Raw genomic sequence first — 65,370 nt, 5'->3', positions numbered from 1 at the left:
GTACCTCAGGACAACTCCGTGCCTTTGCCTGGGATACATGTTGAAAATGCAGGCCCTGGGGACCCTCCCCAGGTGTACTGAGTGACGAACTTTTCAAGTGAAATTGTTTGGAAAGTTTTAGAACATTTCATCTAGTGAGCAGAGAAACTGGAAGAAGGAAAACTGAAAGCATTCTGGTCATCCTGTGAAATTGGAGTTAGAGCTTTTCTTTTAAACTTTTCTCTTCTCCATCTTGTAATAAAGCTTCCTGTGATAAAAGTTTCTTACATTATGGGTGTATTAGCTCAGGCTGCCCTAACAAAATGCTACAGACTGTGGAGCTTAAGCTACAGAAACTTATTTTCTTACAGTTCTAAAGGCTACAAGTCTAAGACCAAGGTGCCAGCAGGGTTGGTGTCTGATGAGAACTGGCTTCCCTGGTCCTCATATGACCTTTCCCCTGGGTACAAAGTGGGGGTGGGTGATCTCTGGTGTTTCTTCCTCTTATTAGGACACTGATCCTATGACCTCATTTAGTCTTAATTGAATATTGGAGAACCTGGTGATCTACACTAGACTTGAGCAAAGTGAATGAGGAAGCACAGAGATTGGGAGTGCTGTGCTGTGCTTTCCCAAATGGAAAAAAATACCAAGAATGGGGAAGAAGCACCACCCCCCACTGCCAAAACCAACAGCTAGCTGTATGTGTCTGCCCATCTCTCTCTTGCTACCCTCACCTGTTATCTCTTAGGTGCTGATAACTTCAAATCTACAAATCCATATCCATAGTCAACTTTCCCCTGAATATTTCCGGCTTCCACAGGCATCTCAAACACAAAATGCTAAGAATAAGACTCCTCACTCTGTACCTCTTCCTTACACTCTCTTGTATTTCCCACCTCTAAAGTTATACTAACTAATCTCCAAAGCTGTAAATCTGATAATGATCTCGGTTTTCTTGTACCCAACTTGTCTCCCAAAATCCTCCCAAACAAATGCCCTTCTTCATCTCTGCTATCACCACTAACTTGAGCCAACTTAAAAAAAATTTACAGTGTTCTTATTAACAGTTTTTTCCTGCAGTGCATTTATCATTCTTGTAACAGAGTGCTTCTCCTAAAATGCAATTCTAATGTAATTCTCAAAAAATATTTTCAGTGGGACGCCTGGGTGGCTCAGTGGTTGGGCGTCTTTCATTGGCCCAGGGCACGATTCCGGGATTCCGGATCGAGTCCCACATTGGGCTCCTTGCAGGGAGCCTGCTTCTCCCTCTGCCTATGTCTTTGCCCCTCTGTAACTCTCATGAGTAAATAAATAAAATCTTAAAAAAAAATTTTTTTTAGGGATCCCTGGGTGGCGCAGCGGTTTGGTGCCTGCCTTTGGCCCAGGGCATGATCCTGGAGACCCGGGATCGAATCCCACGTTGGGCTCCCGGTGCATGGAGCCTGCTTCTCCCTCTGCCTGTGTCTCTGCCTCTCTCTCTCTCTCTCTGTGTGACTATCATAAATAAATAAAAATTAAAAAAAATTTTTTAGAAGTTCCCGATTTTTTTCAAACATTTATTTATTTATTCATGAGAGACACACAGAGAGAGGCAGAGACATAGGCAGAGGGAGAAGCAGGCTGAGAAGGAGCCTGATGCAGGACTCAATCCCAAGACCCTAGGATCACGACCTGAGTCAAAGGCAGGTGCTCAAACGTTGAGCCACCCAGGTGCCCCCCAAAGGCAGTTTTCAGTGAACTTTTCCTCTGGGGATAGCTAACTGATAACTTCCCTGGTGCTCTTGTAGTGCTTCATACTTTCCTCTGTTAATAGTATTATAAGGGCAGCCTGGGTGGCTCAACAGTTTAGTGCCGCTTTCGGCCCAGGTTGTGATCCTGGAGACCCAGGATCAAGTCCCATCTCAGGCTCCCTGCATGGAGCCTGCTTCTCCCTCTGCCTGTGTCTCTGTGCTTCTCTCTCTCTGGAATAAATTTTTAAAAATTACTGTTTTGACATTGTTTTTTTACAGCCTGTGTCTTTCCCCATGAGATAGCAAAACTCAATGATGACTTAATTTATTTAAATGTATCTTGCAATGTTAAAGATACTCAGAAAGTGTAAAGAATGTTCACCTGTGAGCCCTTGGCTCAGTAATGTCATTAGCAGTACAGATCTGTAACTTAGATTGGGGTTACATCCCAGTAAACCTATCGTAAGTTGAAAATATTGTTTGAAACACCTAAACCTACTGAGCATCATAGCTTAACCCAGCCAACCTTGAATGTACTCAAGGCACTTCATTAACCTACAATTGGGAAAACCACCAAACACAAGTCTAGTTTATAATAAAGTGTTGACTATCTCATGTAATGTATTGAATATTGTATGGAAAGTGACAAACAATGGCGGTGTGGCTACCAATGGTTGTAAGAGTATTGGGTTTTGCCCCTTATGAATGCAGGGCTGATTGGGAACTGTAGCTCTCCAGCATCAAGAGAGAGGATCCTCCAGCATATCACCAGCCCAGGAAAAGATCAAAGAATAGTTTCTACTGAATGTATAGTGCTTTCACACCACCGTAAAGTTGAGAAATCCTAAGTGGTACCATCACAAATTGGGGGTCATCTGTACTGGCAGAGCACCTGTATAGCCTTGGTTTTGATCTTCTCCTCCTCACTGCTTCCCCATCCCAGCTCCCACAGATTACTTACTATTCCATTGAGTATTTGTTTCTGTACGTCAGTATGCTTTTCCTATATATTACTTCTAAATATCTAGTGCTATTTTATATGTTCTAAAGTTTCTGTAAGAGGTACCATACTGTATGTAATCTGCAACATGCGTTTTTATTCAACATTAATGCTATTCGTGTATGCTGTTTTTAGCTATAGTTCATTACTTTTGCTACTAGTTTGCAGTGTATGGGGAAAAACCCCCACAAGATACCCATCCTCTGGGTGATAGACATTTACATTGCTCACCTGTTTTTGCCCTTAAAACAGTGTTGCTGTAGAGTTTCCTAAATATGGCTCCTATGTAAATAATGCAAAAATAGCACCAAGGTAAGACTTGCTGGGTGATAGGATATGCACATCTTCCTAAGTAGATGCTGCATTTCCCTAACAAGATAGAACATTTTTGTGTATTTATTGCCTATTTATTTCCCCCCTACTTGTGAATTCAGTGTTCAGTATTTTTCACATTTTCCTCTGGGTAGTCTTTTGATATTTAGAAGTTAATTTATATTCTCTGGATGCTTTTCCTTGTTGCAAATATCTTTTCCCAGTTTGACCTGATTTTAGCTATGCTATTGTGTTTTTTTGATGTTAAAAGGTTTTAAATGTTAATCTAATTTAATGTATTGGTCTTTCCTTTGCACTTTGTACTTTTGATATTTTAAGACTATGTATATGAAAGTATTCAAGCAGCATTATTTATGGCCACATTTCTTCTTAAACTGCCCCTAATAATTTCATACTACCTTACCTCCTATGGGCTATGTTCTCCCAAAACTCATGTTGGAGTCAGGACAGGACTGTATTTGGACACAGGGCCTTTAGAGAGGCAATTGAGGTAAAATGAGTTCATTATGGGTGGGCCCTAGTCCAATGTGGAAAGATTAGTAGGGCACTGAACACCTAGAGAGAGGAACAACTTTGGGAGGACTCAGGAAGAAGGTGCCCATCTGCAAACCAAGGAGAGTCCTAGGAAAGCAACTCTGCTGACATCCTGATCTCAGACTTCTGGCCTCCAGAACTTAAGAAAGTTAATTTCTGTCTTTAACCTGCCCAGTCTGTGGTGCTTTGTTAGGGCAACGCTAGCAGATTAATGTTACCTTGAATTATATCCATTTAAGAATATAGTTGTAAAATAATGAGAAACACGGAACACTTTGATGTGGTAAGTGAAAAACAAAAAGTATGTGTGTCTCAGAACCATATAAAAAGTACATGTCTGTGGACAGGGACTGGAGATTTATATGAGGAAATAGAGCATTTCCATGAAAGTATCAGAATTATAAACAACTTTTATTTATTTTCAAATTTGCTTCATTGTTAAATTTCATACATTTTTAAAAAATTTATTAAAGAAAACCTGTAAGGTGGGGTAGCAATTACATATATCTCAGCACTTCAACCACGCAGGGTGCTTAAGAGTGAAAGACGGGTAAATTTAAGGTCCATTTCACATATAGATTATAAGACAATTTCTCTGATTTTAGATACCGTAAGTCCATGGGGTCAGCGATGCCAGGTGTCTGACTCCCTGAGAATGAATTCCCAACCTCCCGGGCCCCTGGCGGAAGGATTCTGAGACACACTGCACACATTCAGCGTGCCCGGCAGGACCGACTCCCCATTCCGCATTGCGGGGAGCTGCTCCTTGACCCCCGCGGCCGGCTCCCCTCCCTCGCCTTGTCCCCGGGATGGCCTCACAGACCATCCTACCTTGGCCTGGGGTCCCCTTAGGGTAGGAATCCAATCAATCCCCGCATTCCCTTTCCGTCCCGGGCTCAGGGAAGAGCAAGTCTCTTCCCCACTTGCAGCTCCCTCTGCACGTCCACCTGTCGCTCTCCCTCTCTCCAGAGCCTTTTAGCGCTTCTGGGTCTGGGTCTCTGGTTTGGAAACTCCCGCAGGGCGCCAGGACCCACCACCCACCTCGCTGCTGCTGCAGGAAGCCGAGCCTAGGCGGCTGCGGCGACAACCAAGGGCTCCTCCGGGGCGCTGGGGGCGCTGTGGGGCGGGGCCGCGCTCAAGTCCCGGCGTGCCCCGCGCGGGGGCGGGCCTGCGGGGCTGGGCGGGGCGAGAGGCCGCGCGCCGTGGGGAGGTGTCGCGGGCCGCCGGGGGTGTCGGTTGGGCGACTCGGGGCGGGGGCCGGGCGGGGGCGCGGAGGGCCATGGCCGAGCCGGCTCCGGTAAGAAAGGCTACCCGCGCGGACGCCGGGGTCGGGGCGGGTCTTGGGGCTCCGGCTTGGCGGGCACCCATGGGGTCCTCGCGGGGCGGCAGCGGGGGGCGGGGCAGCGGAGTCTGGGTGCGGCGCGAGGCTCCGCGTGTCAGGAGCTGGGGGCCCCCGCGTCCGGGGCTCGGCGGCGGCCGCGCGCCCGCCCGCCCGCCCCCTGAGCTGCGGGTCGCGTCTCGGCCGGGGGCGGACGGGGGACGGGGGACGGGGGAGGGATCTGTCCAGAGCCCGCGGTGCGTGTCAGCTCTGCCACTTTGACATCGCAGTTACTGAATTCACAGCAAATGTTTTGAAAGATTTAAGATTTTGAGGGTTGAGGTGATTGCCCGTCCGCGGCTCGAATCAGATAATTCAGCCGCTAACTTTGTGCTGAGTGTAAGGAGGAAGGAGGACGGCTTGGAGGGAGTAGAATAGGATGTAGAAACCTAGGCAGAGTGCACATACTTGATTATTTAATGTCTGTTGCACTCGAGGTTTACAGGGATGGCCATTACGGGTTTGTTTGTTTGTTTAATTAGACACTTGTCTATTGACCATTTTTCCTGACTGCTAAACGAATTCCTAAAGTTATTTATTTCCAAATAGCGTTAACAGTCTCCACTAAGAAAACAATATCTAGGATTAAATATTCAAAGGATACGCAACACCTTTGTGGAGAAATTATAAATAAATGGGAAATAACCAGGCCTACAGATGGAAAGACTGAATACAGTAAAAATGATGCTTTTCTTCCAAGTTAATATGTAAGTCTACTGCAGTTTTATTAAAATGGCAGATTTTTGTGAATTTAGACAAACGTTCTGAATTTCATCTGGAAAAATAAAGGTCAAAAGTATGATTCTGAAAAAAAGAACAACGAAAGGCGAATTGCCCTACCAGGTAATAAAACTTACTATAAGCCCATAGAATTATTACAGTGCTGTTTTGTGCAGGAGTAGACACACAGAGCAGTGGAAACCCAAAGAGAATCCAGATGCAGACTATACTGGGTTGAATAGTGTCTCCCCAAAATCCGTTCTTTCTGGAACTTCAGATTGTGACCTTATCAGAAGTAAGTTTGTTGCAGATTTAATTGGTTAAAATGAGACGATATCAGAATAGGGTTGGTTATTAATCCAGTGTGACTGGTATCTTTATAAGCAGGGATACAGAGACTCAGACATGCAAAGTGAGAATAGCCTGTTACAGTAGAGACAAAGATTGGAATTATGCACCTTTGAGTCAAGAAATGCCAAGGATGTGGCCAGCCACTACCAGAAGCTAAGGGAAAGCCTTGGAACAGATTCTCCCCTAGAGGCTCAGAGACAGCATGGCCCTGCTGACACCTTGATGACAGACTTCTAGCCACTAGAACTATAAGAGAATGTATTTTATTATTTTAAACCACCCAGTTGGGGTACTTTGTTACAGAAGCTTTCAGAAAGTAATACAGAGAACTTCAAAGCCAATGTTGGGACAACTGACTTTTCCAGTTGGAAAAAAGCATTAAAGTAGATTATCACTGTATACCATAAAAAATTATATTCTAGATAAATTTAAAATCTAAACATGAAAAGCAAAACTTAAGCCTATTGGAAGAAAATTGTAGAATATCTTTGTAACCTAGATAAAGAAAAATTTTTTAAAACAGAAAGCAAAACGACCTAAGGAAAGATTGATACCTTTGCATTGAAACCAAAAATTTATATACAATATAAGCATAAAAAACGGCTATACACAAGGAGAAAGTATTTGTAACCTAGTTTGCTCAACAGTTAATCAGTATCAAATTACATAAAGGGGGAACCTGGGTGGTTCAGTTGGTTTGGCATCCAGCTCAGTTTCAGCTAAGGTCTTAATCCCAGGGTCATGAGATCAAGCCCCAAGTCAGGCTCTGAGCTTAGCACAGAGTCTGCTTAAGACTTTTGCTCCCTCTCTCCCCCCATCAAATAAATCTTTTTTTTAAATTACATAAAGTAAGTCCCAGAAATGAAATGACAAGTGACCCATTAAAAACATAGGCAAAGAAAAAAAAAAACATAGGCAAAGGATCTGAACATGCAGTTAAGAGATCTGAAAACAAATGGTCAATCGGTAAAAGAATGGATTAAAAATTGTGACATATTCAGCCAATGGAACATGACACAAAATTAAATTCTCTGTATATCAACATGGACAGATCTCAAATGTTGAGTGAAAAATGCAAGCTGCAGTATAATAAAGGATTTGTGCATAAAAGACAAAGCAATACTTATTTATAGTTACTTAGGTGTATGTAAAAATTAAAAACACACACTGAAAAGTTACATGCATCATAATGTTTGCTTCTTGGAAGAAAAAATAGGACTGAGTATAAAAACTGTTGCGGGATCCCTGGGTGGTTCAGCAGTTTAGCGCCTGCCTTTGGCCCAGGGCGCGGTCCTGGAGTCCCGGGATCGAGTTCTGCGTTGGGCTCCCAGCATGGAGCCTGCTTCTCCCACTGCTGGTGTCTTTGCCTCTCTCTCACTAAGTCTATCCTGAATAAATAAATAAAATCTAAAAAAAAAAAAAAAAAAAGAACAGTGTTGATGAGGGACTAAAATGGACTTGAGTTTCTTTCTTTTTTTTTTAAGATTTTATTTATTTATTCATAAGAGACAGAGAGAGAGGCAGAGACATAAGCAGAGGGAGAAGCAGGCTCCCCGCGGTGAATCTGGTGCAAGACTCAATCCCAGGACCATGGGATCACCACCTGAGCCGAAGGCAGAAGCTCCAGCTACCTTCAGTTTGTCTCCTAGAGTTGAGCCTTATGGTTTGCCTCCATCTCTTTGTCTTTTTTTTTTTTTTTCTGTCAGTGACATGTTACGAAGTAAAGAACTTAATGAAAGCACAGTTTTATGCATGTTAAATTATTAAAAAATAAACTATCTTGAAAACTACCTGAAATTTGCTAATGGAATTGGGTACAAGGAGTAGTGCTTGTGAATTATTGTGAAGTGGAAGGACCATTATCTGAAATCAGTTGGAAAGTTGTAACACCAGGTGTGGATAGGTAGGGTTTATAAAACAAGGTACTCTGAGGTAGCTCGGAGATTCTTCAAGAGTATGCATATGTATATTCCCACTCGGCTCTCTTTGTTCAGCTAGCACAGTTTGTTACCCTTGCCACTACTGGCATTCTGTACTGGATAATTTTGTGTTGTGGGGGGCTTATCTTGTGCATTGTAGGATGTTTATTGGCATCCTTGGCTTCTCCCCATTAGATGCAAGTAGCAGTCCCCACCCAATCATGACAAAAATGTCCCTAGATATTGCCGAATGGCCCCTCAGGTAAAATTGTCCCTAGGTAGAACTGACCTCAATTTTCTCACGGACAAAATTGCATATAAGCAAGTGAAAAATTTTGTGGCAAATTATTCCCTATGTTAATCAATCATGCTAGAGCAAATTCACATTTTTAAAAACAGTAGAAATGACTTTCACTAAACTTAAAATAATTTCTTTTTTTCTTAAAATAATTTCTATTTTAAATGTAAAGGAATTATTTAAAAACATAAATCCAAGTTTCATATTGAATATAACAAAAGTGAATAAAAATAAAAGTTAACACAGGCTGTACTTTAATACCCAAGAAAAATAAACACATGGCAAAACATTTGGAGTTAAATCCGATTTAAAGAAAACAATAGGGGTGCCTGACTGGCTCAGTTGGTAGTGCATGTTACAACTCTTGATCTTGGAGTTGTGAGTTCAAGTCCCACATTGGGTGTAGAGATTACCTAAAAGAATGAAAGACTTTTTAAAAAGTATATTTTGAAAAAAGCCAAGTAATTAGAATACTTTAACAAATATATAGTTTACATGTTTCTAGTTACATACCTTAGAAAGTGTTCAATTTATCCAAGGCCATCACAATACAAAATAAAAATGTTTTATATTTTATTTTTTTAAAGATTTTATTTATTCATGAGAGACACACAGAGAGGCAGAGACATAGGTAGAGGGAGAAGCAGGCTCCTCACAGGGATCCCAGTGTGGGTTTTTTTGTTTTGTATTTTTTTTAATGTTTTAAACACATTTGCATGCATTATTTTTTCTAACACATTGTTTTGAAAAGTAGTGAAATTCAAAACCAATTCTTGATAAACTCTTAGTATTCTAGGAACAAGAGACATCGGGATGCCTGGGTGGCTCAGCAGTTGAGTATCTGCCTTTGGCTCTGTTTGTGATCCAGGAGTTCGGGGATTAAGTCCCACATCGGGCTCCCTGCATGGAGTCTGCTTCTCCTTTTGCCTATGTCTCTTCCTCTCTCTGTGTGTCTCTCATGAATAAATAAATAAAATCTTTAAAAAGGGGGGGGGCACCTGGATGGCTCAGTGGTTGGGTGTCTGCCTTCAGTTCAGGGCATGATCCCAGAATCTGGGATCAAGTCCCACATCGGGCTCCTTACGGGCAGCCTTCTTCTCCCTCTGCCTGTGTCTCTGCCTCTCTCTGTGTCTCTCATAAATAAATAAATAAATAAAATATTTTTAAAAAGAGGCATCTTGATGTTAATAAGTCAAAGGAAACCAAAAAATATTACTTGTAAACCACTACAAACACTTCCTTTGAAGAATAAGATGCATGCTATCATCACTATTACTTGATATCATTCCATCCAGTACAGTAAAAAAGTCAGGCTTAAATCATTAAAAGAAATGTTAATTTGTAGATCTCCTTCTCTATGTAGACACTCCAAGGCAGTCAATTGAAAGTGTTAGCCAACAAGGGAATTCATTTCCAAAATAAACATAAAAATTAACTTTCCAAGCTTTCATAATTAGAAAATTTAGTGGGATAAACCCCTCAAACATGGTAACAACAACATAACCCCTCTACAGTCCCTAGGATTTAATAAGAATATCAAGAATTATATAAGGTCTATATGAAGAAAGCTAAATTTTACTGAAGCACATAAAAATGTCTAATAAATGAGATGTCTCTGGGTGGAAAGATCCCATATTTTAGAGATCCAGTTCTTCCAAAATTAATATGTTAGGCATATTCCTAAATCCCAATAGAATTTGTATACGTTTGACAAAATAATATCTTTGCTTATGTATATAGAAAACAGACAAATTCAAGACACTTTCCCTGTGGAAAATGATGGAGGTGGTGGTGAATGACTGTGTCCTCTTAAATAGCAAAATATCTGATAAAACTATAAGAATTAAACTGTGCAGTATTGGAGCAAAAAATAGATGCATTCACCAGTAGAACAAGAATATATCCAAGTATAAATGGATATATAGTTAATGAAAAACTATCCCAAATCAATGATAAAAGAATATTCAATGAATTTTATAACAAGCTGAATATCCACTTATGAAAAGAATTCTATCCTTTCTTGTTATGATATGCAGAAATAAGCTCCAGATGGAAAAAAAGTCTAATTCTAATAAAAGTTGTATGAATGTTATGAAGAATTTAGGAGAATATTTTATAATTTTAGAATAAGAAGTCTTCCAAACAAGATACTAAACCCTGAAGCCACAAAAGAGGTTCTCCTGAAAAGTATAATACAAGAAAAAAGCAGTGTGAGGGGCGCCTGAGTAGACAGACATGCACAAAGATGTGGAATGCACCCCCCCCCCACTGAAAGTATGAAAAGGTTGCTAGGCCTCACAAATTAATGCAAATTAAAAGAATGAATACAGTTTTTTACCCATCACATTGGCAAAAAAAAAAAAAAGTTTAAGAACAACCTGTGCTGGCAAAGGTGTAAAGAAAGAAGTCTCATTAACAACAGCAGAAATGCCGAATTCTTTTTGGAAGGCAATTGGATGGTATTTATTAAACAACATGTTTAATACCTTTTGATTTAGTAGTTCTCCTTTTTAGGTTTTATCTTACAGAGGTAAAAGCATCAATATATCAGGGAGCATATCAGAGCATTGTTTGTAATTTATAAGGGAAAAGGAAACAATGTATGTACCATCACAGGGTGGGGTGTGGGGTGGTGGTGGTGGTGTATATATACCCACCTCATGAAATATAATGCAATTTACAAAAACCTGGTTTTGCCTATACACATTGACCTGGAAAGATACCTGTAATATATTAAGTGAAGGAAGTTATGCAGTGATTTATTCACCCTTTTAAATTTTTTTTTTATTTTTTTAAAGATTTTATTTATTCATGAGAGACAGAGGCAGAGACACAGGCAGAGGGGGAAGCAGGCTCCATGCTGGGAGCCTGATGTGGGACTCAATCCCGGGTCTCCAGGATCACGCTCTGGGCTGAAGATGGCACTAAACTGCTGAGCCACCCAGGCTGCCTTCAACCTTGTTTAAAAAAAAGAAAAGAAAAATTCTTTACTATCCATATGTGTATATAGTTTGAACAAGCATCAAGAGCTCTGGGCAGTGTAGTGGTTAACAGCAGAACCACAAGGCTGCAGTGGGGGAAGGAGTAGTTCCCAAGGAAGAAGTTGCTAAATAGACAAAAACAGTGTCCACTACTAAAGTTATTTTTTTACAATTGAGGAGGAGGAGCACTTGGCTGGCTCAAGGATAGAGCATATGACTCTGGATCTCAAGGTTGTGAGTTCGAGCCTCACCTTGGAGATAAGAGTTTACCTTTAAAAAAAAAAAGAAGCAAAAATAACTTGATGAGAAGGAGTTGAAGTCCTTTTGAAGTACTAATACCTATATATGTCTATAATTTCAGCTACCTCTGACTTTTGAGGATGTTGCTATTTATTTCTCTGAGCACGAATGGCCGAATCTAGAGGCATGGCAGAAGGAGCTTTACAAGCATGTAATGAGAACCAATTATGAGATTCTTGTTTCTCTAGGTAAGAAGTGTTCAATTTTATGGGTAAGTCCTAGAACTGGGTCTGGGAGAGGTGTCAGTCACTTGGTGCTACTGTTTGTTATGTCAGATTTCTCAGAAATTAACTCAGAAAGGTATTTTTTACCCAGGAGTCCTGTTTGTTAATACCTTGTAAGCACTGCTAATCCTACTCAGGGGTACACATTGTGATGTGAGAATATTCAAGACTGTTTGATGTGTATTGTGGTCAGAAGTAACTAAGTCAGGGCTTTTAGTCACCAATACTGGTTGCTGTGATTTCCATATGGGAGCACTCCTGGCTCGTGTCCATAATGTGCCCATATATCTTTACCCTAGGATGTCCCTACCTGTCAGTTTTTACAGTGGGGTCTGTATAACTCAGAAAAGCTAGAATATTTCCCTGCAAAGAGATTTCGTAAGGCTATACCCTGAAATGTTTAACAGCAGTTGTCTCGTCATGGTTATGGTAATGGGTTCTTTTTAGCTTTCTTACTTGGTCTTTGTGTATATATATATATATATATATATATATATATATATATAGACAGAGGAGGGGCAAGATGGCGGAAGAGTAGGGTCCCAAAATCACCTGTTCCCACCAGATTACCTAGATAACTCAAATCATCCTGAAAACCTACGAATTCAGTCTGAGATTTAAAGAGAGAACAGCTGGAATGCTATTATGAGAAGAGTTCACAATTCTATCAAGGTAGGAAGACGGAAAAAAATAAATAAATAAAAAGCATCCAAGGGGGAGGGGCCCCACCAGGAGCCGGCTAAGGCCGTGTGTCGAGTGCCCCCAGGACAGGAGAGCCCATGCCCGCAGGAGCAGGAGCTTCACTAAACTTCCCAGACGGAAAGGCACAGGGAGCTCAGGCAGGACCCTAGGAGGGGGGGGATGCCAACAGGCTCCCAGGGACACCAACAGAGGACCTGCACCCCGGGGAGAGCGCCCCACACCCTGCTGCCGAACTCCCTAAAGGGCTGCAGCGCGTGCCCCGCGGGGCCTGGGAGCAGCTCGAAGGGGCTCGGGTGGAGTCTCCGCCTGGAGGGGGCTGCGTGACCATTGAGCGGGATTCCAGCAAAGCAGGCCGTGAAGCCCGGGGCGCTGGGGCCCAGGATAAGGCGCTCCCCCCGGGACACGCGGAGGCCAGGAGGACACAGGGCAGCAAGGACGCTCCTGCCGCAGGAGCGGGCCCTGAGCTATGCAGATCCTTGGCCCGCCCCCAGAGCATCCAGGTCCCTGCAGACTGAGAGCTGTGGCAGTTACCGCGGGAGCTGACTCCAGAGCTGGAGAGCTGGCCACCGCCACTGTTGTTGTTCCTCCTGGGGCCTCACAGGATAAACAACCCCCACTGAGCCTCACAGTGGCCTCACAGTATAAACAGGATAAACAACTCCCACTAAGCCTTGCACCAGGCAGGGCTGAGCAGCTACCCCAGGTGCTCACACCTGAGAATCAGCACAGCGGCCCCTCCCCCAGAAGATCAGCTAGATGGACAGGGGAAAAGCAAATTATTGACCAAGCAGCACTGGAAAGTTCCAGGGGAAGTCGAGGGATTTACAGTATATAGAATCAGAGGATACTCCACTTTTTTTGTTTTCTGTTTGCTTCCCCCCACCCCTTTTTTTCTCTTCTTTTCTTTTTTCTCTTCTCCCTTTTTCTCCTTTTCCCAGTACAACTTGTTTTTGGCCACTCTGCACTGAGCAAAATGACTGGAAGGAAAAATTCACCTCAAAAGAAAGAATCAGAAACAGTCCTCTCTCCCACAGAGTTACAAAATTTGGATTACAATTCAGTGTCAGAAAGCCAATTCAGAAGCACAATTATAAAGCTACTGGTGGCTCTAGAAAAAAGCATAAAGGACTCAAAGAGACTTAATGACTGCAGAATTTAGATCTAATCAGGCAGAAATTAAAAATCAAATAAATGAGATGCAATCCAAACTAGAGGTCCTAACGACAAGGGTTAACGAGATAGAAGAACAAGTGAGTGACGTAGAAGACAAGTTGTGGCAAAGAGGGAAAATGAGGAAAAAAGAAGAAAACAAAAGATTGTGAAGATAGGTTAAGGGAAATAAATGACAGCCTCAGAAGGAAAAATCTACGTTTAATTGAGGTTCCCAAGGGCGCCAAAAGGGACAGAGGTCCAGAATATGTATTTGAACAAATCATAGCTGAAAACTTTCCTAATCTGGGAAGGGAAACAGGCATTCAGATCCAGAATATACAGCGATACCCCCCCCAAAAAAAAACAAAACGCTCAACACCTCGACATTTACTAGCGAAGCTTACAAATGCCAAAGAAAAGATCCTTAAAGCGGCAAGAGACAAGAAATCTCTAACATTTATGGGGAGAAATATTAGATTAACAGCAGATCTCTCCACAGAGACCTGGCAGGCCAGAAAGGGCTGGCAGGATATATTCAGGGTCCTAAAAGAGAAGAACATGCAGCCAAGAATACTTTATCCAGCAAGGCTCTCATTCAGAATAGGAGAGATAAAGAGCTTCCAAGATAGGCAGGAACTGAAAGAATATGTGACCACGAAGCCAGCTCTGCAACAAATACTAAGGGGGATTCTGTAATAGAGGAAGTCCAAGGGAACAATCCACAAAAACAGGGACTGAATAGGTATCATGATGACACTAAATTCATATCTTTCAATAGTAACTCTGAATGTGAATTGGCTTAATGACCCCATCAAAAGGCCCAGGGTTTCAGACTCGATAAAAAAGCAAGACCCATCTATTTGCTGTCTACAAGAGACTCATTTTAGACAGAAGGACACCTACAGCCTGAAAATAAAAGGTTGGAGAACCATTTACCATTCAGATGGCCCTCAAAGGAAAGCAGGGGTAGCCATCCTTACATCAGATAAACTAAAATTTATCCTGAAAACTGTAGTGAGAGATGAAGACACTATATCATACTTAAATCATACTTAAAGGATCTATCCAACAAGATGACATAAAAATCATCAATATTTATGCCCTGAATGTGGGAGCTGCCAAGTACATCAATCAATTAATAAACAGTTAAGAGATAATTAGATAATACACTTTTTACTTGGTGACTTGAACGTAGCGCTTTCTACAATTGACAGGTATTCTAAGCACAACATCTCCAAAGAAACAAGAGCTTTAAATGATACACTGGACCAGATGGATTTCACAGATATTTACAGAACTTTACATCCAAATGTAATTGAATACACATTCTTCTCAAGTGCACATGGAACTTTCGCCAGAATAGACTACATACTGGGTCACAAATCAGGTCTTTTCTTTCTTTTAATAAATCAGGTCTTAACCGATACCAAAAGATTGGGATCGTCCCCTGCATATTTTCAGACCATAATGCTTTGAAATTAGAACTAAATCACAAGAAGAAGTTTGGAAGGATTTCAAGCAAGTGGAAGTTAAGGACCATCCTGCTAAAAGATGAAAGGGTCAACCAGGAAATTAGAGAAGAATTAAAAAGATTCATGGAAACTAATGAGAATGAAGATATAACCATTCAAAATCTTTGGGATACAGCAAAAGCAGTCCTGAGGGGGAAATACATCGCAATACAAGCATCTATCCAAACACTGGAAAGAACTCAAAGACAAAAGCTAATCTTGCACCTAAAGGAGCTGGAGAAAAAACAGCAAATAGATCCTACACCCAGCAGAAGAAGAGAGTTAATAAAGATTCGCGGAGAACTCCATGAAATAGAGACCAGAAGAACTGTTGAACAGATCAACAAAACCAAGAGGTGGTTCTTTGAAAGAATTAATTAGATAAACCATTAGACAGCCTTATTAAAAAGAAGAGAGAAAAGACTCAAATTAATAAAATCATGAATGAGAAAGGAGAGATCACCACAAACACCAAGGAAATACAAACGATTTTAAAAACATAATATGAGCAGCTATACGCCAGTAAATTAGGCAAACTACCAAAACTGGAACGGGAAGAAATAGAAAACCTTAACAGGCCAATAACCAGGGAGGAAATTGAAGGAGTCATCATCAAAAACCTCCCAAGAGGGGGATCCCTGGGTGGCTCAGCAGTTTGGCGCCTGCCTTTGGCCCAGGGCGCGATCCTGGAGTCCCGGGATCGAGTCCCACGTCGGGCTCCCGGCATGGAGCCTGCTTCTCCCTCTGCCCCCCCCTTTCTCTCCTCTGTGTCTATCATAAATAAATAAATAAATAAATAAATAAATAAATAAATAAATATTTTTAAAAAATAAGCAAGAATGATCAAAATATTAAAATATTAAACAAACAAACAAACAAAAAAACTCCCAAGACACAAAAATCCAGGGCCAGATGGCTTCCCTGGGGAATGCTATCAAACGTTGAAAGAAAAAACCATACCTATTCTACTAAAGCTGTTCCGAAAGATAGAAAGAGATGGAATACTTCCAAACTTGTTCTATGAGGCCAGCATCACCTGAATTCCAAAACCAGACAAAGGCCCCACCAAAAAGGAGAATTATAGGCCAATATCCCTGATGAACATGGATGCAAAAATTCTCGAAGAGATACTAGCCAATAGGATCCAACTATACATTAAGAAGATTATTCACCATGACCAAGTGGGATTTATCCCCAAGATGCAAGGCTGGTTCAACACTTGTAAAGCAATCAATGTGATTGATCAGATCAGCAAGAGAAAAAGCAAGAACCATAGGATCCTCTCAATAGATTCAGAGAAAGCATTTGACAAAATATAGCATCCATTCCTGATCAAAACTCTTCAGAGTGTAGGGATAGAGGGAACATTCCTCAACATCTTAAAAGCCATCTACGAAAATCCCACAGCAAATATCATTCTCAATGGGGAAGCACTGGGAGCCTTTCCCCTAAGATCAGGAACAAGACAGGGATGTCCACTCTCACCACTGCTATTCAATGTAGTACTGGAAGTCCTAGCCTCAGCAATCAGACAACAAAAAGACATTAAAGGCATTCAAATCGGCAAAGAAGAAGTCAAACTCTCCCTCTTTGCAGATGACACGATACTCTACATAGAATACCCAAAACACTCCACCCCAAGATTGCTAGGACTCATACAGCAATTTGGCACTGTGGCAGGATACAAAATCAATGCCCAGAAGTCAGTGGCATTTCTATACACTAACAATGAGACTGAAGAAAGAAAAAATTAAGGAGTCAATCTCACTTACAATTGCACCCAAAAGCATAAAATACCTAGGAATAAATCTAACCAAAGAAGTAAAGGATCTATACCCTAAAAACTACAGAACACTTTTGAAAGAAACTGAAGAAGATACAAAGAGAAGGAAAAATATTCCATGCTCATGGATTGGAAGAATTAATATTGGGAAAATGTCAATGTGACCCAGGCCAATTTACACGTTTAATGCAATCCCTATCAAAATACCATGGACTTTCTTCAGGGAGTTAGAACAAATTATTTTAAGATTTGTGTGGAATCACAAAAGACCCCGAATAGCCAGGGGAATTTTAAAAAAGAAAACCATATCTGGGGGCATCACAATGCCAGATTTCAGGTTGTACTACAAAGCTGTGGTCATCAAGACAGTGTGGTACTGGCACAAAAACAGACACATAGATCAATGGAACAGAATAGAGAACCCAGAAGTGGACCCTGAACTTTATGGCCAACTAATATTCGATAAAGGAAGAAAGACTATCCATTGGAAGAAAGACAGTCTCTTCAATAAATGGTGCTGGGAAAATTGGACATCCACATGCAGAAGAATGAAACTAGACCACTCTCATTCACCATACACAAAAATAAGCTCAAAATGGATGAAAGATCTAAATGTGAGACAAGGTCCCATCAAAATCCTAGAGGTGAACACAGGCAACACCCTTTTTGAACTTGGCCACAGTAACTTCTTGCAAGATACATTCACGAAGGCAAAAGAAACAAAAGCAAAAATGAACTATTGGGACTTCATCAAGATAAGAAGCTTTTGCACAGCAAAGGATATAGTCAACAAAACTCAAAGACAACCTACAGAATGGGAGAAGATATTTGCAAATGACGTATCAGATAAAGGGTTAGTTTCCAAGATCTATAAAGAACTTCTTAAACTCAACACCAAAGAAACAAACAATCCAATCCTGAAATGGGCAAAAGACATGAACAGAAATCTCACAGAGGAAGACATAGACATGGCCAACATGCATATGAGAAAATGCTCTGCATCACTTGCCATCAGGGAAATACAAATCAAAACCACAATAAGATACCACCTCACACCAGTGAGAATGGGGAAAATTAACAAGGCAGGAAACCACAAATGTTGGAGAGGATGCGGAGAAAAGGGAACCCTCTTACACTGTTGGTGGGAATGTGAACTGGTGCAGCCACTCTGGAAAACCGTGTGGAGGTTCCTCAAAGAGTTAAAAATAGATCTGCCCTACAACCCAGCAGTTGCACTGCTGGGGATTTACCCAAAAGATACAGATGCAATGAAACACTGGGACACCTGCACCCTGATGTTTCTAGCAGCAATGTCCACAATAGCCAAACTGTGGAAGGAGCATCAGTGTCCATCGAAAGATGAATGGATAAAGAAGATGTGGTATATGTATACAATGGAATATTACTCAGCCATTAGAAATGACAAATACCCACCATTTGCTTCGACGTGGTTGGAACTGGAGGGTATTATGCTGAGTGAAATAAGTCAGTTGGAGTAGGACAAACATTATATGGTCTCATTCATTTGGGCAATATAGAAAATAGTGACAGGGAATATAGGGGAAAGGAGGAAAAATGAGTGGGAAATATCAGAAAGGGAGACAGAACATGAGAGACTCCTAACTCTGGGCAACAAACTAGGGGTGGTAGAAAGGGAGGTGGGTGGGGGGTTGGGGTGACTGGGTGATGGGCCCTGAGGGGGGCACTTGACGGATGAGCACTTGGTGTTATTCTATATGTTGGCAAATTGAACACCAATAAAAACTAAATATATAAAAAAGTAAAAAAAATAATATATACATATATATTACATGTGTATATATACACGTGCATATACAATATACACATATACACATATATGTATATACATATATACGATATATACATATATACAAATATATATACATTTTATGTATCAAATGAATGATAATCTTTGCTTCCTCCTCACTCCTGCACTTGTTAATTGCCCAAGGCCACCATTGTTAACCTTTTTTGTTTTAGTTCTTACTGTGCTTGTCTCCAATCTATCATGCTTACATCCCTATTACTTGATTTATCAAGTTTAGCAGCATTACTTATTGCTATGAAAAATGAGGCATTAACTCACTTAAACTTTCTTTCTGCTATCTCCTTTTTTCCATTTTTCCTAAATTTTGTTTTTTTTCATGCCTCTATTGGATACATTTATAATTCAAATTTCTAGTTCAAGTTCCATCAACTTTATATCTCTTGTTTCCTTCAGTGTATGAAGAGAATGCAGTTAGTTCTTCTGCGCTTCCTGCCACCTCTCTGGCTACCTCCTCGCGGTCATATGACTTCCTTTATATTGCAAGGTTTCTAATACTTTATATCTATTCCATTGCCATAAGTAAGTTTTCCAGTCTTTATGTATACAGTGTTGTTTCTAAAACACAATCTTAGACATTATGTATTTTTATTGTTGCCAAAGAACCAATTAAAGTAATTGAATCTGTAGAGAAAGAAATATAATCCTATATTGTTAATCCTGTTCCACCCCAAAATTATGTCCCAAACATCAGGATCAAATGGATTCAAATTGGTATATCATTGTGGGTTTAATTTAAATTTCCTTAATAATTAATGATGGTGAGCATCTTTTCATTTGCATATTTTCTTAGGAGAAATGTCTATTCAAATACTTTGCCCATTTTTAAATTGGTATATTTGTCTTTTTGTTATTTTTAAGAGTTCTCTGTTCTGGATACCAGAACATTATCAGATATATGATTCACAGGTACTTTCTCCCATTCTGTGGATTGTCTCTTCACTTTCTTGATGGGTATCCTTTGAAGCACAGAAGTTTTTAATTTTTATGAAGTCCAGTTTCTTTTCTCTTGTGTTGCTTGAGCTTTTGGTGTCATACTTAAGAAACCATTGCCTGATCCAGTTACAAAGATTTACTTTTATGTTTTCTTCTGAGAGACTTATAGTTTCAGTGCTTACATTTAGGTCTTTGATCCATTGTTAGTTAATTTTTATATATGGTGTGAGGTAGGGATCCAACATCTTTTGCATATGGATATCCCAACAGCATTTGTTGAAAAAACTGTTCGTTTCCCCGTTGAATTCTCTTGCCATCCTTTGGGAAAATCAATTGACCATAAATGGAGAAGTTTTATTTCTGAATTCTCAATTCTGTTTCATTGATCTGTATGTTTATCTTCATGCCAATACCACACTGTTTTTTTTTTTTTTTTTTTACCACACTGTTTTGATTACCATTATCAGTTTGTCAATTTCTGCAAAAAAAAAAAAAAAGTATGTTGGATTTGGGGAATATTGTTATCTTAATAATGTTAAGCCTTCCTATTCATAAATGTTGAGATATCTATTTATTAATCACCTTTAAAATCACTTTCAACAATATTTTAATTTTTACTGTATAAGTGTTACTTTTTTTTATTTAGTTTATTCTTTAGTGTGTTATTCTTTCTGGTGTTAATGTAAATTGAATTATTTTCTTGGTTTTATTTATATATTTTTTATTTTTATTATTTTAAAAGATGCTGGGATTTCAACAGATGAAGACTGAGAATAGGTATATGGATTTAAATAAAAGAGTGATTCCTTTTCTCATGAATTCTTGGAGATTGAAGGCAGATTTCAGAGGGCAAGGAGGAATCTAGAACAATGATCAGTCTCCACATGTACTACATCACTTTGACATTTTAACCCTGAGGCATTAGGCTGACCCTCTTTCTCTGATATGAACCATACACTGGTCTCCCTTTAACAATCTATGAAGCATACTTTAGGTTCTGTTAAATAGACATTATTTTTAAAAAGTTTTACTTGAAAATATGTAAAATAAACATTGCTTATAGGGAAATGGGGTCACATATTAGAGAATCTTGTAACTATTTTCATTTGCTTATTTCATTGCTTGCAACACTTCATTACAACACTTTTTTATTCTAACAGAACTCCACCATGTTTGGGTTTGTGATTAACACTGTAACCAGTGGACTTCTGACAATATTTCAGCTGGAAAGCTACCTACTTTGAAATTATCTAGGACAGGCATTCCGGTTTTTTAAAAAATTTTATTTATTTATTCATGAGAGACACAGAGAAAGAGGCAGAGACACAGGCAGTGGGAGAAGCAGGCTCTATGCAGGGAGCCCTATGGGACTTGATCCTGGGTCCCCAGGATCACGTCCTGGGCTGAAGCCGTGCTAAACCACTAAGCCACCCAGGCATCCCAAGGCATTCCAGTTCTTATTTTCACAACCCCCCCCCCTTTTTTTCACAAACCCGTTTTTTAAAAAAAAAATTTTATTGGAGTTCAATTTGCCAACATATAGCATAACACCCAGTGCTCATCCTGCCAAGTGCCCCTTCATTGCCCATCACCCAGTCACCCCAATGCCCCCCACCCCTTGTTGCTTCCACTACCCCTTGTTCATTTCCCAGAGTTAGGTGTCTCATGTTTTGTCACCCTCGCTGGTATTTTCACTCATTTTCTCTCCTTTCCCTTTATTCCCTTTCACTAATTTTTATATTCCCCAAATGAATGAGACCATATAATGATAAACCCTCTTTCTTCCCATGGTATCTGCAGTACTATTCCACCATTCTCAAAGCATGCTAATAGTGAGTTTTATGAAACCCATGACAATACATACTGCTAGGCATATGGGGACCAAGACAGGATTTAAATAGTACAACTGATTTAACAGGTCCAGATAGATTAGGAAGTACAGTTAGGATGTGTGGGCAGTTTTGCTCCTCCTTGCATAAACCTGTAATCTATTTTTTGACATCTTGTCTCATACATTTTCCCAGGAGTATATTTTTTAATAAATTTATTTTTTATTGGTTTTCAATTTGCCAACATATAGAATAACACCCAGTGCTCATCCTGTCAAGTGCCCACCTCAGTGCCGGTCACCCAGTCACCCCCATCCCCCGCCCACCTCCCCAGGAGTACATTTTGAAACATAAAAGCAACTCCATGTGTTTTAAACTTAGTGCTGAAAGAAACCAAAGTACCCTGTCTGACTTCTTTGTGCAGATGGCAGACTTCCCAAACCAGAACTAATATCCTGGATTGAACAGGGGAGAGAGTTCTTCAAGAACTGGGGAGAATCACAGAAATCAGGAAACATAATTTGCCCTTCTGCTGATTTGCAATTTGATCCAGTTATCGGGGGACATCTGCTTTGGGGTGAGTATTAAGAATGTAGGGCCCTATCCTTAAGACATCACAATGTGTATCTTTGTTCAGTTCTCTGATCTCATCTTCCTGCTTGTCTGGGCTGAAGCTTGACATCTGTGTATTCTAGAGAAACACAAAGTATAGTAGTTAGGAGTATGGGTTCTAGAGTCTGTGTCTGGATCTTGTCTTTTCTGGGTCACCTTGGACAAGTTGTTCAACCTATCTATATTTCAATTTCCTGACCTATAAGATGAAGATAATAAATAAAAGTACCTATATTATAGGACTATATACGTTAACATATGTAAAGTGTTAAAGTGATACATGAAACACAGTAAGAGCTCAGTAAATGTAAGCTATTGCTAGTAGTAGGGAGGGCGAGGGGGACAGTGGCAGGAATCAGAGACTGGTTATCCAAATTCTAGGAAGCAAAATTGCTTCCTTCCTATCTGGAGACTGTTGACTTTACTTGAATACCTAAAATTAGGTCTCCTCTGTTTTTTCTTGTTATGATGGGAGAGTCTGGGATTTTTGGATTCTTTTTAAAAAATATTTATGTTAGGGACACCTGAGTGGCTCGGTGGTTGGGCGCCTCCCTTCGGCCTGGGGAATGATCCTGGGGTCCCAGAATCAAGTCCTGCATTGGGCTCCCTGCATGGGGTCTGCTTCTCCCTCTGTCTGTGTCTCTCCCTCTCTGTGTGTGTCTCTCATGAATAAATAATTAAAATCTTTAAAAATATATTTATTTCATTTATTTGAGAGAGAGAGAGAACAAGCGGGGTGGGACACAGGGCAAAGGCAGAGGGAAAGAATCTCAAGCAGACTCCCTGCTGAGTGTAGAGCCCGACTCGGGGCTCGATCTTAAAACCCCAAGATCATGACCTGAGCCAAAACCAAGAGTTGGTTGCTCAACCGACAGAGCCACCCAGGTGCCCCTGAGATTTTTGGATTCTTAAAAGTCAGCATTAAAGTATGGAATGAGAAAGCCAATGGGAGCATCATTCCAAGAAATGTCAACAGTATGTTTAGTTTTTTGCTGTTTCTTTCTGGATAATGAGTTTTGCTCCACAAGTTATTTCAATTTTTACCCCCTGTTATCAGTTCTTCCAGAAAACCTTTTTAAAAGGTTTTTGGGCATAGGGATGAGGAGTGGAGACCAGAGCCTAGGCCCTGCTGCCTGGCCTTAGGGACAGCCCTTTGGTCACATGAAACTGTGGTGTTAGGGCCTATTAGTGACAGTGCTGCCATGACTTCTTGACTCCAGGAATGTCTGCACATCAAAATGGCACAAGTCTGGGATCTCTGGGTGGCGCAGTGGTTTAGTGCCTGCCTTTGGCCCAGGGCACGATCCTGGAGACCCGGGATCGAATCCCACGTCGGGCTCCCGGTGCATGGAGCCTGCTTCTCCCTCTGCCTGTGTCTCTGCCTCTCTCTCTCTCTGTGTGTGTGACTATCATAAATAAATAAAAATTTTTAAAAAATGGCACAAGTCTGATGGTCCTGTAGTCATGGGGGTGATGAGCACTTACAGGTGCTTGTGGTATGCCAGGCACATGCGCAGCACCATACATGCGGGAAGTCACTTTATAATCATGACCACCATTTGTCCTGTTGCTTCCCTGTGTCTGTCCCTGTGTCTACAGAAGAAGGAAACAAAGCCAAGAGAACTTAGCTTGACAAAGGCTACACAGTAGAGAGATGGGATTTGAACCCAGACAGTCTGATTCCAAAGCTTTGGCCCTATGTTTAGGCCCTGTATTTTCTTTTTTCTTTTTCTTTTTCTTTTTTTTTTTTAAGATTTTATTTATTTATTCATGAGAAACAGAGAGACAGAGAGGTAGAGACACAGGCAGAGGGAGAAGCAGGCTCCGTGCAGGGAGCCCCATGTGGGACTCAATCCCAGGTCCCCAAGTTCATGCCCTGGGCCGAAGGTGGTGCTAAACTGCTGAGCCACCTAGGCTGTCCTTCTTCTTTCCTTTTTTAAAGTTTTATTTATTTATTTATTTATTTATTTATTTATTAAAATAAATTTATTTTTTATTGGTGTTCAATTTGTCAATATACAGAATAACACACAGTGCTCATCCCATCAAGTGCCCACCTCAGTGCCCATCACCCAGTCACCCCCATTCCCCTCCCCTTCCATCACCCCTAGTTCATTTCCCAGAGTTAGGAGTCTTTCATGTTCTGTCTCCCTTTCTGATATTTCCCACTTATTTTTTCTCCTTTTCCCTTTATTCCCTTTCACTATTTTTTTTATTCCCTAAATGAATGAGACCATATAATGTTTGTCCTTCTCCGATTGACTTATTTCACTCAGCATAATACCCTCCAGTTCCATCCACGTCGAAGCAAATGGTGGGTATTTGTCATTTCTAATGGCTGAGTAATATTCCATTGTATACATAGATCACATCTTCTTTATCCATTCATCTTTCGATGGACACCGAGGCTCCTCCCACAGTTTGGCTATTGTGGACATTGCTGCTATAAACATCGGGGTGCAGGTATCCTGGCGTTTCATTGTAAAGTTTTATTTATTTAAGTAATCTCTACACCCAGTGTGGGGCTTGAACTCATGACTGCGAGATAAGAGTCACATGCTCTTTCAACCTAGCCAGCCAGGTACCCCTATATTTTCTTCTTTAAAGATACATATTTTTTCAGTTTAGTTTTAGCGCTCTCACTAAACTCTCAGCCATGAAATAGAACCACATTGAAATGTCCCTGGTTGTGGAGCTCAGTGGGAGCTGGGTTCCCAGGTCCCCAGAGGTCACCATCACCTCTCCCTTTCCTGGTGACATAAGCCTTTAGTCATGCCACAGACAGGAATATACTGACTGAATTTTTGTTTCCCATTTCAGGAAGCCAACAAGCTGTGAATTCCGTAGAAGCTAAATGCCTTTTCCAAGTAGATCCACTAGAGGGCCAGTGCTTCTCTAAACCTTCAGGAGGAGTAGGAGGAGGTATTTCCTTCAGGCCTGACCAAAGCGTGGCCCTCATGAACCCACACAGACATGATACGCAGGCTCCATTTCCAGTAGTCCACAGTTCCAGGGAGCCTACCCAAAGAGAAGGAATCTCAAGTCCTAGAACTCTGGGTCTCCCTGGCTTCCAGGAAGTTCCCTCCTGGGAGGGCACCCAGCACCCTTGTGCTGTCTGTGGAGAAAGCTTTTGGAAGAAGGACCACTTAGAGAAGCATGAGGGGAGCCACCTGAAAGACCAGCCACGTAGGTCCTGGAAGAAGTTACGCAAACAAGCTGATCCACAGCAACAGCGGAGCCTCCCTCAGTGTCAGAGGCGCTTCCCATGTCACGATTGTGGGAGGAGCTTCCGCCTGAAGCAGTATTTGCTTAGACATCTGGCTGTCCACGCAGGGAAGAGTCCCCTGCAGTGCCCTGAATGTAAAATGTGCCTCCCGCACAAGCAGACACTTCTCAGCCACCGCCTGTGGCACAAGGAGAGGCCTTCCCAGGGCCCCGGATATGACAAGAGCGGTCTCCCAAAGAGCAGCGTGCAGGCCCCGCCCAGCCAGCCCAGCGGGGAGAGGTCAGTCTGCGGTGGAGAAGGCGAGGGGGCCCTGTCCGGGGAGGCTGAGCTGGCCCGCGTGCCGTCGGGAGGGAAGCCAGACCCCGGATGGGCGGGTGACGAGTGCCGCCACGCCGAGAGGCCCGCGGAGGCCCTGCAGCGCCGCCCCGAGAGGCCGTTCGTTTGCGTGGAGTGTGGTAAGCGCTTCACCGCACGGTCCAGGCTGGCCATCCACAGCAGGATACACACGGGAGAGAAGCCCTTCCAGTGCCCCGAGTGTGACAAGAGTTTCCGCCTGCGCGGCCTGCTGAGGGCCCACCAGCGTGCGCACGGTGGCGAGAGTCCGTTCTCCTGCAGGAAGTGTGGCAAGGGCTTTGCCAAGCAGTGTAAGCTCGCGGAGCACGCCCGCCTGCACAGCGGGGAGAAGCCGTTCTGGTGTGCGGCTTGCGGCAGGAGCTTCCGCCAGAGGGGCCAGCTGCTAAGGCACGAGCGCCTGCACACAGACGAGAAGCCCTTCCAGTGCCCCGAGTGCGAACTGAGCTTCCGACTGAAGAGCATGTTGAGGGCACACCGGCTGTGCCACGGCGGGCAGAGGCCATTCTCCTGCGCGGAGTGCGGCCGTGGCTTCACGCACCAGTGCAAGCTCCGCGAGCACCTGCGGGTGCACAGCGGGGAGAGGCCCTTCCAGTGCCCCGAGTGTGACAAGAGCTTCCGCCTGAAGGGCATCCTGCAGGCGCACCGGCGCACGCACAGCAAGGAGCGGCCCTTCTCGTGCGGGGAGTGCGGCAAGGGCTTCACCCGCCAGTCCAAGCTCACCGAGCACTTCCGCGTGCACAGTGGGGAGAGGCCGTTTCAGTGCCCTGCCTGCGACCGGAGCTTCCGCCTGAAGGGGCAGCTCCTGAGCCACCAGCGCCTGCACACCGGGGAGAGACCCTTCCAGTGCCCTGAGTGCGGCAAGAGCTACCGAGTCAAGGCGGACATGAAGGCGCACCAGCTGCTGCACGGCGGGGAGATGCCCTTCTCCTGCGAGTGCGGCAAAGGCTTTGCCAAGCAGTCCAAGCTCATCGAACACGTCAGGACGCACACGGGGGAGAAGCCTTTCCAGTGTCCCAAATGTGACAAGAGCTTCCGCCTAAAGGCCCAGCTGCTCAGCCACCAAGGCCTGCACACCGGGGAGAGGCCTTTCCGCTGCCCCGAGTGTGGTAAGAACTTCCGGGAGAAGGGACACATGCTGCGGCACCAGCGCATCCATAGGCCTGAGAGGCCGTTTGCCTGTGGCGACTGTGGGAAGGGCTTCATTTATAAGTCCAAACTCGCGGAACATGTCCGAGTGCACACAAAATCCTACAGTGCTCCCAGTGAGCCTGACATTAAGAAAAGGCTTAGCCAGCTGTTTGCAATGATAGAGGCTGACTGGAGTTGAGGCCAGGTAGGGCATCCAGAGCCTTCAGCAGAGTTGATGTTGCCGCCTGGGAAGCCACAGCAGCCACGGCCAGACCAACTAGGGGACAGAGTTTAGGAACAGAGGTCCTTTTTTTTTTTTTTTTTTTTTTTTAGCAAGAGGGTGACCTGAGTTAGGAATTTGGGAAACCGTACAGCAGGATTTTCTTTTCTTTTTTTTATTTATAATAAATTTATTTTTTATTGGTGTTCAATTTGCCAATATACAGAATAACACCCAGTGCTCATCCCGTCAAGTGCCCACCTCAGGGCCCGTCACCCAGTCACCCCCACCCCCCGCCCACCTCCCCTTCCACCACCCCTAGTTCGTTTCCCAGAGTTAGGAGTCTTTATGTTCTGTTTCCCTTTCTGATATTTCCCACACATTTCTTCTCCCTTCCCTTATATTCCCTTTCACTATTATTTATATTCCCCAAATGAATGAGACCATATAATGTTTGTCCTTCTCCGATTGACTCATTTCACTCAGCATAATACCCTCCAGGTCCATCCACGTTGAAGCAAATGGTGGGTATTTGTCATTTCTAATAGCTGAGTAATATTCCATTGTATACATAAACCACATCTTCTTTATCCATCATCTTTCGATGGACACCGAGGCTCCTTCCACAGCGTGGCTATTGCGGACATTGCTGCTAGAAACATCGGGGTGCAGGTGTCTCGGCGTTTCATTGCATCTGTATCTTTGGGGTAAATCCCCAACAGTGCAATTGCTGGGTCATAGGGCAGATCTATTTTTAACTCTTTGAGGAACCTCCACACAGTTTTCCAGAGTGGCTGCACCAGTTCACATTCCCACCAACAGCACACAGGATTTTCTCAAACGGATCACCAGTTATACTTCCTATCCATTGATAAAAGAGTTATCTATTCTTCCTACCATCCTGAGTGGTAAACCCCCACCCCCACTCCCTCTCCCCCCACCTGCCAAATGCTAAGCTAGCTCTGAAATCCCAGTTTGAACTAAGTCCCTCCAGTATTGTTCTCAGAGCTGAGTGGCTCTTAAATGCCCACTTGACTTTTTCACAGTATGGTCCTCAATTGGGGGATTTAAATCCAGTGAATTTTGTCGCAGGCCTGATATGATGTTGGATTTGGTTTTCATTCATTTATTTTGAAACTGATAGCAATAAAATGAATTCTCTGAATCCCAGTCTGTGTGAATGCTGAGGTCTCACGGCACATCCATGGGGGTGCATAGCTCCCCCTAAGGAAAAGCTGATAATTTCAGCCAAGTTTTGGCTCAGCTGAGTTGAAGAAAATAAAAGCAGGGGTGCTAAGATGTTTGGGACTAGAATTTAGATAAGAAATGGATTGGGACAGGAAGTATGGGTTTGGGAACTGCAAAACAGAGACGCTGTTCAAAGCCAGACAGTGAATGAGATGCCCAAGAGGGACTAAGTGGTGACTAAAATCTGAGTGAAGAGAAAATAACAAAGCCAAGGGGCGCCTGGCTGGCTCAGTGGGTAGGGCATGTGACTGTTGATCTCAGGGTTGTGAGTTCGAGCCCCACATTGGGTGTGCAGATTACTTAAAAATAAAATCCTTGGGAAAACAAATTAATAAAACCAAACAGCTTTGTCATGCAGCTCTGCAGGCAACAACAGTTTAGGTGGAGAATTGTCAAGCGCATGTTAAAAGTAAACATAATAAGTGGAAGTCCAGGAAACTACCCCGTTTGTTACATGAGGTGAAGGTTGTATGAGCACAGAGTATTTGTACTTCAGGGACAGGAGTGTGCTTCATGACTTTGTGAGGGTTCATGTTTCATGTAAAAGACCTGAAATTCTGAGGGATGACAGAAAATGAGACTGTTGCTAAACTGTAACAGATGTTACAATAAAACAATGTTTTATGCATTGTGTCCTCTGGAACACTATCTCCAAAGATTCTTTTTTAAAAAAAGGAAAAGGGTCACCTGGGTGGCTCAGTTGGTTAGCATCTGACTTGATTTTGTCTTGGGTCATGATCTCAAGGTTGTGAGATTGAGCCCTGCATCAGGCTCCATGCTGGGCAAAGAGCCTGTTTAAGATTGTCTCACACTCTCCCTCTCTGAAAAAAAAAAAAAAAAAAAAAATTTTAATGTTAAGGAAAGAAGTACATGGCCAATTAAAGTAAAATAGTTATCCCCCATCATCACCCCCCCACACACACACAGTCTGTGGCTCACCTAAGAGGAAGACCTGATATGTCATATATTCTTATATTGGGAATATATTTGACCTTGGGATTCTTTCTTTTTCGAAAACATTTACTATGATCTTGTAGACACAGAGTTCTGCAGGATTCACTTTGAAAAACATGACTGAAGAGCAAGCACGCTTGGCCCCAGCAAAGCTGCCTTTTGTCTGTTAAGAAGAATGAGAATTCAGGGCACCTGAGTGGCTCAGTAGTTGAGTGTCTGCCTTTGGCTTGGGTCATGATCCTGGGGTCCTGGGATCAAGTCCCACATTGGGCTCCGTGCAGAGAGCCTGCCTCTCCTTCTGCCTATATCTCTGCCTCTGTGTATCTCTCGTCAATAAATAAATAAAATCGTTAAAAAAAGAATGAGAATCCAAGGAAGTGGGGTCTTCAGTGTTAGGGGACAAAGAGAATGGACCTGTAAGGCACAGTAAATCCTTACTTGGTTTTAGAGCACCCTTTTTCCTAAGTGGTGGGACACTCACAAAGGTGACAGATAACATCAAGGGATGATATCATTTAGACAGGTTTTTGGTCGCTCAGAGCCACAGGGACATCTGTGGCGTTCATGGGACAGCCAGCCTCACAAAGTGTGGAGTTGGGCTCAACACAAGAAAGGGATGGTGGCCATGTTGCAGGTGGGTGTGGTGGACAAGATGTGATCATTAACCCAGCAGGGGTTTCAAGGGAGACTGGAGGCCAGAGCTTCTAGTTCATTATTCTTATGTATTGCCTGGTACAACTGCAGGATCTCAGAGATGGTAAAAGATCCAGGGTGTTAAATGCTAAAAACTGACAGTGTTTTGGAGGAAGTGGAGAAGTGCCACATACCCTAGCCTGTTCACACTCAACATGAAAAACAGGTAGGGGTGGTACGTAAGGAACAGAGTGACTCCTGGAAAAGAAGGCATTATAAACACAGGTCCACAGGTCCACAAACTTCCTTTTCTATCCTGCCCAAAATACTAAAAAGAGAAATCCTGCTGAGATATCTTGCAGAAATCCTTGAATTTCAAGAATAAGGAATGATGCCCAGAAGTATCCAAAAAATAATCCTATCACCTCCAAAAGAATAATATATCTGGCTGACTCAACAATGGAGATCATAATTTTTTTTTTTTTAAATTCCCATTAGGGTCAAGAAGGCAATGGTCTCTGCTGAGCCATTAACTTGACATTATGGAACACACTCTATCATCATATACCTGGATCATCCAAGGGACTCACCCAAATATCTATTACAAATAAGAAAAATATCCTGTTCACAAAAGCTCAGTCACTGTCTTGACTCAAGAACTCACATTGTATGCTCACATTGTCTTCCATCCCTGGATATCCCATTAATATTACAATAAAGGAATTTTTTAAGGCTATAAATCCACAACCATGAAGAGGATTCAGAGGAAATCATCAGTGGACAAGAAATTTAAACAGATTTGAGGAAGTTATTGGCAGAATGGTATCTAACGAAGGGAAGCAGAGCACCACAAGCAGGAAGAAGCAGACGGGACTGAGCGGCGTGACTCGTTGAACAGGTGCAGGAGCCGTGCAGGAGCTGGGCAGGATGGATGCCCAAGACCAGGGCAATTGACTGAAAGTCTGTCAGCGACGAGTCAGGCCCTCCTTCCACTACTGTCCACTTCCAGCACGAGGAAGGCCTAGCAGCTGGTATTTACCTTGCACGAGAAAACAAGGAAAATTGAACAAACCATCTAGAAATAATTATTGTAGATGTTGTCTGGGAGAAAAGCCCTCCTCCTCCTGGCACTTAGAGGACTCCCAAACAACCAATCACCCCAGAGGAAACTGTCACACAAGCCCCACCTGTATGCACAAAGACCTTGATTAAATTCTCCACTGCTGCATTCTTAAGTATGAACCTGCAAGGATTATCAAACACTTGGAAAAAAAAAAAAAACTTATATGAGAAAGAGAGAGATCAAGATAAATAATAGTAACAAAAATATCCCAGACAGATCATGGATAATTCAGGAAATAAAAGCTAAAATTTAAAATCTCTAATTAAGGGGTGTCTGGGTGGCTCAGTTGGTTAAGCATCATTCTCTTGATCTCACTCAGGTCATATCTCACGGTTGTGAGATCAAGCCTTGGATCAGGCTCTATACCGGGCAATGGAGTCTGCTTAGGATTCTCTCTCCTTCTGCCCCACCCTGCACTCCAGCACATACTCTCTCTCTCTCAAGATATATACATAGATGTATATCTTGCCTGATTATATCAGTACCCTCACTGATCTTCCGGTTCCTCCCCTTACCTGCCATGGTCCGTTCTCTGAAGAGCAGTCAGATTGATCCTTTTTAAAAAAAAAGTCAGGGGTGCCTGGGTGGCTCAGTCTGTTAAGCATCTGCCTTCAGGTCATGATCCTGGAGTTCCAGGGTTGGGCCCCACATCACGCTCCCTGCTCAGTGGGGAGCCTGCTTCTGCTCATTCTCTCTCTCAAATAAATAAATAAAATATTTTTAAAAAGAAAAGTCAGATCATGTCATTTTCCTATTCAAAACCTTCCTACAGTTTTCTTTATTCAAAGGCAAAGGCAAAGATGCAAGTGGAGTTGCTTAACAGATTTGTTTGTCTAGAGCTCAGAGCAATCGTCTGGACTGGAGAGAGAAACTTGGTCATCAGCATTAAATATTTAACTTCCCTGGCTGTGAGATCACCGAGGGTAGAGAACGGAGAACCACGTCCTCAGTAACCCTAGCAATTTCAGGGTCAACATATTTGGAGACGTAGGGAAAGGGAACAAAAAGGAAGGAAGTATGAGACAGGAGGGACGGTACGAAGGAGTGGTGCCCCAACAGCCAAGCGAGGAGAATACTGCAAGAAGCAGAACAACAGAGATGAGTGCTGCTGAGAAGTCAGGTGCTAAGAAAAGGCCAGAAGGTTTGGCAGGATAGAGATAGATAATGACTTAGAGAACACTTTTCCTTTGTGTTTGAGCAGAAAGGCAGATCTTGGTTGGCTGGTGCACAGTGTGAATAGGGAATTGGACACAGGCTATACAGAGAACTCTTTCCAGAAGTTTAAAGTGGAGCAGAGGGCAGCCCCGGTGGCACAGTGGTTTGGCTCCGCCTGCAGCTTGGGGTGTGATCATGGACGCCTGGGATCTAGTCCCACATCGGGCTCCCTGCATGGAGCCTGCTTTTCCCTCTGCCTGTGTCTCTGCTACTCTGTGTCTATGAATAAATAAATTAAAAAAAATAAAGTGGAGCAGAGAAGCTGACAGTAGCCAGTAAAGTCACTGTTACTGATACTAGAGCAAATCTGCCTGCTAATAGGGAAGGACTCACAAAAAGGAGGACAGTGAAGATGTAGCAGAGAGACGAAGCCAAACAAGTGGAGGAGTTGGCCTTTTCCCAAGTAACTAGAGGACAGGAGGAGAGGGCTGCTGCTACAAATATTGACCTGGTTGTAGAATGGACAGTTCACATCTGATGGCTTTTTCATTAGCTAAGCTAGAATAGGGGAAATTAGAGGAAAAATATGAAAATAGGGGTCACCTGAATCCTTGCAAAATTGACCAGTTGGGACTACATTACTGCCAGAAGCACCTAGTAGGATGTCTGACATTGAGCACACTTGGTAAGTCTTTATGAGTATCTCAAGGCAATCTGGACCTTTCTGACTGGTGTGGAAATTTGAACAGAAATTTGCACAGCAAATGGCCAAAATTTATGAGAGAAGGGAGACAGTTTGAAATGTTAGTATTTTAAGGAGAAGAGGAAGTGTTTTGTTTTTACAAAAGTCTTTATCTTAGAGGCATAGGCAAAACCTAGAAATGGAAATTTATGTGGCTGAATTGGTGAATGTCACAGTAGAAGGCTTCTAGGAGAAACTAGAATATGCCTAACTTCCAAAGTCTGTGACAAGTTAGGTAAGATGTTCCTCAAGGAGCCCTTTCTGTTGCCCAAGGCAGGCCAAACCTTTCCCAAAATGCCGAAGCAATAGAGACCAGCTTGGTGACCCGGTGAGTGGGGGAGGGGTGGATGCAGTAGTGAACAGCTGTGCGATGACTCACAATTTCATTTTGAAGAGATGCAATCGGGGCAGCAAAAATTGCAGTAGGAAAGGGAATGTTACACAAGATTCAATTCCCTGACTTATATGCTCATCAACTCTAGATCTAACCTTGGGTAGCCCTCAAACGAGAAAGCGTCAGAGCTGTGGAGTCTGGTGCAATTCCAGTTTTCCCAGTCCAGAGAGCAGGAGAGGGAGGTCCCGATGCTGTTGAAGGGTGCACGCACCCGCCAGATGCCGCCAGAGCAATCTGCTCCTCCTGCCCGCAGGCGGCGCTGTGGGGGCCGAGTCCACGCGCTGGAAAGGCAACGTTCCCAGGATGCCCTGCGTATCTCCATGGCGACGGCTGCCGCGGGGCGGGGACTGCGGGGCGGGCTGCCGGGCGCAGGCCCTGCCCCCGGAGCGGCTCTTAGACCGCCGGGACCTCCCCAGCCGCACTACGCCGGCACGCCCCGGGGAAGGGGCGACGCTCGCCGTGGCTCCCCACAGAAGCAGGACCGGCGGCCCAGCCCGGGGTCTTGGACTACGCGGACGCTGCAGGTGCCATCGGGTGTGAGCGGTGAGGGGCGGCCCGCGGTCGCAGGTGACCTCTGCGTCCTTGGTCCAGCGGGCCACCTGAGCTCGGGCACGCGCAGCCCTGGACTAAGCTCCAGGAAGCAGAGACCGATATTTTTCTCTGGTTCCCCACCCAGTGTGCGGCGGCAGTGGGCGCTCTCCCAACGCTTGTTGACTCAACCCATGAATTAATAAATGAAAGAGTCCGCACTTAGCCCTGATTCTGCGGTCAGCCCCGGGCTTTCTGGCTGTTGCAGTTTCCCTGAAGCTCAGCTTGCATGTTGCTGAGTTGCAGAATGGGAGAAAGTAGAGCAGAGGAGGTTATGGCTGAGAAAAGGAAATAAGTCCCGTAGGGGGACAATTCTAAATTGCAGTCATAGGGACTGTCACTTTAACAGCAGTTGTTCAGAAAATGCTTATGATGGCCCCAACTCTTATTTTAGTTTCAATTTTTTCAAAGACCCCCCCCCCCCAGGGGTGACAGTAGCTCAGTTTCCTGATTCTTAGACTAATTTGAAACAGTGTTTCCCAAGAAATGTGATAATTTCTTACTGCCTTTTTTCACTAAGGCAAAACAAAAACGAAAAAGATATTAAAATAAAATCCTTAGTGATCATAATCTAAGTCCCTCATCTTATGGGTAAGTGATTTACAGAGGGGTGGAAGTGAACTTGCTCCAGGTGACTGATAAAATACAACCTCCTTTTCTTGAATTCCAGTTCGATGCTTTCCTTCCTTTCCTTCAACAAATAATGCTGGGATTTCTTTCCTTTAACAAATATTTTTTAAAAATTTAAAATTTATTTATGAGACAGAGAGAGCACACAAGCCAGGAGAAGTGTCAGAAGAGAGGGAAAAGCAGATTCCCCGCTGTGCAGGGAGCCCAATGCTGGACTTGATTCCAGAACCCTGAGATCACCACCTGAGCAGACCCTTCACCAACTGGGGCACCCAGGTGCCCGTCCTCTAACAAATAATAATAATTGCAATATTGCTTCTCTTGGGTTGTTACTGCCTGATCAACCTTCTTTTTTTTTTAATTTCTTTTTATTGGAGTTCAATTTGCCAACATATAGCATAACACCCAGTGCTCATCCCATCAAGTGCCCCTCAGTGCCTGTCACCCATTCACCCCCACCCCCTGCCTTCCTCCCTTTCTTCCACCCCTTGATCGTTTCCCAGGGTTAGGAGTCTCTCATGTTTTGTCTACCTTTCTGATATTTCCCACTCATTTTTCCTCCTTTCCCCTTTATTCCCTTTCACTATATTTTTCCACTTGATGAGTTCGTATTTATTTTTTAAGACATTGAAAGTTCTGGAAAATTAAATTTTTTAAATATTTATTTATTTATTTATTATTTATAAATTTATTTTTCATTGGTGTTCAATTTGCTAACATATAGAATAACACCCAGAGCTCATCCGGTCAAGTGCCCCCCTCAGTGCCTGTCACCCAGTCACCCCCACCCCCCGCCCACCTCCCTTTCTACCACCCCTAGTTCGTTTCCCAGAGTTAGGAGTCTTTCATGTTCTGTCTCCCTTTCTGATATTTCCCACTCATTTTTCCTCCTTTCCCCTTTATTCCCTTTCACTATTTTCTATATTCCCCAAATGAATGAGACCATATAATGTTTGTCCTTCTCCGACTGATTTCACTCAGCATAATACCCTCCAGTTCCATCCATGTTGAAGCAAATGGTGGGTATTTGTCGTTTCTAATGGCTGAGGAATATTCCATTGTATACATAGACTACATCTTCTTTATCCATTCATCTTTCGATGGACACCGAGGCTCCTTCCACAGTTTGGCTATTGTGGACATTGCTGCTATAAACATTGGGGTGCAGGTGTCCTGGTGCTTCATTGCATCTGTATCTTTGGGGTAAATCCCCAACAGTGCAATTGCTGGGTGGTAGGGCAGATCTATTTTTAACTCTTTGAGGAACCTCCACACAGTTTTCCAGAGTGGCTGCACCAGTTCACATTCCCACCAACAGTGCAGGAGGGTTCCCCTTTCTCCACATCCTCTCCAACATTTGTGGTTTCCTGCTTTGTTAATTTTCCCCATTCTCACTGGTGTGAGGTGGTATCTTATTGTGGTTTTGATTTGTATTTCCCTGATGGCGAGTAATATGGAGCATTTCCTCATGTGCTTGTTGGCCATGTCTATGTCTTCCTCTGTGAGATTTCTGTTCATGTCTTTTGCCCATTTCATGATTGGATTGTTTGTTTCTTTGGTGTTGAGTTTAAGAAGTTCTTTATAGATCTTGGAAACTAGCCCTTTATCTGATACGTCATTTGCAAATATCTTCTCCCATTCTGTAGGTTGTCTTTTAGTTTTGTTGACTGTATCCTTTGCTGTGCAAAAGCTTCTTATCTTGATGAAGTCCCAATAGTTCATTTTTGCTTTTGTTTCTCTTGCCTCTATGGATGTATCTTGCAAGAAGTTACTGTGGCCAAGTTCAAAAAGGGCATTGCCTGTGTTCTCCTCTAGGATTTTGATGGAATCTTGTCTCACATTAAGATCTTTCATCCATTTTGAGTTTATCTTTGTGGATGGTGTAAGAGAATGGTCCAGTTTCATTCTTCTGCATGTGGATGTCCAATTTTCCCAGCACCATTTATTGAAGAGACTTTTTTCCAGTGGATGGTCTTTCCTCCTTTGTCAAATATTAGTTGCCCATAGAGTTGAGGGTCCACTTCTGGATTCTCCATTCTGTTCCATTGATCTATGTGTCTTTTTTTGTGCCAGTACCACACTGTCTTGATGACCACAGCTTTGTAGTACAACCTGAAATCTGGCATTGTGATGCCCCCAGCTATGGTTTTTTTTTTTTTTTTTTAATATTCCCCTGGCTATTCGGGGTCTTTTCTGATTCCACACAAATCTTAAGATGATTTGTTCCAACTCTCTGAAGAGAGTCCATGGTATTTTGATAGGGATTGCATTAAACATGTAAATTGGCCTGGGTCACATTGACATTTTCCCAATATTAATTCTTCCAATCCATGAGCATGGAATATTTTTGTGTCTTTGTGTCTTCCTCAATTTCTTTCAGAAGTGTTATGTAGTTTTTAGGGTATAGATCCTTTACCTCTCTGGTTAGGTGTATTCCTAGGTATCTCATGCTTTTGGGTGCAATTGTCAATGGGACTGACTCCTTAATTTCTCTTTCTTCAGTCTCATTGTTAGTGTATAGAATTGCCACTGACTTCTGGGCATTGATTTTGTATCCTGCCACACTGCCAAATTGCTGTATGAGTTCTACATTGCTCACAATCTTGAGAGACATTCCAACTCATCTGAAGAAGAAATCAGGACAGAGATAATAACAAAATATAGAGACTTTTCTTTGCTATTTATATATATATTTTTAAAGGTTTTAATTAATTAATTTATTTATGATAGTCACACAGAGAGAGAGAGAGAGAGAGAGAGAGAGAGAGGCAGAGACATAGGCAGAGGGAGAAGCAGGCTCCATGCACCAGGAGCCCGACATGGGATTCAATCCCAGGTTTCCAGGATCATGCCCTGGGCCAAAGGCAGGCGCCAAACCGCTGCACCACCCAGGGATCCCGCCACCCAGGGATCCCCACTATTTATATTTTTTAGTTGAGTGATAGTGTTCCAACATGCAGGTGAAAGTGTAACTTTGGTAGGTCAGTTTTACCACTTGATGTTATTATAGACATCACATCCCTCTTCATTTATTGACCTCACATTCATGTTACTACAGACATGATTTTAAACACAAGCTGATAAATGACTATTGGAGCATTTTATCACATTTTGTAGAAACCAATCTCCTTTCCCTTCTTTGTGCATAAGCAGGGCTGTAAGGTTTGAAATGTCTCCCTAGTTTTGAGCCTATTCTCTGGCAGCATACTTAGGCCCGGGACCCACACAGGCCTTGCAAGATTCTGCATTCCACCATCCATGATGCTGTGCCTAGTACACACTACCTTCCCTGTTACGTATTTAACTAGTTTCCTTAAAAATAATGACAAAACTTTTTATTTGTTGTGAAGGGAAATCCATGTACTGAAAGTAAAACAAGATAGTCAGCAAATAACCCTAAAAGTACAGTAGATCAACAGACTGGTCACGGAGAAATGCGCACGTCACCAGCTATGCACTCAGCACTGCCTGCATCCTGAGGTCTTCTGCTGGTGTGTGGCTCTGCCTATTTTCAAACTCCGTTTCACTTGAGCAGTACAGGATGTGCTAATGTGCTATTCTTTTTTTTTTTTTTTTTTTTAGGATGTGCTATTCTATGTCTGGTTCCTTTCACTGAATTTTCTGCATCTGAATCTCCTCTGAATTACCCCCACATGGAATTGACCTTGACTTATAGGACTTAGTGCTGTCCTATTGTGCATGCATCCTACAAGCGTCTCAAGACATTAGTGTCAATTCAAGACTGGGCTCTTAAAATAGCCTTCAATTGCCATGTCTTACATGTCTTCTGATGCAGGTGTACGTGCCTTTCTCTTGCACATGTCCCTACTAGAAGTGGAGTTGCGGGGATCCCTGGATGGCTCAGCGGTTTGGTGCCTGCCTTCAGCCCAGGGCGTGGTCCTGGAGTCTCGGGATCGAGTCCCACGTTGGGCTCCCTGCATGGAGCCTGCTTCTCCCTCTGCCTGTGACTCTGCCTCTCTCTCTCTGTGTCTCCCATGAATAAATAAATAAATAAAATCTTTAAAAAAATAGAAGTGGAATTGCTGGGCTATGGGAAACCCACATGTTCTTATTTTACTAAACAGTTTAATATTTAACCATTGTCCAAAGATGCTGCTTTAATTCATGCACTGCCCCAAGTCCCCTTGTTTTCCTACTGAAAACTGAGTTTTCCTTGTTTGATGCTTATTTAATGACAGAATCATGCATGTTAAAATTTCAAGTGCATTTGCTCCACATGGGGCTCCCTGCTCTGGGGAGTCTACTTCTCCCTCCCCCTGCCTGCCCTCTCTGCTCATGTGTGCATGCTCTCTACTTCTCTCTCTCTCCCTCTGCACTCTGTCGTGCAAATAAGTAAAATCATTTTTAAAAATTACAAGCATGTTTAAAAACTATGTAGCTGTGACTTTTTACTTTGTCTATCTAGAAACTGAAAATCAAGGGAGGAAATACAAAGAAATGTATCTTTGGATTGAACAGGTTTTACCTTCCCAGCTAGGTTCTATGATTCTCATACTTCATCATTCTAATGTGTGCCATTCAGTATTTTCCCTGTGTGAGTTTGTCCTCTGTGATCTTACAAGGTCTCCTGGTAAGATGTAAGACACCGCAAAATATGTTTATGAGCATGTCCTCAGATAGCATCTGAATGTAGACTTAACTTCCAGTCTTATACATACAACATAGTTTGAGTTTCTTCATGTGTGATTCTACTGGGTTTTTCAATTGTCTTATCACTGATAGTATTTTTTTCCTCTGCTACTTGTTGTCTTCTTCAATTTGAAAAATCCAAACGGTGGGAAAAGAAATTCTAATCCTTTTTTTTTTTTTTTTTTCAGATTTCTTTCTTCCCTGTACATGTTTTTTTTGTGTGTGTCTGTTGTTATGTTATACTGATTACGGAAAAATAATCAATTTTTAAAAAGTGGTTTTAGGATTTATTCAGTGAAGAGCAGTTAAAATGTGGTTTCAGTGTTGAAAACATTGAGTACTAAAAAAAAAAAAAAAAGAAAAGAAAACATTGAGTACTATGAGGAAGATTTCATTCCACTTAAATACAAGCAAACCATGCATTTTATTTTCATTTTAGATTCAGATATTTTAGCAATATCTAATTTTAGGAAATGATTGAGAAAGATGATTTTTTTATTGTTTTCTTTTCATGGCATGTTTACCTTGGCTTCTAACTGATTCAAAACCCTAGTCTCTCTGATGTGAAGATAGCGATCTCTAAGCCACAAATGGAGAATGATGATTTGGGGCAAAATGGTTAATGAAGCTCTCTGTTATAGCACCACAACCTGTGAGGATGAGCAAGAAACCAAGTGTCACCAAGTTACTAATGAGGCTTCAGCTCTGGCACACAAAGGGCTTAGAAGTCCTCATCTGTAGTCTCACACAATCAGAAGCTCAGCAAACCACAAATCCATGACTTTGTTAATCCAGTCAAATAATTTGGACCACACAGTGAATCCACCCTGAAATCTGGAAAGACAGGTGAACAAGAGGCCTACACCCAAATCTGCTTACCTGAATACCAGACCTGCATACTGGCACATAAACGTTAATTTTGACAAATTGCTGGAGTCTGTAAAGCCTTGTGATGGTGAGAAGGCCACATTTTGGGGGTCCCCACACTTTCATGAACTGCGCCAGGTCCAAATGGTGAAAAACCTAGAAAAAAAATATTCTCTGGATCTGGCATGGGGAGATGTAAAGTAACTATGATGAAATATGCCCAGAATGTTCTTTGACAAAGGACTACCCTCCAGGAAAAGACCCAACCAGAGATTATCTCCCACTCATGCCTCCTGCCCCCTCCAGCCTCCCTATCTCACCTGATGGATGATGGTCATGGCCCAGGGTTGGGGACACCCAAAGTCTGAGATTTACCATAAGATAGTAGAACATTGCCTCTTCCCTTAGAACATGGCAAATGACCAGAGTTAGAGAGAGCCCTGCATAGTGATAAAAAGATAAATTCTCCAAGAAGACACTCCATCCTTACTGCACAGAGTGTTAGAAACGTGGCACAAAAACTCAGAACCACAATGAGAAGTAGATAGATCCTCTGATACAGGGGATAATTCAAAATCCCTGCTGGTGTGGATAGATCAAACAGGTTGAACATTTCTAAGAATGCGGTCGGCCTGAAGGGGACCACCAGCCTGATCTGATAGAGGTTTCTGGACTACTCCATCCAATAAGAGTAGAATGCACATTCTTCTCAAGCTCACATGGTACCTCCCTCTGAACAGACCACATCTGAGTCATAAAACACACCTCAACACAGGTGTTATACAGAAATAAGGCAAGGTATACTCTGAGACTACAATGGGATGAAACTAGAAATCGGTAACAGAAAGATAACTGAAAATTATCTGAATATTTGGAAATTAAATGATGAATTTCTAATCACATGGGTCAACAAAGAGATCCCAAGAGCAATACATTTTCTTTTCCTTTTTTTCCTTTACTTAAATGACAGTGAAAAATACAACTTAAGAAATTGATAGCCATGTCTATGTCTTCCTCTGTGAGATTTCTCTTCATGTCTTTTGCCCATTTCATGATTGGATTGTTTGTTTCTTTGGTGTTGAGTTTCATAAGTTCTTTATAGATCTTGGAAACTAGCCCTTTATCTGATACGTCATTTGCAAAAGACATGAAGAGAAGTCTCACAGAGGAAGACATAGACATGGCCAACATGCACATGAGAAAATGCTCCGCATCACTTACCATCAGGGAAATACAAATCAAAACCACAATGAGATACCTCCTCACACCAGTGAGAATGGGGAACATTAACAAGGCAGGAAACCACAAACGTTGGAGAGGATGCGGAGAAAAGGGAACCCTCTTACACTGTTGGTGGGAATGTGAACTGGTGCAGCCACTCTGGAAAACCGTGTGGAGGTTCCTCAAAGAGTTAAAAATAGACCTGCCCTACGACCCAGCAATTGCACTGCTGGGGATTTACCCCAAAGATACAGATGCAATGAAACGCCGGGACACCTGCACCCCGATGTTTCTAGCAGCAATGTCCACAATAGCCACACTGTGGAAGGAGCCTCGGTGTCCATCAAAAGATGATGGATAAAGAAGATGTGGTTTATGTATACAATGGAATATTACTCAGCCATTAGAAATGACAAATACGGGATCCCTGGGTGGTGCAGCGGTTTGGCGCCTGCCTTTGGCCCAGGGCGCGATCCTGGAGACCCGGGATCGAATCCCACGTCGGGCTCCCGGTGCATGGAGCCTGCTTCTCCCTCTGACTGTGTCTCTGCCTCTCTCTCTCTCTGTGACTATCATAAATAAATAAAAATTAAAAAAAAAAAAAAAAAGAAATGACAAATACCCACCATTTGCTTCGACGTGGATGGAACTGGAGGGTATTATGCTGAGTGAAATAAGTCAGTCGGAGAAGGACAAACATTGTATGTTCTCATTCATCTGGGGAATATAAAAAATAGTGAAAGGGAATAAAGGGAAGGGGAAAGGAGAAAAAATAAGTGGGAAATATCAGAAAGGAAGACAGAACATGAGAGACTCCTAACTCTGGGAAACGAACAAGGGGTGGTAAAAAGGGAGGTGGACGGGGGGTGGGGATGACTGGGTGATGGGCGCTGAGGGGGGCACTTGACGGGATGAGCACTGGGTGTTATTCTATATGTTGGCAAATTGAACACCAATAAAACATAAATTAAAAAAAGAAATAGATCCATGCAAACACAGTCAATTGATATTTGAAAGAAGGACAAAGGCAATTCAGGAGAAAGTTTAGTGTTTTCAGCAAGTGTTACTGGAACAGCTGGATATTTATATTAAAAAAAGTGAATCTAGTCACACACCTTACAACTTTTGTAAAATTCGCTCAGAATTGATTACTAACTTAGAGGTCAAATGAAAGCCTGTAAGAATCCATGATGAAAATCTAGGTGGCATTGAGTTTGGCAGTGAGACTCAGACTGAGAACCCATAGTACAACCCATGGAAGTAAAAGTTATAAAGTTGAACTTTATTAAAATTAAAGACTGGCTCTGAAATAGACAGTGTCAATAAAATAAAAACAAGTTACAGAATTAAGAAAAAATTACAATACATACACCAGATGAAAGAGTTGTATGCAAAATATAGCACAACTCTTAAACCTCAGCAGAAAGGACATGCACAAAAAGAATATTTTAAAAATATGGGTGAAGGTCTGTACTGACTCCTCATCTGTGCAGATATGCAGATGGGAAGCCAGCTGGTAAGAAGTGTCCTCTGTCATTGTAAGCTGCATCATCAAGCAACGATGAGACACTACAACAAAACCATTAGAGGGGCTAAAACAAAAATAAGTAAACACACAAACCCACCAAAACAGACACTACTGATTGCTGACGAGGCTGCAGAGCAACAACAACCATCTATTCATGGCTGGGGGTGTGAAGGAATACAAAATGGCACCACCACTTGTAAGGTAGCTTCATCATTTAATCAAAGCTGAACCTAATACTGACCATCCAATCCTTCTATCACACTCCCAGAGATTTACCCAAATGAGTTGCAGACTTTTGTCCACGCAGAAAGCTGCACCCACATGTTTGTAGCTGCTATTCTCATAAAGCTGCCACATTGGAAGCCACTAAGATGTTCTTCAAGAACTGGATGTGTCCATGGAACATCATACAACAGAACACTGATCAGTAATAAAAAGAAATGAGCTACCATACCATGAAAAGACACAGATAAACCTTAAATATATATTAGTAAATGAAAGAAGTCCATGTGAAAGGCCACATAGTGTGTGACTCCGACATGACACTGGAAAAGACAAGCCTATAGGGACAGTGAGAATGTCAGTGGTTGGCAGAGGTTGGGAAACAGAAAGAAAAAAACAACTAAATAACGAGCAAAAAATCAAGCAGAAAATTAAACAGAAAAAAAGAAAGACAAAGAAGAAAGGAAGTATGGTGACAGACAATCCGCAATAAACCATCTCCCTCCCTAACAGAACCTGCACACTACCTCCATCGCCGCCCTCCTCCATAACGCACGACAATCCCCCCTCTCCCTCCCTCCATCCCTCCCCCCCCCTCCGCACCTCCCTCACCCTAGCTATCCGTAATTCCGCCTCTTCCTGACCTCCTCCCTCCTCCCTCCTCCGACCCCTCATCACCTCCTCCCGCCCGCCCCCCTCCCTCCATCCCCCTTCCTCCTCCTCCTCCTCCTTCCTGCCTCCTCCCCTCACCTCCCTCCTTCTCCATCCTCCCCCCCCCCTCCCTGAAGAAAGAAAAAAAAAAAAAGAAAGAGAGAAGAAATCACTAAAGAAAAAAAAAGAAAAGTAGAGTCAGGATATCTCAAGAGAAAACACGACCATGACGAGAAAACTGAACTGGACCCAAATGTATGAAGTGCATGAAGCCACATCTGTGAAGATGGCCTGTGTGTGGACCCAAGTAGTTTTGGAAATGACCAGAGAGGCCATCTGTTCCCAGGACCAGGGAGGCCCCATTCTGTTCCCTGCCCTGCATGGCCAGCTGTCCCTGAACAGCTTAGCTGGCCCATCGGGTTCTGTGCTCCTCCTGGATTCCACCGAACAGCCCAATGTTGCTGGTCAGGGCACAAGGCAGATAGGGCGCCAGGGCTGAGGCTTGCTTTAGAGGCTACACAGCAAGGCTTGGATCATAGTGGCCACGAGGTGCCTTCAAATGAGTAATAGTCACTTCTAGTCAACCAGATAGCCTGTCATTCTCAAATGAGCATAGCAAAGGCCATTTATTTAGAGCTTGTCACAGTAAGATGAACAGTCCCCATTGCTGTGTTTCCCAAAGACTCAAAGATGGGCAGGGGATGGGGAGAGCTTTACAGAGGAGAGAAGGGGATGCTCGGAGGCCCTCGGGGAAGCCACGAGACTGAGGAAACTGGAATGTTACCAGAAGTGGAGGGCCCCTCCTCAGTAGTTAGAGGAGCCTATTTGCCTTCTTTTTGTTGGTCCTAAATTGGAAGTCAGGACAAATTTTAGGAAGCTGTCAGCTACTAATCAAGACTTGATTGCTGGGTTGATTGATACAGGGATAACGATCACTGTTTAGTTTCCTGGACTGTCTCTCAAAACAGACTCCCTGCACATATGACTTAGAGATAACAGGCTGGTTTCCTGGGCTGGTGAGCTGAGAGACGGGGTGGGCCCTGGGGCAGGCTGCAGCCGATTGTGGGGGTCAGAGGTCTATTTTTTTAAGATTTTATTTATTTATTCAGAGAGAGAGAGAGAGAGGCAGAGACACAGGCAGAGGGAGAAGCAGGCTCCATGCAGGGAGCCTGATGTGGGACTCGATCTTAGGACTCCAGGATCACACCCCGGGCTGCAGGCGGCGCTAAACCGCTGCACCACCAGGGCTACCAGAGGTCTATTTTTTTTCCCCAGAGTTCTATTTTTATATGTGGTCTCTCCATTGTCTGTTTGTACAGTCTTATGTCTCTGCATGACAGCATGTGGAGAGAGAGGAAGAGGAGAGAGAAAAAAAGGGGAGGGGGAGGGATGGCAGGAGGCCCCTCAGTGGCTGGCAGGCCCTCACAGCCTCCTATGGGGACAGTGACCCGCATTCAAGGTCTCCAGCCCAGGACCCCAGGAAAAGTAGATGTGTTCTGAGTGCACGGACTTCATAACTGAATACAATAAAGGTCCTTTCAGAAAACAAAAGAAAAACTGTCCAACATTTTGTCTTTCCAGACAAATTTTTATCTTGTACATGTGAAACAATTCAACTTTAGAGTCTGTCCTCCGTCTCCGGGAGCATTTGGAGCCAGCAAGACACATGTCCCATCTCCAATGTGAGCAGAGGCCCTGGGCTGTCACACATGGAAGCATTTGAACCCCAAATATAGTGGCCGTCAGTGTGTATACGTGGGGCGGCTGCCGGGGCCCTGGTCACACAGTTTCTCATGGAATAATGCATGTTGCCTCAGGTCAGAAGTTCATCCACATTAATTTGTTGTTGCACGTTTGGGGGAAAAAACTCTGTGAATAATCAGATCTCTTGCAAAATGCCTCTGTATATTCAAGAGTCAGTTGTAAAATGTTTCTGTTTTGTGCTAAAAATATATGATTAAAGGCACTTCTACCATAAATGGACTTACTGTGGTGACATTTATACTATATCTAGATATTTTCTATAAAAAGTCTTTTGATCATGAAAATGAGCTTTATGCCATTCGTTGGTATATTTACTACCTAATGACCAACATCAACAATAGTTTTCTTTTTAATACTATTTTAAAATAAAAGGAAAAAATATCCTTGGCAGGGGGTGGGAAATAATTTCGAATCTGCATATGAATTACAAATTAGGGATAATTAAAAATGTTTTTGTGGCTGTATTTCAGGGACAGTGCTTGCCACTGGATGTCCAGCTGTGCCCGGATGCACGCAGGCCTCTGCTGGCTTTCCCAGGAATGAGGACTGACTTCCTGCCACCAGCCACACTCTCTGTCCAGAATCCTCCACGACATTTTCCTCGCTCTTTCTGTGGCCCTTGAGAAGACTGACCCATGCCTCCATGTTGAGTACAGCCCAACACTGTTTCTGGGATTCCTTTCCAACCTGTGACCTCTCAGAAGCCCTGGGTTTATATTTCTGGATTGTCTATAGCTGAATGGGTTTTCAAGACAAGTCTGTACGGTTTCACAGGCCAGAAGATGGGTCCTGGCGCCCATGGTGGGTGCTGTGAGCCAAGTCGGGGTCCAGAGAGTAGAGGGTCTGGAGGCTGCACCCCCGAATGGTTTCAATTCAACAAATGAAGTGCCAGGTATGATAGAACATCATTCTCTTAGCGGAGGGCTCAGAAATACGGGGAGACACAGCCCGAGGACTTCCAGGCCAGCCCGGGGAGCAGAGGGTGTGAGACTGTCAGAGGGCTGCATGCAAGCCCTCTGTGGAGGGTGGTGGAAGGTCCAGGGACAGATAATGGACATGTAGGAAGAGGTGGACCTTCGTGGAAGGCAGGTGCAGGAAGTAGAACTTCCATGGGTGGGATAGATGATTGAGTTGAAAGATTTGCTTCAAAACCATCCAGCTAACCATAGTAGAACCTAAAGATGCTGGATGAAAATCGGTTGGTCCCACTCATATTGCATTGGATGACTCTTTGGGGAAACATGACCTTCTCTGTTACTATGTGTTTTGATGAATTATTTCCTTTATTGCATGTTTGTCTGCGGAACACTCACCCTGAGCCAGATCCTGCTCCAGGCCTTAGGGGCACATAAGTGGATAAAACAAGACTTACATGCTTTCTCAAGATGTGGATTCCAAGAGGGAAGTAGATATGTAAATAAAAGGTAATATAAAAATATCTTTGAGGGAGACCTGGGTGGCTAGGTGGTTGAGCATCCCAGGTCGTGACCCCGGGGTCCCAGGATCGAGTCCCACATTGGGCTCCCTGCATGGGGCCTGCTTCTCCCTCTGCCTGTGTCTCTGCCTCTCTCTCTCTCTGTGTCTCTCATGAATAAATATTTTAAAAATATACTTTTGGACTTGTCTCCATCTTCACCTGGTGGAGATAGGAATTAAGAGAAATGCATTAACATCGGTCATGTGCTTGTTACATGCCCAGCACCCTGACTGTACACACCTTTGTGCAATTTACAGCCGGTGGAAATGGCAGATGCTGCTGTTCTGACTTGCTGTAAAGAAACCACACGAAGTGCAGCTCAGGCAAGGGTATTAATCTAGAAACCACTCATGAGGGTGACTGGAGATGGGACCAACATAAGAAGATGTGGGAACAGGAGAGGCACCACTTACCACGGGCGGACCCAGGAATCTTAGTAACAAAGTGTTTGCAAAAAACACTGTAGAGAAAATTTACAAAATGTCTCTGGAGAATTTATAGGGTAAGTCGACCCTCCACCGTGGGGAGAGTCAGGGTCACAAACGTGTCACTGAGTCCTATATCGGTGTAGGATTCTAAACATTTCCAAATGAGTAGTGGGGATTAGAATCCATGCCTCTGGGATCGCACTCAGAACAGAAACACTCAGAGAAGGAATGAGGAGTTTATGACAAAGATAAAGGAGAAGACGGGCTGATGTACGTCAAGACTCTTTCAAGGCTCTAATGAGATTAATCTGGAGATTGACACATGCATCAACAAAACAGAGAAGCAAGGCCAAGATTGTGTGGATGTGTAAATATATATAATAAATATAGAAAGAGATGTATTAATATGTTCATTTATGCCAAACTTCTCATAGAATGTTTAGAAATACACTTCACGATCTCTTGAAAAAGAAGGGCTGACTTAGACAATAATATGACAGACACACCTCATAGAGAAAGAGAAGGAAAAATCAGTCCAGATCAAATCTCAGTACTTCTCTTTGAGGAACATGCTGTAAAGAAAGCTGAGAGAGCCATGGCAGGTAGCCGTTTGGGAAAAGACATCTGTGTCATACATGACAGAGGGATCAGTATCCAAAATACTGAAAGAACTTGAGGAAATTAATTGGAAAACAAGCAGCCCCATAGATAAATTGTCAAAGTGTGAACAAGAGTTTCACATGCAAGGAATCCTGAAAGAGTAATGGGAAGAGTCTCAGCCTCACTGTGAGCAGCGGTGTGGGAGCGCGGCGGCCCCGAGAGCGTCCCCTTGTCATCAGACAGGCAGGAGGACAGCGAGGTGCTAATTCCGGGGCAGCTGAGTCCAGGGGTGGGTATGCTGCCGGCTCCAGGGCCGCACACGGTACAGGGGGGAGAAGCAGTGAGGAAATGCCCAGCAAGTTCGGAAGGGCACAGACCCTACACCGGGCACGTCCACCTGCAAAGTCACCCCCAGTGAGTCCAGCTGGTGGCAGTACTGACGCTGGGTGACGTCTCTGTGAGGGGAAACTTGGGAGCAATCCCAGCGCCCAACGCTGGAGAATAGGTCTGTGTCTGACCTTAGGAAGCAGTGTGCTTGTGCATCATGTGGCATTTGTCTCCTTGTGACCGGCCCATGTCACTCATGGAAGGCACAGCTCCTGGCGACTGCTCGTGGGGGTGGGGGAAGGACCCAGTGTGCCGGAGTGGATGAGACTCCTCTGGGGCGAGGGCTCTGTCCACCGTGCGGCTGCCTGCCTGATGGTTTTGTGTTGGGGTTAACAGGTGATGGGCGGGTTAGGGATGCTCAGGGGAAGGTGACGAAGTCAGGTCCCAAGGGCTGCTCTTTAGAGACCCACGTGTCTCCTGGAGACTTCCAGCAGGCACTTGACTCTGTGGGTCTGGAGCTCAGCAGAAAGGCCAGACACACAGGTCAAGTGTGGGAATCTGTAGCTCATGAGAGTGTACAGGTGGTCATTGGAGGTTCTGGATTGAAACTGTTGCAAGGTATATCAGCTTTCGTGTCTGCGTCCTGGGGAGAGACCATGCCGTCTTGATGGGTCTCCCAGCTTTGCCTTTTGGGCCCAGTTCCTAAGGCTTGATCCCTTTCCATCCTGGCTCCCTGCTCTCCGCCTCTGCAGGTGGTGGCCACGTAAAGTCCAAGCGTCCCGCTGTGCCCACACTGTGCAAAATGTGAACATGAGGGCTTTGAAGAGCAGTCACAGAAATGCCCGCTCAGCGGCCGCTCCAGCCTCCCCACACCCCACAGACTCAGCTCCAGAGGAGTGAGTTTGGGGACTTGAGTAATTAATTGAATGGAAAAGAACCCAAACTGGTTAGGGATGAATTTGAAGTTAGCTTCTAAGTTGTGGCCAGTTACTGGGGGCGGGACAGGGTTGGGGGTGAGGGGGTGGTGGAAGAAATATCTTGAGCATGACGTTTTATACAAAAAAAAAAAAAAAAAATCCATACAGAGTCAAGTTTAACTCCTGAAAATGAAGGAAAAGGCGAGGGGTATGAGTGTGTCCCCTGCATGCTGAGGTCACCATGACACCTTGCAACTTTGAGGAAGAGAAATGCTTCATTATGGGTGAAAAGAAGCCACTTCTGAAGCCACTTCAACACCCCCTGGTTGAGCGCTGAGCCCAGAAGACTCGGCCGATGTAGCCCTGGGGGCTTACCTCCTGCAGAGTAAGGGCTTCCCTGGCGGAGGGTCTTGGGACAGGTGGGGCGGGGAGTCAGGAGGACTGGCTCTCAGGCTCAGCTCCACCCCACCTGGACAGGTGCTGTGCCCTTGGTTTGGTGTTTCCCGTGAGATTCACAGGCTGGGAGCACGAGATGTCTGCATGTCAAGAACTGGATCTCGCTGAGCACCTGCAAAGCCGATGTGCGTCCCGTGGGGACGGACACTCAGCTCCGCCATGGCCTGGGCACCGTCGTGCTGTTTCTGTTTCTTTCTATCCCTTCGCTGTCTGTGTGTTTGGGGACGTAAGCACCACATGCAGAGCAGGTGGTGGCCCAGATGCTCTCCGGGGTAATCGGAGCTTCCAGAGGGTGGCCCTCAGATGGCTGCCAACCATCGAATCCCAGGTGTCTGCCTGGCCTGAGGTCACCGACTGAAACAGCCCTGGGGCCAGACTGCTGCCTTCCCGGCACCCCGGCAGCCCGGGACAAGGAGGTTGTCACTGAGGCTCACTGTCCTAAATTAAGTGCTTGTGAGCTGTTCAAGTTGTATTCCATGAAAACAGGGTCATGAAATTAGGGCTTCCTCAGGGAAAGCCACATGAGCACAGACCGACTAACCGTGGGTGTGGTGCACACCAGGCCGCCACGCGTCTGCTGTCCAGCTCCCCGAGTCCTTGGGTAAGGGTACACATGACCTGTGAGTCCACACATGTGGATTTTCATGACAAGGCCCGGGGGGAGGGGGGGAGGATGCTTTGGGGACTGGCGAACAACGCAGTTGTGTTGGTAGGGCAGGGCAAATATATACAGTCTGTATTCCTTATTTGTAATATGTATTTTTATTTATTAATGCTTAAGTGCTGTTTGGTAAGTTTTCTTAATAAAATTATTCCTGATTTTACTTTTTTTTAAAAAAAGATTTTATTTATTTATTTGAAAGGGAGAGAGAGAGAGCATGAGCAGGGGTCGGGGGGGCAGAGGGAGAAGCAGACCCCTTGCTGACTGGGGAGCCCGACATGGGGCTTGATCCCAGGACCCTGTGATCATGACCTGAGTCGAAGGCCAAGGTTTCACCGACTGAGACCCCCCAGACGCCCCTCACTTTGTATTTTAACAGTGGGAACATCCGGAGACCTAACATGTGATCCTCATTCTTACTGACATTAAAATAGAAATGAAGAGTCACTCTTTGGGGCAGGTGCCCAGTGCCAGGCCCGGCGCTCACGGCTTGTCCCTGCCGTCACCGACCCCACACGACCGTGCGGTGAAGTGAGTGCCTTGGGCCAGGTGTGCAAACAAGCACACAGGACAGCAGGCCGGAGGGGAGTTTCCAATGAACAGCACCTCATTTTTGCGTAGGAGCACCCCAGGCTGTGTTAGCACGACTCAGAAGCAGAGGTGCCTGAGGCCCCGGCCACCCGTCCTCCACCTCTGACGTCGGAAACTGCCCCCGTGAGCTTCATCTCATTTTCCTGCGTGTTGTCTACGAGCTCACTATCTCTCACACTCCAAGTTCATTCCACATGTCCTTTCTTTTTCCCTAAGCTATGAAATAATATTTTTTCCAATAGCCTTTGATGATTACATCAAAAACAATAGATGTTCTGAAAATAAGAAATTCCGTGCGAGGGTGGGTCAGCCTTGGCCCACAGGCTTTGTGGGCTGCAAATATTCATGCTGGGAGGGAGGGAGGGTCAGTGCAACCCTGAGGGGAGACCTGGACACCAGTTTCCTGGAGTCTCGTGATGGGAGTTTTGAATCCTTTTGTAAAAATGTGTACTGGCAAGTTGTTTAACTAGATAGACTTCTCAAGCTTGATCTCTTCTTTCTTTTCAGCTATTTGCCTCCCATGGCCCAGTGTAGACCAGACACTTCTGAGAATTTTGCTTTGGGGGGAATGAGGTGGCATTGACAGAGGTGTTTTACTGGAGTGTTTTGTACGGCTTTGTGGCTGTGCCCCAAATCACCTCCCAGCTCCTCAGCGAGATTGTGGAGGGGGCCTTTAGGAGATGATGACATCTAAGTGAGTCGTACAGTGGGACCCCATCCACTAGGCCTGGTGTCCCCATAGGAAGCATCACCAGCAAGCTTTCCCTCCCTCTCTCACTCTCCCCACCGAGGAGGACGGTGTTGGGTCGGGGGAGCACTTACCAGGAACCAGACTGACTGTCAGCATCTCCATCTGGACTTCACCAACCACCAGCAGGCTCCTGGCGCATCAGCCCAGGACCTGGCGGTGCGCCTTGGGGAGCTGAGCAGGCTCACATCTGCTGTCTTGTCTGCTGGTATCGCACAAGCCCTGTAAGAGTAGGTTCTCGACATTTTATCCTACTCATGACTCTATCTGCATCCGACAGTCTCATCCTTAGGCTGAGTCTCTGTGTAAAGACCGCACAGATCTACTTCTTTACTCAGTTTTTTTTATCTGTGTCTTCTTGTCTCTGAGAGATGTCTGTTGGGCTCCACTCACTGTTAGGCACTGTGCTTCCTTGTGGCTTTAGCTACAAAGGGAATAGGGTCTGTCATTTGTGAAACACTACAAGAGCCACAGTCCGAGTTCTGTGTTCCACACATGGAGTTAATTAATCCTTCCCAATAACCAAGAAAGATCTAGGTATCGTAATTCATTTTTATTGGTGATAAAACTGAGGTCTACTGACTCAAAAATAGCATTTATTGGAGCCAGAATGAGAACCCGATGTGAATGACTCCAAGTTCTCCTATGGAAGAGACCAGCATCCAGATGTAAAGCAATGCCTCCCACAGAGGAGGGGACAGAGCGTGGACAGAGGAGAGGTTTCTGTAATTCCCTTTTATCTTCCTGCCAAGAGCCACCCTGACTAGCCCAAGAGGGCAGGACAGAGACAGGGGAGCTTCGTGTCATCCTCCGGGGCCCCCATGCTCCCTGCGTGAGTCCTCCTGGGGTGGACACGGGAAGGCCCCACGGGCCAGCGCCACCATGCCCAGCTCCACCTCGCATGCCCTTCTCAGGCTGCCTCTTCCTCTGTCCATATCCCAGGTTCTCTCCGTCCACTCAGATGTCCCTGCTGATCTTGGTTGCCCATCTCATCTGTAGTGTGAATCCATCCCCTTCCTTCCTTGGCCCTGCGGTGACCCACTGCCTGGCCCCCACATGCCTTCCAAATGCCTTTGGAGCATTTGGAAGGCATGGAGCAGCGGGCGGGGGCTGCAGCAGGGGCCCGTCTGTGCCTGTGAACACCTCCACACCCACCACTCATGCACTTTCCTGGCCCCTGACATCTAGTCAGCCCTCCCATGTCTGCCTGTTCTGGTCAGTCTGTGGCTCACTGGGGACCCTCTGATTTCCTCTTCCACTGGACAGGCCTCATCTCCATGGGACAGCCTCTGAGACCACCTTGATGAGAGGAAAAGTGAATAATCTCAGTGATGTTGTACTTTGCATTGAAAGAACGTCAAATGCCAGATAAGTCTCTTAAAGTAACTCTTTGTATGACCTGTGCCTCATCCACACGCTGTCCTTTCCATTCTTGTACTGCCTTGTTGCATTAAATCTTCCCACATAGCACGCAATTGGAATTAAAATAATACCTATTTCTCAGATGAAGAGACTTAGGCATAAAGGAAATGCATTATTTTTTGTTTGTCTTATTTTTCCTTGTTTGTTTTGTTTCGTTTCTTAAAGTCCACACATGAGCAAAATTATATGGTATTTGTCTTTCTCTGACTTGTTTCACTTAGCATAATACCCTCTAGATGCATCCATGTCCTTGCAAACGGCAGGACTTCACTTTTTTTTTATGGCTGGGGAATATTCCACTGTATGTATAGACCACATCTTCTTTATCCATTCATCAGTCCGTGGACACCTGGGCTGCTTCCATAACTGGTGGCATGGCCCAGGTCCTGCCTTCACTCTGCATCCTTCCTCCCCTGTCCTGTCTTTGGCTAAAATGAGGCTGGTAGCACTCTGTGCGCCTTCTGTTACCTCCTCCACTGCAGAGTTCACTGCCTTCTGTCCTGGTGGCTTCCATGACATTGCAAGTGTGGCTCACACAGCTTTCTCCCAACAAAGGCTCTGTGCTCCTCGATGGCAGCAGTGTCCCTCACTCCTCATTATCCTCAGGGCCTCAGACAGGGCCAGGCCCTGCAGTGACTCAGATGTTGCTAGCCACAGCCTCCCCTCCGCTCCCCCCATCTCCCCACCCAGGGACAAGCAGCCTGCCAGGTTTGCACCTGCTGAGTGCTGCCCGCTCTCCAAAACAGCGCCACCACAGCCGTGGGTGAGACAAAGCCCAGTTTATTTATTTTTTTATCATGGAAAGGGAAACTCACCTCAACTGAGTAATTTTCTTTAAAGAGCTTATTTATTTATTTCTGAGAGACACACAGAGAGAGGTAAAGACACAGGCAGAGGGAGAAGCAGGCTCCCTGCGGGGAGCCCGATGTGGGACTCGATCCCGGGACCACGCCCAGAGCCAAAGGCAGACGCTCAACCACCGAACCACCCAGGCATCCCTCCTCAACTGAGTCTTGAAGACACCTCAAAGGGGAAAAGTGAAGTCAGGATGTTTATTGAGATTTTGTGGTCTGGGCTGAGATGGGTCTTTCATGTTCGGTTTTGTTCAGATTTGGTCAGTGACCACAGGATAATGGTTGAGGAGAGGCGGGCACAGCAGAAAGGGTCTAAGAGTCTTGGATGGAAACTCTCAGCCAATGCTTGTATTGAAGAGAGATCCTTCTGGAAGCTCCTGGAGTGGACAATCAAGTTATTCACACGTGAATCTTCTGCAGTAGTTTTTTTTTTTATTATTATTCATTTATGATAGTCACAGAGAGAGAGAGAGAGAGAGGCAGAGACATAGGCAGAGGGAGAAGCAGGCTCCGTGCACCGGGAGCCCGACCTGGGACTTGATCCCGGGTCTCCAGGATCGCGCCCTGGGCCAAAGGCAGGCTCTAAACCGCTGCGCCACCCAGGGATCCCTGCAGTAGGAGTTTTATCGAATAATGACGTTGTGCTGCTGAAGACGCCAGTGGTCACCACCTCATGTTCTTATGGAGAGGATGCCACGTGGAGTTCTTGGTTCCAGCCCTCACGCTGCAAGTGTATCACAGAGGCACACTGCAAAGTGTCTTCCAGGGGGGTCCAGGGGTTCACATCACTCATCTGATTGAAGAAATTATCAGGAAGTTATGAACATTTCCAGTAGGAATGGCCACATGGCCAACCTGTGACCACAATTTCTTTCATATTCAGCTCAGAAATGAAGGGGATAGGGCCAGCACAGGAAGAAGTAAGGTAAAAAGATCTGTGTGTTTTCCCTTAAAGTGGAATCCTTCCATATGGTAAACCCAGCCAGGTTGTTCCCATAAGTAAAAACCATGCCTATCATGGTGCGGAAGCGGAGATCATGGTGCGGAAGCTGAAGTTCCACGAGCAGAAGCTGCTGAAGCAGGTGGACTTCCTGAACTGGGAGGCCACCGACCACAACCTGCACGAGCTGCGCGTGCTGCGGCGGTACCGGGGCAGCGGCGGGAGGACTACACGGCTACAACCGGCTGCGCCGGGCGGTGCGCGAGCTGGCGCGGCGTCTGCGCGACCTCCCCGAGCCAGACCCGTTCCGCGCGCGCGCCTCGGCCTGGTGCCCACGCGCGGCTCGCTCGCGCTCTGCCACTCGGTCACCGCCTCGGCCTTCTGCCGCCGCCGCCTGCCCACCGAGCTGCTGAAGCTGCGCATGGCGCAGCACCTCCAGGCCGCCGTGGCCTTCGTGGAGCAGGGCCACGTGCGCGTGGGCCCCGACGTGGTCACCGACCCCGCCTTCCTCGTCACGCGCAGCATGGAGGACTTCGTCACCTGGGTGGACTCGTCCCGGATCCGGCGCCACGTGCTGGAGTACAACGAGGAGCGCGACGACTTCGACCTGGAGGCCTAGCGCCGTCCCTCCCCGGGTCGCCGCCCGCCGACGCCTTCCCGTTGCTCGACCCCTTTTGATTCGAGTACTCGCTCTTGTTCGGGGTTAAGAATTCGAGCTCGAGTTTGCAGAAGATGCGGGGCGAGGGCGGGGATGGGTTAGTGCGCCCTCGCGCGCGCGGAGAGGAGCCGTCCCAATGCCAGTAAAGGGGCCAGCCGCTCGGAGCGTGCAAAAAACCATGCCACACAGCTCACAACCATCACTGTCATGATAAGGGTAAAATCCAGGCTCTAGCAGGCACTGGTGCTCCTTCAGGCTTGGCTTTACTGAGTGGGCCATGTGTCCTCCCCCATCCTCCCCAAATGGAATATGTGCCTCTGTGCCTGGGGGCTGTAGGATACAATGGGTCCCCTCTGCATTCCTGTCTCCTGTCCCTCCTGCAGGTGTCCATTTCAGCTGGATCCTTGCCATCTCTGTGGAGAGCAGCTCCCTCCCTCCCACTGCCATGCACTCCATATTTGTGCCTATCATCCTCATCATCGTGACATAGTCACAGTGAGACAGCTGGGTATCTTCCCAGCCATGCTAGGGTGAGCTCACTCACTCAGAAGCCCTGGGTCAAAAGGAAATGATATCTGTTCTGGATCTCAAAGGATAAGCAGGAGTTGGCCATGACAATGAAAGGGTGGTGGATGAAATTTGAGGTAGATCCCTCTATGTGTGCAGAGGAACGAGCATGGGCCCTTCAGGAAATGTGGGTTCCTTCTAGGGCCTTGAGTATGTGAGAAGCGTCCCTGATTTTGTAGGGCCCTGTAGTGACATGCTGAGACCTTAAGGCTTCTCATGTGAGAAGACAGAACTACCACGAGTACACAGAAGGACAGCTCTGGGAGAGGATTTTGCTGGGCTAAGCATCATGAAGTGGCTTGTTCCACACCATTGCCATTGCTGGCAATACCCTGCAGGCTGGTGCAAGTCTGAGGGATGAAATCACAGTGGATCACAGGGTCACTCCCAGAATTTCTTGCCCCATATTCTGACAGTTGATCTTCACAATAATAACGCTAACTTCTGTCCCTGGGTCGCTCGCTCTGTGTCAGGTATCGTGTCAGACACCAATGTTACAAGGTGAGAAGTTCTGGGTCCCTGGTTGTGGTGTCTAACGTCGTTCACGGTCATGGAAGTAGCCCCCGGGGGACACACACAGAGGTCCTTCAACCCTGTGTGGAGGCCCCGGAGCCAGGGGCCTCCATGCCATGTGCCCAGCTGCATCCTGAGGCCCAAGGGGCAAGGAAGTGTATGTAGAGGAAAGAGAGCTTTCCTGAAACTTGTAAAAGAGCACAGGCTGTTATGTTAAGAAGTCCGGGCGTTCCTCTGTGGATCGGTATTTTTTGGTTGCTCTTGTTAACCCTCGCGGAGTCATGAGGAGAGGTTAGTGGGCCAGGACAAGACTCAAAATAAAAGAGGCTGCAAGGGAATACAACACAGTGGAAGGGAAGATGTCAAAGGGCTTCGCAAGGAGTAAGCTTGCAAGCATCGCTTTGTGAACGTCTTGTTTCGGTTTGCACGTCTGCATGTTTCAGCGTCCACACCTACCCGTCCCACGTCTGCCTGTCTGCACATGTTTGGCCTGGAGGTGGCAGGAAGAGCTGAGACAGGACTTGCATTTTCGGAAGATCACTTTCCAGGCTCTGTAGGCGTGGCAGAGATTTTGAAGATCATGTGATGTATTCTTGGTTTGAAGACAGATATACGATCTAGAGGAAACCTTCTTGTAACCCAATTGGAGAGGGGCCCTTTCTTAGCAGTTGACAGAGAGCAGTGCGTCCTACCTTGATGCCTTCCTTAGGTCACAAAGGTGCTGCCATGAGCCACAGTACCATAACTTAATGTGGTAAAAGTCTGTTAAAAACACTGATTTCCATTTGGGATGGTCATGAAGCGTCGGTTTTAGAGTAGTTTTCTCAAATGATGACTCTGCTGGGTTTGCCCTGCCCCGCGCTGTCTGCCCCATGCAATTCTTTCTGCGAGACAGACACATTTAGTGGTCAAGGAGGGGAAACAGAGTCATCACTGCCTTCAAAGATATAAGATTCCCTCTCATGGTTAATTCCCATTATCCAGGAGCCCATTTGCCACTCTTAAACTTTTAGCATGCATTGGAGTTACAGGAAAGTTGCAGTCTGGACCAGAAGAACCGTGACTCTCAGGGTCCAGAAGACGGGACGCTCATTGAGTCATTCAGGAGACAATCCATGAATGCCTACAAGGCACGAGGAGCTGCTTGTGTGAAGAGATACAACAACAAAAAAAAGAGAGGGCAGAAAACACAGTTTTTTTCAGAGGGGGCTAAAGGCTCTAGGAAAGATACAGAAAAGCAGGTTCTAACAGCTGGAGAGAGCCAGGTCTGGGGTGGGGTGGCCGCTCCAGGTAGTGAGGTCAGAGCTGTTCTTATTTTTAAGTGGACGTTGAAGCAGACGTCTGGGAGAGGGAGGGAAGCTTTCTGAGACCAAAATGATTCCAAAGGGATGCAAGTAGGAAGACCCTCTTTGGGGAGGTGGCACAGGCAGGGGTCTCTAGGGAGAGGAAGTTGCAGGGGAGACTCAGGTGTGGTAGGGCCCTGGGAAGGCGAGGCCTCTGGGGTCCAGTGCCGAGAACGTGGCATGAGTAGGAGACTCTGCTTTTCCTTCTACCTCTGAAATCCTGGCCGGCTGTACTCTCATTCAGGCATCATATAACATCAATGCGGAAAATCTGAATGCACCAGTTCCTTGGAGATTATCCAGGTCTCCAGTTCCAGTACCGGGTGTGAAAAAATAAAGCCTTCTGTAATGACCATGTCACGCAGGCCGAGTCTCACATGGATTCACGAGGGTAGATTCGACATTTTATCCTTAAAACCACAATAATCCTGTACAGTCCTATTCACTTTTTTCATGGAAACCATACAAAATTCTGCACAAATACCCTTTATCTGAATCAATGGTCTCCATAACAGTTACCTCTGCTTCAGAAATCAAGGCAGATCAAGCAGTATTTGCAAGAAAAAGATAAAGAGGGTGTGGTTTGCTGGTTTAAGTGAAACCTTCCTGCAACTGTTTACTTGCTCACGAGGTCTGTGGGTTAACGATGTTGTTCATAAGTTTTTGGGAACCATTCCTTCAAAATGATATGTGCTTGGGGACGGTGGGATTCCAGGAAGCCATGGAGGCACCACTAAATTGCCTTGACCTTAACCCAACCCGGAGAGTCCAAAACAAAGCCTGGTACAGATGGGAGACTTCTCAGACCCCCGCGTCTCCAGTGGGAGGCAGGTCTAGAAACCCCTGTTGCAGTTGGTCCTCGAGTAGAGTAGAGGTTCCCACACTGGCCACACAGTGGTCATGCAGGCTTCTTGAATCTTTGTCTAAAGGGAGAACCTGGGATCCCTGGGTGGCGCAGCGGTTTGGCGCCTGCCTTTGGCCCAGGGCGCGATCCTGGAGACCCGGGATCGAATCCCACGTCGGGCTCCCGGTGCATGGAGCCTGCTTCTCCCTCTGCCTGTGTCTCTGCCTCTCTCTCTCTGTGACTATCATGAATAAATAAATAAAATCTTAAAAAAAAAATAAAAATAAAGGGAGAACCTTCTGAGAAATCCCATGTTTAGGGTGGCCTTTCTCAGGAGTCAGGATGGAGTTGAGAAGAGCTGTGATTGCGCAGGTGCTTGGCCTGGCTTCCCAGGGACCAGCTCCGTCACGTCCAACAGGTTACAGGGCACTCGGCTGTCCTGAGAGCCACAGAGGAGGCATATATCACCGCACACATACTTGTGCACACAAACATGCACATTCCTGAACACATATGCACACTCATGCACGTGCATATGCACACAGCACAGATGCACACTCCTGTACACACACATGCTACACACATGTACACAGCACAAGTGCACACTCTTATGCACATGTGCACACACTACACACATGTGCACACGTAGGCATCATGCATGCACACTCGTGCATGTACATATACACAACACTTACACACATATGCACACACCACATAAACATCCATACACATGCACTCACACATATGCACATGCATATGTATCACTCTGCACATGCTTAGAATCATACATTACACTCAGACACATGCACACACATCCCACACATATGCACACATGTAATCAGACAGCACACACAGAAACATGTACTAGTTCCATGTTGTGTGTGCAGCGTGTACTTGACAAAGAGCTCACGTGCCAGGACGGTGCCTCTCTCCCCACGGGGTCTGCAGGGAGGGAGGAGGATTTGGGACACAGGAGCACGTGGTGGCTGTATTGGGTATGGCCCTGGAGGAAGAAGCCCCATGGAGACTCTGTGCCCTGAGGCTGTTCTAACCTGGTCCTATGTCACTGTTGGTTTTATGAGCTGGGAAGTAAAGCCAGTTAATTCTACCACAGAACTGTCACTAAGCTGTTAGATCACACAGTTGACAATACACGGAATGTGAAATAGGTTCCCACCCTCTCCAACAGCCTGTGGATGGGAAGAGTCTGGGTGGCTTCACTGCTCACCCTCTCATCTGTGTAACTATGTGACCCTTGCTCTCAATCTTGTGGCAGAAATGGTGCCTGGACACAGTGGTAAACAAGACAGATGTCTCCTGTGACCTCCTGGGCCAAGGTGACGGATGTTCTCTGTCTGACAGTGGGGTCTCTTCGTAGTTCAATGATGCATCCACTCCCATCACCTCCCCTTCTGGGCAAGGGATTATTATGGGCTCTTAGAGAGGCTGGTGGGTTAGGATCAAGCCAGTCCATACAGGCACGGCTGGCCAGGCTGGATTACATTTCCAAATTCAGACATGCCATATCCTGAACCTTATGCTAAGAGGAACCAAGGGCTGAGTCTCACTTCTACCTGTGGGATTTTAATTTGAGGAGGTGCCTCTATCAGGCACAGAGAGCCTGATGCCAAGCCATGTGGGTGCTCTGGACATAGAGAAGCACTAGGGTTGGTTAGGAGCCAGAGGGACAAAGACTAGAGCATAGACTAGAGTCTACTTGGGTTTCCTAGGAAAAGCAAGTCGGGCAAGAGTAAACAATTTGGTACTGGCTAGTTTGAATAATTCCAGTGGGCCTTGGGCCATAGGGGCAACCTCTAGTTGTCTGGATTTAGGGCAGGGGGTACTGGCTTGGTGTGTGAGGGTCAGATAAGGAGGTGAGTGGGGGCTTGGCCTTGGATCTGCCGGCTTGCACAGGAAAGATGAATCCTAGGCAAGCTGACTACAGAAAACAAGTAAATACTCTGGCCTGTGATAAAGGATGCCCAGGAGTCATTAAAAAAATCTAAGAAAACACAGGAGAAATGAATTTAGAGAATATGTTTCAGATTACAGCTACAGGTGGGCCATGCAGAGGGTAGTGCCAGAAGGTCTCTGGAAGTGCAGGTCTGGGGTCTGAGCCGGGCGGAGATGCAGTGGGGATGAGCTGTGTGCTTGCACTGCACACAGTGGATGAGCTCTAGAACACGTGCACAGGAGGAGCTGCTGCTTTAGTGTGAACCCGCCCTGAAGGTGTCTCGGACCTTACACGGCATCGTGTGAAGTGACCACAGCTCTTCTGCAAAATGCCTGGGAGGTCGGCAGGGCCTCTGCTCTGGTTTATTGTCCTTGTCCAGCATAAATCATGCCACGGGGGCAGCAGTTAGGGGCCTCAGAAAAAATTAGCAGAGTGCCTTAAAAATGTGTATTCTTGTTTGGTGTTTGGGCACACTGGGCACGTGTTGCCTACTTGTTCATGTTGGTCTTTCTGTAGATGATTGATTGCTTCTGTTGCTGAGGAAATGTCAGGCAGGGAAACCGAGGGCTAGTGCCACGTGTGCAGACAGCCAGCAGGTGCAGACATGGTGCAGGAGAGGGGCACTCTCAGGCCCTGCCCTCTGGGTCCCTGAGGATGCTGCAGGGCGTGACCCCCTTTGTGGACGGCTTTGGGTCCATTCTGCTCCCTTCTTGTCCTGCAGCTCCTACAGGACACTGGGCTGGATCTCCCCACACACTGGCTGCTCTCCCGGGGGACATAGAGCGGGCTCTCTTGCAGGACACAGGGCTGGGTGTCCCATGGGACACCGGGCTGGGTCTCCACACACAGGGGCTGGGGCTCCATGCGCACTGCTTACACTTCCCCATCCTGATGGCAGGCTCCACTTGACATGTTAAACCATTTTTGCTGCCCTTGCTTCAGAGGAAAAGGCATGACCACCCCAAGAAGTGCTGTGGGTTCCACACAATTTTCATATTTCTTGCTTTCCTCTTGCCTTTCTGCCTATTTCCATGTCCTCCCACGCAGGCTGTTAAACCCTAGGGATCTTCTCCCTCATATACGCAGGGGTGACTCCTCTATATTTGGTGACCCACCAGGACATTCTTTCAAGATCAAATGGCCACTCTACACTCTACTTCCACCTGCTAACTCCTGCCTGTTGTCCATTCTTCCCTTTCCTTCAGAATGGTGATTATAAAACAGTTTCTAGATACTACTGCGGTAGGCACACAAATTTCCCTGTAAATTGTTCATTTTACCCATCAGGTTATGATCTCTTTATGACTTTGGGAACTTAAGAAGATAACTTTAAAAAATATATACGCTTCCAATTTCTTCATATCTCTTAAATGTGCAATAGGCTTCTATAGACTAACCTCAAGTGCTATTTTTCAGTACTAAAAATTATTCTCCATGACCTTCAGTAAGATTCTGAGATTGTGAGTGTCAGCAATGTCATCACCAACACCAATCAGGTGTTAGAATTATCTTACAGAGGTTTTAAAGATTTTATTTGTTTATTCATGAGAGACAAAGAGGGAGAGACACACACAGAGAGAGAGAGAGAGAGAGAGAGAGAAGCAGAGTTCCCACTGAGCAGGGAGCCCAATGCAGAACTTGATCCCAGGATGGTGGGATCATGACCTGGGCTGAAGGCAGGTGCTTAACAAGACTGAGCCACCAGGTGCTCTGATAGAGGTTTTTAAGCAGCTCTCAAAAATGCCTGACAATTTATCAGAGAGACTCTTCAAACAAAAACAAAAAGTAAAATAAAGAATTTAGCAAGGAAATAAAAATAGGTAAAAAGACTCAAATGAAATTATAGGAATTAAACAAGCAATTACTGAAATAAAATAAAAGCCTCCCTTGCTGGTTCCAAGGTGAAGACAAGAGGGGCAGAATTGGTGAACTTAGGGCACTTTATTAGGATCGAAGCAGTCTGAACAGCAGACTAGAATCTAAACAGAACCTCAGGGGCAGAGGGAAATCACAGACGAGCCCCATCATTGGTGCCAGAAGGACAGGAAGTGGAGCAGGCCCAGGAGACTCTTGAGTCTTGAGTTTCTTGAGGCTGAAAACCTCCCAAATTTTGCAAAGGAAACACACTTCTAAAAGCTGGAAGCTGAGTAAACTCCAAATTGGAAGAATCTAAAGAAATGTACACCAAAGCACTTCATAATTAAAATCCTAAAAGCTTGAAAGCAACCAAAGAGGATGCTGCCGCACGTGACCTGCAGGGAACAGTGATTCAAAGGGTATCAGATTTTTCATGGAAAATGTTGAGGGGAGGCGGAAAATGGCACAATATCCTCTGTTAAGTGTTGAAGGGAAAGGAGTATCAACTGTGATTCTATGTCCAGTAACCATTCTTCAGGAATGAAAGGGAAGGGAGCAATCTCAGGTGGAAGGAACTAAAGGAATCAGCAGCCCTGGCCTCCAAGATGGCTAAAGGACATTCTTCCACAGGGAGGACATGGTCCTGGAAGGCACGGGGAGCGTCAGCAAGCAGCAGAGCACGGTGGAGAGCATGCAATGCAGGCGAGTTGGGCAGACTGTCCTCAGGCGCTCATGCTCCCTCAACCACAGGATGATCTAAGCACCATCTGATACCCATGATGATGATATGTTAAATGGGGAAGGCAAAGGGAGCTAAATAGAAGTGAGTTGTCTCCACTTTCTTTGAAGTGGTAAAATACTGATTATCAATAGAATATTACAAGATATATGCATATCTTACAATTCCCAGAGCAACCACTGTGACCACCATGTGGAGCGATACACTCAAAAATTATAAATAAATCAAGGTAGATTCCTACAAATATTAAGTGACTTACAGGAGACCAAGGAAAGAGAAAGTGAGGAATGATAATGAGAGAAAATAGGTAATAAAATGCGAGACCTGAGCACTATCATATCAAAATTTAAGTGAAATGTAATTGGTCTAAATACACCAGCTAAAGGGCAGAGTAGATTAAACCATACAGAAACAACAACAGCAACAACAAAAACAACTCACCTACAGGAGCCTTAAATTCACATCTAATTCAGCAACAGAGATCGTTGGAAAGTAATGCAACTTAGAACATGGACCTCGCAAGCATTAATCCGAAAAAAGCAGAGTGACTATGTGTAGAGCTGTTGGAGAAGAAAGTGACAGAGACAAAGCAGACATCACCTATGTTGATGCCAGGTGCGTACACATTCGCACCAACCACCAAAGCCTCACACAGGGAACAAAGCTGTCAGAAGTAACAGTAGAAATAGACCAATCCACAGCTGGGGAATTGAACATCTTCCTCTCAGCAATCAACAGAGCTACCAGCAAGAAGGTAGGGGAGTCGAACACATAACCAACCAACAGCACCTGACTGACCTACAGAGTGCTCCACACAACAAAGCAGGGCAGACATCTCCCTCTACTCCAGGGATTACCAAGATAGACCATATCTTGAACTGTTAAACAAATCTCAACACAATTTAAATAGCTGAAATCCTACATAATGTGTTTTCTGACCAAACTAGAAATCAATAGCAAAGCAAAAACAAAAATAAAAACACAAGAAAACCCCTAAACATGTGGAAAATAAACATCATACTTTTAAAGAACCCATGATTCATAAAATATGAAAAATAATTAAAAATACATCCAGTTGATGGGCACCTGGGTGGCTCAGTCAGTTAGGTGTCTGACTCCTGATTTCAGCTCAGGTCATGATCTCAGGGTTGTGAGATCAAGCCTCACATTGGGCTCCATGCTCCATGGGGAGACTGCTTGGGATTCTCCTCCCTCTCTCTCTCTGCCCCTCTCACTAGTTCTCTCTTTCTTAAACAAACAAAACAAACAAACAAAAATACATGGAGTTGAATGGAAATGAAGCTACACATATCATAATTTGTGGAATATGCAGGGCAGTATTGACAGATACATTTATTTTTTTCTTTTTTTTATAAATTTATTTTTTATTGGTGTTCAATTTGCCAACATACAGAATAACACCCAGTGCTCATCCCGTCAAGTGCCCACCTCAGGGCCCGTCACCCAGTCACCCCCACCCCCCGCCCACCTCCCCTTCCACCACCCCTAGTTCGTTTCCCAGAGTTAGGAGTCTCTCATGTTCTGTCTCCCTTTCTGATATTTCCCACTTATTTTTTCTCCTTTCCCCTTTCACTATTCTCTTTCACTATTTTTTATATTCATCAAACGAATGAGACCATATAATGTTTGTCCTCCTCCAATTGACTTATTTCACTCAGCATAATACCCTCCTGTTCCATCCACGTCGAAGCAAATGGTGGGTATTTGTCCTTTCTAATGGCTGAGTAATATTCCTTTGTATACATATACCACATCTTCTTTAGACAGATAAATTTATAGCATTGAATGCTTACATAAGAAATGAGGAAAGTCTCAAATTAATAACTGAAGTTATTACCTTGAGAAAGCAGGAAAATAACAAAATAAATGAAAAGCAAGCAGAAGAAAGGAAATAATAAAAGTAAGAGCAGAGATTAGTAAATTTTAAAACAGAAACATGATAGAGAATAATCAATGAAGCAAAGAGCTGATTCTTCAATAATATTAATAAAATGGACACATCTCTAGCACAGTTGACAAAGGAGAAAGAGAAAA

The 65,370-nt window shown here is 44.8% G+C and overlaps 1 protein-coding gene, 1 long non-coding RNA gene and 1 pseudogene across 17 annotated transcripts; all 3 read left to right on the top strand.

Annotated features, from left to right (window-relative positions):
- The first annotated feature begins 4,781 nt into the window (after positions 1–4,781).
- ZNF786 (zinc finger protein 786) lies at positions 4,782–27,329 on the top strand. Of its 5 annotated transcripts, XM_038559612.1 has the most exons (6): positions 4,814–4,876; positions 5,507–5,664; positions 7,513–7,691; positions 11,588–11,714; positions 21,934–22,086; positions 24,942–27,329. In XM_038559612.1, the coding sequence occupies exons 3-6, from the start codon at positions 7,689–7,691 to the stop codon at positions 27,026–27,028; spliced, it is 2,370 nt and encodes a 789-aa protein (XP_038415540.1). In that variant the 5' UTR covers positions 4,814–4,876; positions 5,507–5,664; positions 7,513–7,688; the 3' UTR covers positions 27,029–27,329. The 5 variants fall into 5 exon arrangements, with proteins under 5 accessions (XP_038415538.1, XP_038415540.1, XP_038415539.1 ...); XM_038559611.1 differs by lacking the exon at positions 4,814–4,876 and having other exon boundaries at positions 5,162–5,664; XM_038559610.1 differs by lacking the exons at positions 5,507–5,664; positions 7,513–7,691 and having other exon boundaries at positions 4,782–4,876.
- Positions 27,330–33,646: 6,317 nt separating this feature from the next.
- Positions 33,647–50,403, top strand: LOC119869596. Of its 12 annotated transcripts, none has more exons than XR_005371309.1 (6): positions 43,843–45,472; positions 45,890–46,311; positions 46,743–46,843; positions 49,004–49,147; positions 49,337–49,553; positions 49,646–50,403. It is a non-coding gene; the product is annotated as an uncharacterized LOC119869596 (long non-coding RNA). The 12 variants fall into 12 exon arrangements; XR_005371307.1 differs by having other exon boundaries at positions 47,154–49,147; XR_005371300.1 differs by adding an exon at positions 33,647–33,822 and having other exon boundaries at positions 45,237–45,472; positions 45,890–49,147.
- Positions 50,404–54,937: 4,534 nt separating this feature from the next.
- On the top strand, positions 54,938–55,509 carry LOC482781 (annotated as a pseudogene).
- The last annotated feature ends 9,861 nt before the right edge of the window (positions 55,510–65,370 follow it).

The sequence above is a fragment of the Canis lupus genome, chromosome 16 (assembly GCF_011100685.1).
Source record: "Canis lupus familiaris isolate Mischka breed German Shepherd chromosome 16, alternate assembly UU_Cfam_GSD_1.0, whole genome shotgun sequence".
Classification (NCBI taxonomy): Eukaryota; Metazoa; Chordata; class Mammalia; order Carnivora; family Canidae; genus Canis; species Canis lupus.
This window is presented reverse-complemented; position numbering and strand designations above follow the sequence as displayed.

What these genes read in the sequence shown, in the direction of transcription:
- ZNF786 (XM_038559609.1), top strand. Translation starts at nt 5,756, where the DNA reads ATGATTCTGAAAAAAAGAACAACGAAAGGCGAATTGCCCTACCAG. An exon ending in AAGGCGAATTGCCCTACCAG is followed by an intron (nt 5,801 to 11,587) that starts GTAATAAAACTT and finishes CTATAATTTCAG; the next exon opens with CTACCTCTGACTTTTGAGGA. An exon ending in TGAGATTCTTGTTTCTCTAG is followed by an intron (nt 11,715 to 21,933) that starts GTAAGAAGTGTT and finishes TTCTTTGTGCAG; the next exon opens with ATGGCAGACTTCCCAAACCA.